This window comes from Hemitrygon akajei, chromosome 32, assembly GCF_048418815.1.
Source record: "Hemitrygon akajei chromosome 32, sHemAka1.3, whole genome shotgun sequence".
Taxonomy (NCBI): domain Eukaryota; kingdom Metazoa; phylum Chordata; class Chondrichthyes; order Myliobatiformes; family Dasyatidae; genus Hemitrygon; species Hemitrygon akajei.
Window position 1 is genome coordinate 3,341,876 of NC_133155.1, and position 72,089 is coordinate 3,413,964.

Below are 72,089 nucleotides of genomic sequence, written 5' to 3' on the forward strand. Positions count from 1 at the left end.
AACAAAAAAATTAACTTATCATATCAGATAATTGATAACTACACACATTTCACGCTCTCTTCTCACTGATACCATCGGGAAGAAGGTATAAGAGCCTCAGGGTCCCCACCACCAGGTTCAGGACTAGTTACTACCCTTCAGCCATCAGGCTCTTGAAACAAAGGGGATAACTTCAATTGCCCTTTCATTGAATTGTTCCCATATCCTATGGACTCTCTTCAAGGTCTCTTCATCTTGTGTTCTCGATGTTTATTGCTTACTTGTTATTAGTATTTCTTTCTCTTTACACTGTGCCTTTTACACACTGGTTGAACACTCAAGCTAGTGTAGTATTCCATTGATTCTATTATGGTTATTATTCTTTTATGATTTTATTGAGTATGCCTGCAAGAAGATGAATCTCGGGGTTGTAAATGGTGACATATACTTTGATAATAAATTTGATTTGAACTTTGACCAGATGCATTTTTTTTAAAAAATGCACATATTTTCCTTTCACAAACTGCATGAATACACCTATATAACTATAAACACAAGAGATTATGCAAATACAAGAAACCCAGTGTCCTCCAGTATTTTGTACATGTTCCTAAGGTCGTCATAGATAGGGGTAGTAGTGAGGATAAGTTCCCACTATCAATTAAATGTTCCCAAGGGAGTATGTCTCAAATAGCCTTTTTATTGTCAAATATTTGTCAAATAGCCTGACAAATGTATCAGTCTCTGAAGTTCCTTTGGATTCATCAGCTGTGAGAAGGGCAGCCAATTACATGTGCAACAGCTTGCCCTCCATATTGTACTGCCTGGCTTGTGTATGATATCTAGGATGTACCATCCATGGTTGACCCAACCAACAGAATGTCTCACTTATTTCAGTTTTGAATGCTTGCACTCAGAGTTAGCTTGTTGAAACCTTCCAATGGATCAGGCAGCATCTATTGATGTTTTCAATATTTTCTGTTTCCTATTTCCAGAACCAGTAGTATTTCACTTTCCATTTGTCAGGGTTCAGACTAGGTTAAACATGATCAATAAATCATGTTTACACATTCAATATTCCAATTAGAATGAAGCCAAATAACTGCATTCTCCTGAGTTGTAGGGATCATGGCGCGACAAACAAATAGGGAAGTTTTGCAGGATTTTTTTTTTGTAATTGGGCTTTATGTTTGGAGCTACTGTATGTACATTTAGGATCAAGATATTCAAACATATTGAATTTTGAGAAACCTTAATCTGCTGATCCCCAAAAACCTTTACAAACTTTTGAAAAATTCCTACCATTCAATATTTCCATCATGAAAAGTTTCAATTTAAATTCGACCCACAGGACAGAATGCTAATGGCGCAAAAAAAACACCCACCACACTTGCCTCAGACACAAACGTGCATTGTCTACGCACAATCTAAAATGAATTAGAAGCAAAAATAAGTTGATGTAGGCAGGAATTATTCACTTTTATTTAGAGATTGCATTTAGGCATGTTACACACCAAGACTAAAAATATAACATTTAGCATGACAGATATCCTGGGCAAAATAGTTGAAAACAACACTATTTCTGTGTAGTATAGGCAATGCAAAAGTAGAAAAGATGCCTTAGGGCAGACAATACTTAGAGTGAATAGTATCCCAGATTTTCCCCCATCTGTTCTTCCCTGTCCCTCCCCGAAACCACCCACCTCCCAATTCAAAAACTAGGTATGTTCTTATTCTTGGCCACCAATTTTAATAGCATTGTAAAAGAGTTGCACTCAACACTTTGGCTGCAAGTGCTCTTTAAAAACTATTTGAATGCATTCAATTACTAGAGCAGACAATGTTAAACAATTGCTTCAGTTTCCTTGCTCTCTTTGTTCTTTCTCACTTCCTCTAGGTGCTTGTCCTAAATTGTACAAAGAGAAGTTTTATTTGGAAAATTGCTCAACAATATTATTTTCTGCTACAAAGTACAAACTTGTGAATAACTAGATTTTGGATGGATCAATTCTAAATTTTATAGATGAGGTCATATCAGACATTTAAATTTATAGGCTGACACAACAGTACAGCAATTAGTAGTGTTGCCTCACGGTTCCAGGAATCTATCAGTGTTGAGGTCTCCTATGATGACCGCACTAGCTTTTCTGCCTGGTGCGCTGATTTCCACCCACATTCCAAACATGCGCGGGGTGGGTTACTGACTCTAGCATGGGTCTGGAGTTAAATAGCCTTACCTGTGTTATGTTGCTTATTAATGGGATGTCCTTCAGATGACTTGTTTTTATTAATATTTTCTCTAACATGCCATTTAACCTACCAACATAACTTTAGGATGTGAAAGGAAACAGGGAAGCTAGCAAAAACCAAAATAATGGGAGGAATATGTTGTTTCAGGGATTAGTTGTGTTCGGATTGGTGAAAGAAGTGCTGTCCAAAGTAACAGAAGGAAAATTAGAGGACTTGAATCTTATCGTCTCTTTCTTTAACCCAGGGATTCCCAACCTGGGTCCCATAAACCCCTCAGTTAATGGCAAGGGTCAATGGCATTAAAAAGGTAGGCAGCCCCTGCTTTAACCACTGTGAACCAATAATCTTTCCTATGTGCTGTACTAGGATTTACGGTGTCTATAAAAAGTATTCACCCCCTTGGAAGTTTTCATGTTTTATTGTTTTACAACATTAAAACAGAGTAGATTTAATTAGGCTTTTTTGACACTGATCAACAGAAAAAGACCCTTTCATGTCAAAATGAAAACAGATCTGTACAAATTAATTACAAATATAAAACCCAAAATAATTCATTGCATAAGTATTGACCCCCTTCAAGCCAGTATTTACTAGATGCACCTTAGGCAGCCTTGAGTCTGTGTGGGTAGGTCTCTATTAGCTTTGCATATCTATCTAGACACTGCAAATTTTCCCCATTCTTCTTTACAAAATTGCTCAAGCTCTGTCAGATTGCATGGTGATCATGAGTGAACAGTCCTTTTCAAGTCCAGCCACAAATTCTTAATTGGATTAAGATTTGGACTCTAATTTGTCCATTCCAGGACCTTAACTTTGTTGTTTTTAAGCCACTCCTGTGTAACTTTGGCTTTATGCTTGTGGTCATTGTTTTGCTGGAAAACAAATCCTTCCCCCAAGTCAAGAGTTCTCTTGCAGACTGCATCAGTTTTTCCTTCAAGATTTCCTGTATTTTGCTTCATTCATTTTACCCCTTACTTTCACAAGCCTTCCAGGGCCTGATGCAGTGAAGCATCCCCATAGCATGATGCAGCTACCATCATGTTTCATGGTAGGGACACTGGTGTTTTTGATGATGTGCGGTGTTTAGCTAATGCTAAAAATAGTGTTTAGTCTGATGGCCAAAAAGCTCAATTTTGGTTTCATCAGACGTAGAAACTTCTTCCAGCTGATTTCAGAGTCTCCACGTGCCTTCTGGCAAACTCTAGCTGAGATTTCATGTGAGATTCCTCTCCACTCCCCTAACAGTGGCTTTCCCTTTGCACTCTCCCATAAAGCTGCAACTAGTAAAACACCCAGGCAACAGTTGTATGTGCAGTCTCTTCCATCTCAGCCGTTAAAACTCCTCTAGAGTTGTCATAGGTCTCTTGGTGGCCTCCATCACTAATCCCCTTCTTGCATGGTCACTCCATTTTTGAGGACAGCCTGCTCTAGGCAGATTTACAGCTGTGCCATATTCTTTCCATTTCTTAATAACTGACTTAACCGTACTCCAAGGGATTAGTCAGTGATTTGAAAATTTGTTTATATCCATCTCCTAACTTGCACTTTTCAATAAACCTTTCTGTGGAGCTGCTTGGAGTGTAATTTTGTCTTGACAGTGCAGTTTTTGGCAGGATACTGGCTCACCAGCAGTTGGACCTTCCAGATATTTTTACTACAATCAATTGAAACATCTTGACTGCACACAACTGATCTCTATTTAACTAATTATGTGACTTCTAAGACCAATTGGCTGCACCAGTTATGATTTGGTGTGTCATATTAAAGGGGGTGGATATTCTGCAATCAATTATTTTGTGTTTAATATTTGTAATTAATTTAAATCACTTTGTAGAGATGGTTTCACTTCGACACGTCTTTTTCTGTTGATCAGTGTAAAAAAAACCCAAATTAAATGTTCTGTGATTTAATGTTGTAAAACAATAAAACATGAAAACTTCCAAGGCAGGTGATAATTTTTATAGGCACTGTATTTATAAACTTCTTAAAAGGTCTTCAAGTAATAATAAAATTGTTATTATTCATTTTATTAAACAGTGTTCAGACCAACATCTTCAACCAAACAACACATGCTTTGAGAAAGGACTCATTACCTCAGGAATGGAACTGGAAAAGGCAAAAAGGCATGGAAATCCATCTTAGGAGTTTATGAGGCTTAAGTGATGTTAATTTATGTATAATCTTTAATTATCGGTGAACTCAAAGTCACTCTATTACTGCAGTGCTGAACAGCGTTATTTTCATTAATATTAACAATTTAGTCAGAAAACTCTTCAAAAAGAAGGGTCGATACGTAAATAGATGCTTGTAAACAGATCATTTAAGTGTTGGAGTAGTTAAAAAGAACTACTCTTCTTCCCCGTTCACCATACACCTTCTATTTGTCTAACTGTCATGTTCCTTCAGCAAATTAGGACAAAGATCAGTTATTAATTTCCCACATGTACTCTAACAATTCAACAAATTACAGAGGGAAAAACTACAGTGGCAGATATTGGGATATTCAGTAAAAGAAATGGAGTTTCGTCAAGAACCTGGACAAAGCTTGAAATTAGAATTGGAAACCTAAATTTTCAGATTGCTTAAATTCACTAACATGAATATGAAGTTTGAATGTAACAACTGTCCCTATTCAGATTCTCAGAACACATTGAAATTCTTTGTTTTTAAATAGCATCCAACCTTCAAAACATACAGTTGCTGAAATATTAAATCTTACTTTATCTACTGAATGCAATACTGAAATTGTACTTAGACTTAAATGTCCTAAATATATTCATGAAAAAGAACAACTTCAGATTCAAGCAACAAAAGTTTCATTAATAACTGAAGACTTTAACACTCACATCAAAGTTTAAATTATTTATATCTATTGCAAATCATTGATTTATTCGCTTTGAGATGTGGCCAAAATCTGCTATATGCTAACAAATTTTCTTTCAATTGATTATAGGTGTCCCTTCTCAGTAAAGTGATTTAATTGATTCCAAAAGAAAAATTTCAAATGATTAACTTTAATGGCCTTGGGGTAAATCATATTCCCATCTCTCTTTTGCCTTTATGAGTAACAGATCTAAATGAATTCTTTAACATGAAACCTGCGGTCCAAGAGATGCAATCAAATGATTTGTCAGCTCTCTGGTCCTTCTTAGCTAAGAGGAAGAAAAATAATATTCCTTTTTAGTTTCTCCAAAGGTACCTCACTTGTTCCAGCAAGATGCTTCCTTACAACTTGGTATTGTTGCTAATTAACCATGTCTTATCATCCCAGATGGAATGCATGAGACATTTATTGGTATTACTTTAATTTGTGGTGGTTCTCAGCAAGGTAGTGTCATATTTAAGCAATAGTTCCAGGCTGACTAAAATTCTTTTTCTCCAAGTAATAATCAACAGTACAATGAGTATAGGCAATTGTGCAATTTGTCTTGTGGCTGCATTATTAATGAACATTTCAACACACTTTCAAGGACCACTTGTAATCTACAGTAAACTAAACAGATGAGTAAGGTCCAAAGTTTTATCCATGCTCCCACTAATTGTTACATACCTAAATCCTTCATTTATAAGTTAGATAATGCAACAATGAAAAGCTGTAAGAACCCATCTCGATTTATATGAAAGCAAACATCATAGGTTTGGGTCTGAGAGCTGCTAGCTCCCACAGAAACATGTCATCTACTCTCAAAGCTTAATTGAAGGAATAAGCTTTAAAAAACTGGAAAACAAAATTCCTGCAGTAACCCTGGAAACTAAGCCATTCTGAATTTTACCTCCACTAGGAAAAAAAAATTAAAGTTAACTTGCCTTCTCACGAAGGCGCTCAAGCCTAGCAGCTAACTGGGCCTCACGGTTTTCCTTAATGAGCTCCATCTTGGAAGTCAGTCTTTCTTCTACCATTTTGCTGAATTTGTTATTGTCTTCAATTGCTCTCTGAAGCACTTCCTTTACATGTTCCTGTTTTTCAGCCAACTGCTTCAGAACCTCTGCTTCATGTGACTAAGGGGGAAGAATAGAGATCAATTGTTCAACTGAACATTGACACTACAAGAGTTGTTTTACTAATTCAGTGATACAAGTCACCAAATGGGACAAAGCAATCAGTGAAGAGAAATAGTTTGAATCAGAAAATAGTTACAATGGGTATGCTTCAATATCTTCAGAACTTTTTTATCTGACAAATCTGTGTCAGATATGGAAGGAAACCACTTAAAATTGAATAAAAGTAGTACGCATTAAGGACAGAAAAAAACCCAGAAAAGACACAAACTCGGGAAACATGAAATAAGTATTTTGCATGGACTCTCAAAATTAAAAACATGCTAGTGTGCTTCCTTTGACTACTTGCTCTTTTACTACTTATTTCCAGATGCAGATCAAACCTTTCTCTTTATCTTCACAATAGTCTTGCATGCAATAATGCTGAGTACATCTGTCCACACCACAAGTTAAAAACAGTATTCATGAAACCATTCATCATACAGTATAGTATATCATGTTATGGATGTTTAAACTCTGAAATGTGTTTAATTCCGAGGTAATCTCAATATGCAAATTTTAAAAACTACTGCCTAGTACTGGTAATAGTAACAACATAATCAATACTTACAATATTACCAATATTTTTGCAATAGTAAGTATATAGTAGCAAGGATGTGGTCTACAAATTACAACAGGAGATAGAAAATGCATGACAAAACGGCAACGGTAGAATGGTCATGGGGATTTCAATATGCAGGTAGATTGGGAAAAATCAGGTAGGTGCTGGATTCCAAGAGAGGGAATTTCTCGATTGCCTATGATATGGCTTTTTTGAGCAGCTTGTGGTTGAGCCCACTGGAGGATCAGCTAATCTGGATTGGGTGTTGCACAACGAACCAGAATTGATGAAAGAGCTTAAGGTAAAATAACTCATGAGGGGCAAGTGATCATAATATGATTGAAATCACCCTGAAATTTGAGAAGGAGAAGCTAAAATCAGATGTGTCAGTATTAGAGTGGAGAAAAAGGAATTAGAGAGGTATGAGAGAGGAGTTGGCCAGAATTGATTGGAAACAAACATTGGCAGGGATGATGGCAGAGTAATAATGGTTGGAATTTCTGGAAGCAGTTCCGAAGGCACAGGATATATACATCCCAAAGACGAAGGAGTACTCTAAAGGCAAGATAACACAACTATGGCTAACAAGAGAAGTCAGAACCAACATAAAAGCCAAATAGAGGGCAGAAAATAGAGCAAAAATTAGTGGGAAGTTAGATAGAACCATAGAACACTACAGCACAGTACAGCCCCTTCAGCTCTCCATGTTGTGCCAACCCATATAATCCTTAAAAAAAAAGTACTAAACCCACACTATCCCATAACTTTCCATTTTTCTTTCATCCATGTGCCTGTCCAAGAGGCTCTTAAATACCCCTAATGTTTTAGCCTCCACCACCATCCCTGGCAAGTCATTCCAGGCATTCACAACCCTCTGTGTAAAAAACTTACCCCGATGTCCCCGCTAAACTTCCCTCCCTTAATTTTGTACATATGCCCTCTGGTGTTTGCTACTGGTGCCCTGGGAAACAGGTACTGACTATCCACCCTATCTATGCCTCTCATAATCTTGTAGACCTCTATCAAGTCCCCTCTCATTCTTCTACGCTCCAAAGAGAAAAGTCCCAGCTCTGCTAACCTTGCTTCATATGACTTGTTCTCCAATCCAGACAACATCCTGGTAAATCTCCTCTGCACTCTCTCCATAGCTTCCACATCCTTCCTATAATGAGGTGACCAGAATTGAACACAATACTTTGGTGCGGTCTCACCAGAGATTTGTAGAGTTGCAACATGACCTCTCTACTCTTGAACTCAATCCCCCTGTTAATGAAGCCTAGCATCCCATAGACCTTCTTAACTACCCTATCAACCTGTGCAGCGACCTTGAGGGATGGATGGATTTGAACCCCAAGGTCCCTTTGTTCATCTACACTCTTATATTGACCATTAATCCTGTACTCAGTCTTCTGGTTTGTCCTTCCAAAATGCATCACCTCACACTTGTCCGGATTGAACTCCATCTGCCATTTTTCTGCCCAACTCTGCAGCCTGTCTATATCCTCTTGCAACCTTCGACAACCTACAGCTCCATCCACAACTCCTCCAATTTTCGTGTCATCCGCAAACTTACTCACCCATCCTTCAGCCTCTACATCCAGGTCATTTATAAAAATCACAAATAGCAGGGGTCCCAGGACAGATCCCTGCGGCACTCCACTAGCAGCTTTGGGGCCCTTATCTTAGAAAGGATGTGCAGAAACTGGAGAGGGTTCAAAGGAGGTTTACAAAAATGATTGGCCTGTTCAAATGATTGAACAGCTTGTCAAATGAAGAGTGCTTGATGGATCTGGACATGTATTCACTAGAATTCAGAAGAATGAGGGGTGACCTAATTGAAACCTATCGAATGGTGAAAGGCTTTAATAGATTGAATGTGGAGAGGGAGTTTCCTATGGTGGGAGAGTTTAAGACCAGAGGGGCACAGCCTCAGAATTAAGCGACGTCATTTTAAAAGGGAGATGAAGAAGAATTTCTTAAGCCAGAGAGTGGTGAGTATGTGAAATTCTTTACCATAGGCAGCTGTGGAGGCCAAGTCTTCATGTATACTTAAGCCAAAGGTTGATAAGATTCTTGATTGGTCAGGGCATAAAGGGATACAGGGAGAAGGCAGGAGAAATTGGATCAGCCATGATGAAGTGGCGGAGCAGACTCGATGGGCCAAATGGCCTAATTCTGCTCCTATATCTTAAGGTCTTGTATTTTTAGTTCCACCCCACTGTGACTTAGACAGACTCTTCAGTGCCTATGTTTAAGTTCTTATTAGTTCAGCTCATATTCTATATTAATACCTTTCGTCTGTTTTCTGCAGCTTCCAATTTTTTTTGAAGATCTTCAAGTGATCGATCTTTCTTGGGAGAAAGAGGAAACTCTGGAATTGTTTCAGCTGTAGGGCTCAAAATGATCTCAAAAGCTTGGCCTGAAGAACGTCTGTCTAGTTCCTTTACTTTAATATCTGAAATAAGAGTTGTTTCTCAACAAATAAAAGACATAAGTCCTTAAAAGGACATAAATCCTTAAGTTGATTAATTGCACATGTTTGGATCTACAGAATACATTTGATAGTTATATGAATAGTAGTAGATTATATATAATATAGAGAGGATTTTACTAAGAATAAGTAGCCTTAAAAGAGAAATCAGAAGTCTTTGAAGTACTCAATAAAACAGGCATCTGTGGAAAGAGGCCAACTGATATTTTCTTAAAACACATTCACTATACAAGAGGAAACTCTCTGGCCTATCAGGCCTTTCACCTTCTGTTAATTAATACCATTCATTGAGTCATAGAAAAGTAGAGCATAGAAACAGGCACTTCAGCCCATCTAGTCTCTTAAATGTTGACATTGAGCTCACATGCACAACTTGCCCCGGCAGCTCCTTCCACACGCTCACAACCCTGAGTGAATAAGTTTCCCCTCATGTTCCCTTTAAACCTTTCACCCTTAACCCATAACCTCTTGCTGTAGTTCCACCCAATCTCAGTGGAAAAAGCCTGCTTGCATTTACCCTATCTATACCCGTCATAATTTTGTATACCTGTCAAACCTCCTCTCAATCTTCCCCATTCCAAGGAATTAAGTCCTAACCTATTCAATTGTTCCATATAACTCAGATCATCCAGACCCAGCAACATTCTTGCAAATTTTCTCTGTACTCTTTCGACCTTATTTACATATTTCCAGTAGGTAGGTGACCAAAACTGCACACACAATACTCCAAATTAGGTCTCAGCAATGTCTTACACAACTTCAACATAACATCCCATCTCCTGCACTCAATACTTTGATTTTTGAAGGCCAATGTGTCAAAAGTTTCTTTACGACCCTATCAACCTGTGATGCCACTTTCAATTAATTAAGGATCTGCATTCCCAGATTCCTTTGTTCTACCGCACTCCTCGGTGCCCTATCATTCACTGTGTAAGATCTATGCTGCTTGGTCCTACCAAGTGTAACACCTTGCACTGCTCTGCAATAAATTCCATCTACCATTTCCAACTGGTCCAGATCCCAATGCAAGCCACGATAATCTTTTTTGCTGTTCACTACAGTGTAGTGACTATACCCCCAATCTTAATAATAAGCACTTTATTGATCCCGTGGGAAATTCTTTCTCTAAGCAACATTTAAAAACACACTTAGCAGTGTGCAGGCTTAACTAATAATGTCCGGAATAATAATATACACAATAATTTTCCAATGTACAATGATAATGTACAAAATAATAAAACAGAGACTATTGCACTATGATGTGTGTTCTCCTATCGCACAGAGATGAACTGTTGTATATGCTTATTGCATATATTGGTGTCATCCGCAAATCTGCTGATCCAGTTAACCATATTATCATCCAGATTGTTGATATAGATGACAAACAACAATGGAACCATGGCACTCCACTACTCACAGCCCTCCAGTCAGAGGCAACCATCTACTATCATTCTGTCTTCTCCCACAAAGCCATTGTCTAATCCAATTTACCATCTCACCTTTAATACCGAGCAACTGAACCTTCTTGACCAACGTCCCATATGGGACCTTGTCGAATCCCTAACTAAAGTCCATGTAGACAACATCCACTGCCTTATCTCCATCAACATTCCTGGTAACTTCCTCAAAAAACTCTAGAAATCTGGTTAGACACGACCTACCATGCACAAAGCTATGCTGACTATCCTTAATCAGTCCATGTCTATCCAAATACTCTTATATCTGGTCCCTGAAAACACCTTCCAAATAACTTTCTCACTACTGTTGTCAGGCTTACTGGCCTATAATTTCCTGGATTATGTTTGGAGCCTTTCTTAAACAGTGGAACATTGACTATCCTCCAATCCTCTGGAACGTCACCTGTCGCTAAGGATGACTTAAATATCTTTGTTAGGAATCTGGTAATTTCTGCACTTGCCTCCCATAGGGTCTGAGGGAATACTTTGTCAGGCTTGGGGGACTTATCCACCCCAATTTGCCTCAAGATAGCAAACACCTCCTCCTCTGTAATCTATATAAGGGTCCATGAAGTTGATGCCGTTCTATAGACTCTGTGTCTGTTTCCTGAGTAAATACAGATGCAAAAAATGCATTTATGACATCCCCATCTCTTTTGGCTCCACACATGGATTGCCATTTTGAACTTTCAGAGGACCAATTTTGTCCCTTGCAATCATTTTGCTCTTATCATATGTATAGAATCCCTTAGGATTCTCCTTCACCTTGTTTACTAACCAACCTCATGCCTTCTTTTAGCCCTCCTGATTTTTTTCTGAAGTGCTCTCTTGCATTTCTTATACTCCATAAGCATCTCATTTGTTCCTACCTGCCTATACTTGCAATGCACCTCTTTTTTTTTCTTAGCCAGGGCCTCAATTTCCTCCTCATTTCTCTCACATGCCCACCATGAATTCCCCTTTAGTTACTTTTCCTACTTACTTTCAGTAAGGGGCAATTGACAGTCACCAATTAACCTACCAGCAAGTGCTTGAAATATGGGAGGAATACCCACATGATCATGAGCAGAATCTGCAAACTCCACAGATAATACCATAGGATCCCTGGCACTACAAGACAGTAGGAGTACTAACAACTAATCTACCTGGCACTACAAGACAGTAGGAGCACTAACAACTAATCTACCTTGGCATCCTTCTTTTTATTTCAAAATTTCCAGGTTTTTTTTGGTTTACCAATTAAAAGACACATTAATTCTAAGAGCCAGTTATGCTACAGGATATGAAATATTATATAATTTGGTTTGTCGAACATTTCATACTGAATGGGGACTAACCAGTTTCTCAGTGCACTTTTCTTGCTTTCATAAACCATTGTCCATTTATGGTGCATGAATGAAAATCTGTTTTACATTCTGGCTCTTTTACAGCAGTCTGCCCTCAAATGGTACTTTTTGCCTCGATTGTTGTTACCTCTAACATCAAATTACAGCTACTGATTTGGGAAAATAATAAATTCATTTTGATATATATTGTTATAGAAGTCTAGTATAAACCTTCCTCGATAACTTCAAAGTTCAAAAGTACATTTGTTACCAAAGTATGTATACTATATACAACCTTGAGATTTCCAAGTTGTTGAAGTATATGATGAAAACAAAACTGTTTTCAACAATTACAATTAAAACTTGTTTTAAATAACAATTGTTAACTTAATTTGAAAGTACTCTGTGGTACATGAATTGTTATAAAGCAGTTCTTATAAAAGGCTCAACAGTTTGTTTTTTCCTGCCTAATGCTGCCCAAGTTGCTTTACTTCCTGTTACTTGTTCTTCATTTTACAAATACTAATTAAAACTTATCAAGTATAAGAGAGACGAAAATGGTGGCACTGCATGCATGGAGAGAATCAAAATTATCAAGCAGTAAATTTATTCCCAAAAGGGTTAACCAGATATATGGGACCTATTTTTGTATTTCAAATCAACACACACAAAATGCTGGAGGAGCTCAGCAGGCCAGGCAGCATCTATGGAAAAGAGTACAGTCGACGTTTTGGGCCAAAACCCTTCACACCCAAAATGATCAACACCTCTGAGCATGCATTGCATATCCTTGCTTAGTCATGTAGGCAGATTCACCTCCTGCAGTTATATCCAAGCCCTCACTGCTGTGGCCATGCTGTGAAGCAGAGCAGTTCTGTGGATGCCAATTAATCCTCAGGTGATGGAACTGGATTCACTGGCAAACCCCAAGACTATTCAGTTGCAATGCACAGATGTGCAAATTAGGAACACTGACATAGTCAACAATTTTCATACAAACTGCAACCCCTCTCCCCTCCACTTACATGTAGGAATGTCTCAATTTGTGATTAATCATGATCTCAAACTCACCAATTCCCACCACTTATCACTTTTCCGTCTCAGGATCCCCTCCCTAATCCTTGGTTGTGTTCCTCCTTACCATTCCACCTTGTACCATTCCTAATGATACAAGGCATTGACACCAATCTTCTTCCAGAGAATTAGGGTGTTCAGCAGCAGTTGTCATGATTGGCCCCTTGCTCTGGTCAGGTAATAAAGGGGCCAATCACTCTAATTCTCTAAACCGGGCTTGATCACATTTAATTATACACAAGGCTGTTGGCAGCTTACTGTAAAGACTGTCTACTGCATCTGCTGATTTCTTGTCCAAGATGACTTTGCAGATGATACCATGAAAAGAGAGTGCTTTGAAATCAGTGGACTGTAATTAATGAAGTTTAATAAAAATAGGGCACCAGACTAACAGGATTTAAACAAATACAGTAAAACTGCATTAATCCATACACTCAGGACATTGACTATGTCAGACTGGTAGATCTGCTAGACTACTGGACGTTATTCCTATTGAATTTACAGAGCTGTGAATGCAGCCCAGTCCATTCCACAAACTGTCCACTAGCTCTGTCCACATCTCCCACTATCTCAGGAAAGTAGTAAACACTGTTCCCTTTAAGCTGCACAGGTGCAGTAACTAAAATGCTCCTACGCACATGGCGGACCAATCGATTCAAAGAGAAAGACCGCTTTGGGGAGAAGAGTTTAAAACAGGAGCGTTTCACGGGATCGGCGCATTAGCAGCAGACCAATCAATTCACGATTCATTAGCAGGAGCAATTAAAAGTAAAGCAGGGTCCAAGTAGGGTGGTCATTATTGAATGGACCAGTATAGGAGTGGGAACTTGCAGCTTTGGATTATTGATTACCTGACTGGCAGACCACAGTACGTGCGCTTGCAACACTGTGTGTCAGACAGAGTGGTCAGCAGCACTGGGGCTCCACAGGGGACTGTCCTGTCTTCCTTTCTCTTCACCATCTACACCTCGGACTTCAACTACTGCACAGAGTCTTGCCATCTTCAGAAGTTTTCTGATGACTCTGCCATAGTTGGATGCATCAGCAAGGGAGATGAGGCGGAGTACGGGGCTACAGTGGGAAACTTTGTCACGTGGTGCGAGCAGAATCATCTGCAGCTTAATGTGAAAAAGACTAAGGAGCTGGTGGTGGAGCTGAGGAGGGCTAAGGCACCGGTGACCCCTGTTTCCATCCATGGGGTCAGTGTGAACATGGTGGAGGATTACAAATACCTGGGGATACGAATTGACAATAAACTGGACTGGTCAAAGAACACTGAGACTGTCTACAAGAAGGGTCAGAGCCATCTGTATTTCCTGAGGAGACTGAAGTCCTTTAACATCTGCGGGACGATGCTGAGGTTCTATGAGTCTGTGGTGGCCAGTGCTATCATGTTTGCTGTTGTGTGCTGGGGCAGCAGGCTGAGGGTAGCAGACACCAACAGAATCAACAAACTCATTCGTAAGGCCAGTGATGCTGTGGGGGTGGAACTGGACTCTTTGACAGTGGTGTCTGAAAAGAGGATGCTGTCCAGGTTGCATACCATCTTGGACAATGTCTCCCATCCACTTCATAATGCACTGGTTAGGCACAGGAGTAAGTTCAGCCAGAGACTCATTCCACCAAGATGCAACACTGAGCGTCATTCCTGCTTGTGGCCATCAAACTTTACAACTCCTCCCTCAGAGTGTCAGACACCCTGAGCCAATAGGCTGGTCCTGGACTTATTTCCACTTGGCGTAATTTTCTTATTATTATTTAATTATTTATGGTTTTATATTGCTATATTTCTACAGTATTCTTGGTTGGTGCGACTGTAACGAAACCCAATTTCCCTCGGGATCAATAAAGTATGTCTGTCTGTCTGTCTGTTTGGCGAAGAGGCACAGGTAAGGCTTGTGTAGTGTTTGAATAAAAAGTCACTAAATTACAGCTAATTAAATAAAGTAGGGTGGTGCAGGATCATGTAATGTGCTGCAGCTGTATGATGTGGGAGCTGGCGGACCATTGTGGGTCCTGGTGACCACATCTGCAGCAAGTATTGGCTTTTCGAGGAATTCAGGCTCAAAGTTGATGACCTGGAATGTGAGCTTCAAACACTGTGACACATCAGGGAGGGGGAGAGTTACCTGGATTCTCTGTTTTAGGAGGTAGTCACACCCGTTAGATTAGCTGCCTCAAATACGGTCTGTGATCAGTGACAACAGGGTGTGGCTGCGATGAGGTGGGTAGTAGGGTCCAAGAGACAGTGCCGGAGGAACCTCAGCCCTTGAGCTTGTCCAACAGTCTGAGATTCTTGTTCCCTGTGTGGATGAGAGTGGGGGCTGTAGGAAGGATGAACAACTGACTGTGGCACTGTAGTTCAGGGAACTATTCAAGAGGGTGGAGAGAAGAGAAATGTGGTAATTGGGGGTAGTGTTATCAGGGGAATAGACAGAGTTCTCTGTCGCAGAGATGGAGTGTCCCGAAGGCTGTGTTGACTGCCTGGTGCCCGGGTTTGCGACATTTGTATGACCTGCAGAGGAATTTGCAGTGGGAGGGGAAAGATCCAGTTGTCGTGGTCCATATGGATACCAATGACAGAGGTAGAATGAGCAAAGACATTTTGTTGAGGGAATTTGAGCTGCTAGGGACCAAGTTAAAAAGCAGAACCATAAAGGTAGTAATCCACACACACAAAATGCTGGTGGAACACAGCAGGCCAGGCAGCATGTATAAGGAGAAGCACTGTCGTCGCTTCGGGCCGAGACCCTTCAGGGCTCTCTGAGCCTCGTGCAAATTGGCATAGGGTCAAGAAGATTAGAGAGTTAAATGCATGGCTCAAGGATTGGTGTGGGAGAAGTGGGTTTGAATTCATGGGAAATTGGCACCAGTATTGGGGACAGAGGGAGATATACCAATGGGAAGGGCTCCACTTGAATTGTGATGGGACCTGGATCCTAGCGAATTGCATAACCAGGGCTGTGGATAGGGCTTTAAACTAAATATTAGGGGGTGGGTTCAACAGATTGGAGAAGTATGGATAAAGTAAAAAAGGAAAGTGTGGATCAAGATAAAGAAAAAGCAAAAAATAAACAAGAGAAAAGTAAGAGTGGAGTCAAGTGTAAAAGATTACAAGATTATAAAAAGCACAATGAGTGTAAGGGCACTTTATTTGAATGCCCATAATATTTCAATCAAGTTCTGTGAACTTGTGGCACTAGTCAGTACAAAGATGTATGTTTTAGTGGCCATTACAGAGATGTGGTTGCAGGGTGGAGAGGATTGGGAATTAAATATCCAAGGATTTCAGATAATATGGAAGGATAGGCAGGAAGGTAAGGGAGGTGAAGTAGCACTCTTAATTAAGGATGAGATCAGGGTGATAGTGAGAGATGATATAAGATCTAAGGAGCAGAATGTTGAATCCATCTGGGTAGAGTTTAGGAATAGTAAAGGAAAAACAAATCACTGGTGGGAGAGTTTATTGGCCACCGAATAATAACATGACAGTGGCACAGGCAATAAACAGAGAAATATCTGAGGCATGTAAGAATGGAACAGCAGTTATCATAGGGAACTTTAACTTGCACATAGATTGGGTGAATCCTTTATAGAATGCATCTGTAATGGCTTTCATGAACAGCACGTTACTGAACCTACAAGGGAACATGCTATCTTAGATGAGACAGGTAAAATTAGTGATCTTGTAGCTAGGGATCCTCTTGGAAAGAGTGATCACAGTATGACTGAATTTCTCATATAAATGGAGGGTGCAATAGTTCGATGGAAAACCAGTGGATTATGCCTAAACAATGCAGACTACAATGGGATGAGGGAGGATTTAGCTAGTGTAGACTGGGAACACAGGCTATATGGTGGGACAGTTGAGGAACAGTGGATGACTTTCAATGAGATTTTTCATGGTGCTCAACAGAAGTATATTCCAGTTAAAAGCAAGGACAGTTAGGGTAGGGAGGGCCTGCCTTGGATAACTAAGGAAATAAAAGACAGCATCAAACTAAAAGCTCATGATACAAAGTCGCCAGGAGTAGTGGGAAACTGGAAGATTGGGAAAACTTTAAAAAGCAACAAAGTACCACTAAGCAAGTGATAAAGAAAGGAAAGCTAGATTATGAAAATAAACTAGCTCAAAATATAAAAAAGGATAGTAAAAGTTTTTATAATTAGATAAAGCAGGAAAAGGTGGCTAAAGTGAATGTAGGTCCCTTGAAGGACGAGAAGGGGGAGTTGATATTGTATAATAAGAAAATGGCTGAGGCTTTGAATTACTGTTTTGTTTCAGTCTTCACAGTGGAGGACACATCTAATATGCCAAAGATAGATGTTAAGGATGTGATGGGAGGTGAGTACCTTGATATAAAAGCTATCACTAATCAAACTTGTGGGTCTAAAGATAGACAAGTCCTCTGGTCCTAATGGAATGCATCCTAGGACACTGAAAGAAATGGCAGAAGTTATAGTAGAGGCTTTGGTGACCATTTACCAAAATTCTCTGGACTCTGGGCAGGTCCTGGCAGATTGGAAGATGGCGAATATCATGCCACTGTTCAGAAAAGGGTCTAGGTAAAAGGCAGGTAACTATCGTTAGTTTAACATCTTAGTTGGGAAATTGCTTGAAGCTATCAAAGATGAAATAGCAAGGCATCTGGAAAGAAATGGAACCATAAGGCAGATGCAGCATGGATTTAGCAAAGACAGGTCCTGTTTGACAAACTTACTGGAGTTCTTTGAGGATATATCAAGTGTAGTGGATAGAGGGGAACGGATGGACGTTATTTACTTGGATTTCCAGAAGGCTTTCAATAAGGTGACACGTAAAAGACTTATCCATACAATAAGGATACATAGAGTTGGGAGTAATATATTAGTATGGACAGAGGATTGGTTAACTAATAGAAAGCAGAGAGTTGGGATACATGGGTGTTACTCTGGTTGGCAATCAATGGTGAGTGGGTGCCGCAGGGGTCGGGTGCTGGGCCCGTAACTGTTCACAATATACAGTGACGATCTGGAAGAGGAGACCAAGTGTACTGCACCCAAGTTTGATGACAATACTAAATTGAGTGGAAAAGCAAATTGTGCAGAAGATACGGAAGTTCTGCAGAGAGATATAGATTGGTTAAGTGAGTGGCAAGGGTCTGGCAAATGGAGTACAATGCTGGTAAATGCGAGGTCATTCACTTTGGAAGGGAAAATGAAAGAGCAGATTATTATTTGAAGGGTAAAAAAATTGCAGCATGCGGCTGTGCACAGGGACTTGGGAATGCTTATGCATGAATCACAAAAGGTTGGTTTGCAGAAGTAGCAGGCTATCAGAAGCCAAATGGAATGTTGGCCCTTGTTGCGAGAGGGATTGAATTTAAGAGCAGGGAGATTATGCTGCAACTGTACAAGGTACTGGTGAGGCCACACCTGGAGTACTGCATGCAGTTTTGGTCTCCTTACTTGAAGAAAGATATACTGGCTTTGAAGGCGGTGCAGAGGAGGTTCACCAGGTTGATTCCAGGAATTAGGGTGAGGCGACACTTCAACTGTGAGTCTGCTGGGGTCATATACTGTGTTTGGTGCTCCCGGTGTGGCCTCTTGCGTATTGGTGAGACCAGACATATATTGGGAGACCACTTCGCTGAGCATCTACGCTCCATCCACCAGAAGAAGCAGGACCACCCATTTTAATTTCACTTTCCACTGCCTCCTCCATTGCTGGGATAAGGCCAACAACACCTTATATTCTGTTTGGGTAGCCTCCAACCTGGTGGCATGAACATTGATTTCTCAAACTTCCAGTAATGCCCCCCCTTCACCACTTCCCATCCCTTGTCCCTCATGTTATCTCCTTGCCCACCCATCGCCTCCCTCTGGTGCTCATGAACATCAATTTCTCAAACTTCCAGTAATGCCCCCCCCTTCACCACTTCCCATCCCTTGTCCCTCATGTTATCTCTTTGCCCACCCATCACCTCCCTCTGGTGCTCCCTCCCCCGTTTTTCTTTCTTCCATGGCATTCTGTCCCTTTCACCAACTTCCTAGCTCTTTGCTTCATCCCTCCCCCCCCCCCAAGTTTCACCTATTACCTGGCGTTTGTCTCTTCCCTCTCCCCAGCTTTCAAATCTACTCCTCAGCTTTTTTTCTCCAGCCCTGCCAAAAGGTTTCAGCCCATAACATTGACTATACTTTTTTTCCATAGATGCTGCCTGGCCTGCTGAGTTCCTCCAGCATTTTGTGTGTGTAACTTTGACCTTCTGTCGTCAGGCAGATGGTACCACAGTATAAGGTGGAGGACTGTTAGGCTGTGAGACTTCTGAACATCCTGCTACCACTCCAGTACACAATATACATGACTGTGTCAGTAGCATTATTCTTTTGTGTACAGTATTTTACTCTACGTCTTATATGCACTTTATGTCAACATCTACAAAAATTTTAATCTGTTAATATTATTTTATGTAGCGGCTTCTACGGGGCTAACCAAAGATGTTATTGCCTTTTTTAAACATATTTTTTACGATTGCAAGACCTTGCTAGATATTAAGGACCGGAAATATTGGAGGTCTACAACATGAGTGAGTTGCTTGTTGGTGGAGAAACTGAAGGAGCTGGACTTGGTGCAGATTGTACTGCTACCTGTATCAGAGAGGCATTGAAGGAGTCAGTGCACCGAGGCAGTGTGCAGTCTAATAGCGAGTGATTGTCTTAGTCGCTCTTCTTGTGGTCACAAGACACTCTTGTACATTATTAATGTGAAATGCTGCGTCCATTTCACTGATCTATTGGCAGACGGTAGAGGAAATGCATGGGCTTGGTTATAGCAAGGACTAGGCATCAAGCTGCCGTGTCATCTGTTTACTGCCGCCCAGGAGAGAGGCATTGGGAGTTGGCGTGCTCTACTGGAGTGCTGGGGTAATAAGGCGCAGCATCCAATCTGCCCCCCAGAGTTTGTTCGGCAAAAGACAAACTGTATTGTATTCAACTGCAGACTGCTGCAATGTTAATGGACTCCGGAACTTGGGCTATTTTTTTTGTGTGACTGTATTTTACTGCTATCTTATATGTGCTATATGTGCCTTGTGCTGTGAATGACTGTAGATACTGTGATTTGCATCGTGGCCCCAGAGCACTGGATCAAAGCACTTGTTTCCGTGCTGTGTGATTCTAAACATAATAAATATTCAGGAATGTCGGTTATCAGAGCAGTGGGCTCCCCCCTTAAGGGCAGGAACTATCCAGTACATGAACTTGCTCATGTCGAAGACCGTATAGTTTTAGGACTGCCTAATCACAAGCATCCCCAGGCCAACATGGTCCTTACAATATTCCAAAAGGAGTGTTACACAGGAAATGACATCAGCCCAAAAGATCCTGATGTGGAAATCCCAAAGAAAATTGCACGATTTTACAGCAGGACATCCCAATATGTAGAATAACACACACCAAACTGAGATCACACTTACCAGTACAAGCCATGTTCTTTAGAGAGAACACAGAACTAAGTTCTACAACTCAGGAAAAAGTTCAGTGCAAGAGAATCTGTAAAATGAGCATAAAAGAAATCAGAACAATACTCAATTCTGAAATTTGTTCAAAGCAGCAAGTCAGATTAAAGCAATTACAATAAAAGCTGCATTGAATACTAATCTGCCTATTGTTAAATCACAACACAGTGATTCAACAATGATGCATGTTAAAGTGACTTCATAACAGTAAAACGTTCCAATGCACTTAGCAAGTTTGGCATCCATAAAAACAAAATTGTTGAGCCATAGAAATTATTAGGGCAGATGAAATGGTTTTGAGAATTCCTAATTTTACAGCCAAAGCAGCAAAAAGCATACACACTGATCATTAAGCATTTAAAATTGGGAACATGCAAGAAGTCAGAATTGTTAAAACACAAAGTTTTTAAATATTTGTGCATTTGTGGAAATTACAGAAATGGAGAAGAGATTACATGAAGTTTTGAACTGAGAGCTAATGCAATGCAGCATACAAAAAGGTATAAATGAATGCAAGAATTGGAGAATTAAAATATGGATACAAAGTTTTGGATGAATGGTCGAGTAGAGAGATAACAGGGAATGGATATAGCTTCCAGCAGATAAATTGAAGTAGTGTTGGAGCCAGGTTATTTTGCAGAGGTAGAATTAGCCTTGGCAATAGTATGGCTTTCAATAATTTAGGGACTATACCACATCATTTGTACAAATTATGAGTTTATGTCCCCCATATTCCATCTTACAAATAACAAAAAGATCCATTTATATCTGCTTTCCATTTCCAGTGGTCTGTAAATCCTCTATCCTCCACAATATATTACTTCCTCATGTTTTCTTGTGCACAATAATCTCTGATGGAGCACCTTCTGAAAATTTTAGTGCATCCATTACTGTTCTTTATTCAAACTGCATGTTATTTCTTTAGAGCACTGTGCAGTTGTCACTACTGTCAACGCAGAATTGGCCACTGCACGCCAGGCAGGTCATTCAGATCAATTTCAAGAGGTTAATTCCTCATGAGGGTTCATCTACTGTCTGGAAACTATATAATTCAGGCTGCCAATTCTATCAGTGGTGATGCTGTTGAGGCACAGATGGGCAGTGAAGATCTTCTTCCAGATTGCAGGGTGGAAAACAAAAGTCCAAAGATCCCTAGGGTTCCAGTGCTGGAGTAGAAAGAGAATCGATGCTAATGATTCTCAGACTGGAATCTGTTAGATAAAACTTGCAAGAAATATATTTTCTATCTCCAAAAAAACACAACTATGCATGCCATATCTTCATTTTAAAGACTTTACTTTCATCTGCAATAAAGAGAAAATTATACATAAAATTTGTCTTATAGTCTGGGCAGTTTGCTGCACAATTCTTTGTGATTATAAAATTAAATGTTCTCCTGAATTCTGAAGAGAATAATTTCAAGTTCAATAATCCTGTGAGCTCAGAATCCTCTTGTGCTTCTCTTCCAGGCAATGGATCCAACATGGTTCTCTATACAGTACTGTGCAAAAATCTTAGGCATATATATCAGGAGCCCAAGACTTTTGCACGGTAAAGTAGTAATTTTATGCATTGCATATACTGCTGAAAAAAAAATTCATGACATAGGTGAGTGATGATAAATCAGATTCTGATATGGGTCTCTATTATGTACTGAGAGTGGGAAGGGGGCAGGGAGAGAAGAACCATTGTTAGGAAAAGGGGAAAGGAAAGGGAGGCACCAGAGAGAGGTTCTGTAGTGATCAATAAACCATTTGTTTAGAATCAAATGACTTTGCCTGGTCTCTCAGAGCTGAGTATGTCTGCACCAGTGCTACCTCCTCCACCAGCACTCCTTCACTGCCACCTGTACCACACCCCTCCCACGGCACTCCACGCTCGCCATTCCCAACATCTTTTGTTCCCATGAGGAAATCTGCAGATGCTGGAAATTCAAACAACAGGACGAAGGGTCTCGGCCCGAAACGTCGACAGTGCTTCTCCCTATAGATGCTGCCTGGCCTGCTGCGTTCCACCAGCATTTTGTGTGTGATCTTTTGTTCCCACCAGATTTACAAACTTACTCTCTAAAGTCTTAGGCCCCCTAGCTATATATACACTGTGCATGCTTAAGACTACTGCACAGTTCTATAAATCTCCAATTTTGAATAAATCTAGCATGAATCAATTTAAAATATTAAGTACTGTACACACTTAATTATAAAATGATATTACTGGTGTTAATCAAATGGTCAAATGAAATAATAACAAATTTGCCTTCAATCTACTTTCCAAAATTACTTCTTTCACTAATGCACTGCCAGTAATAACATAGAAACTAGAAGTGTGAACTGTAAAACAATCAGAATTTGAGGGGAGGGAAAGTGAAATAAATAATTTCCACAGAAACTTCTTGTGAGGTCTGTATTTCAGACTTTTAATCACAATCACAAAGAACTGTACCAGAGAATATTGACCCAAATCTCAATTTTACTTGATTTTGTCCAATATTTAGAATTAGCAGAACAAATAATTCTCAGCACTGATGCTTTTACTTTAGCAGTTACACTATTGATAGTTCAGTCATAGCTGCTAAAAAAAATTTCAACTGAGAAAACAACATGAAACTGCGTTGTGACATCATTTCTCACTTGATTTTTTAAAATATACTTTTGGAATTGTGGGTGTTATTGACAAAATGTCATCTGATAATAAATGGATAATGCAGACTTTTGGAATGAAACAGCAAGTCTTGATGCAACAAAATCATGTAAACACAAACAACAATCTTTCTTTAACTCGGCAGGTGCTCAATACTGGAATATCATTCTATATCTGAGGATGTTGTCTGATCTACTCCACCAATCTGATTCGTACTCTCTGCAGTTCTTTCTCCATTTCCCAGTACTCTTCTCTCCTTTGGGATATTTATCCAATTCTTGTTTTGTAGGCATTAGATCATATTAAATGACTGTCTAATTATAACCACTCAACAGTACTTCATGTTAGCATTGGCTCCTTTAATAAATGTTAAATCTGTGTAATGTTAACTCTACAGTTAACAGAATCTAGTCTAACGTTACTTCTCCCCCATTTCTACCACCATTCTAACAACTCTATCCTGCCACTTCAAAGACTTCCTAGAAAGCTGAAAATTAGGAGGGAAAACAATACTTCAGCAACAGCAGAAATAAGAATTTGATACCTTTTGTAGATTCCGTGCTTCTGTTTATTAAAACCCAGTATTTCATAAACCATCATTAAAGATTTTTGTACAAGCCACAATCAAGAAATTCTAATTAAAATTGACTTAATAAACTGGTAACAGATACACGAGTGATGTTTAAGAGACATTTAGATCGACACGCAGGGAATCAAGGGATATGGAACTTATGCAGGCAGAAGCCATTTAGTCTAATTTGGCATTGAGTTTGGCACAGACATTGTGGTTCTGTTCCTGCACGGAACTGTTGTATGTTCTAAAACACACTTTATTTCCTCATCTGTAGATGTAGATCTGTAGATACCTACTTGAGTATTTGCAGCAGTCAAACATTGTTTTGTCTCCATTTACTTTCTACGAAAATCCATTCACTCACATTTACTGCCGTAATTTCAACACCTCAACTTCTGTAATATCTAGCACACGCTCAATCATACTAACCAAGCTTTCCTCCCCACATTATTTCCCTTTACTTCAAGATTCAACCATTTATAGATTTCAAAATTGTACCCTATAACCTGTAAGTCAATTGTCAAAAAGGCAACATTACTATATATAGGCCATACTATACTAATCCTAATTGTATACTTCTCTCTAATCTGTAGAACAACTATTCAACAGGACTCAATTCTAACCATTTGCCATCCTCATATCAATAATTACCTCTTTTCCCCAATATGCTGTTTTATTAAAATGTTTAAAAAAAAATTCCATCATGTTAGAAAATAAGCAGGAAACCAATATTACATACATTTTCAATCACCTGAAAAAATGCAATTAGTAAAGAAAAAATAATGATAATGAGTGATTATCCTAAGACCTAGGAAATATATTCTAAATTATCTTTGACCATTAAGTCTAGGAATTTTATTCCAAATTATCTCCATGCCCCTAAAGTTCTTCATTCTAAAAGTTAGACAAAAGGGGGAATTATAGGTAAAAGAAACAATAATCCCTATTTTAGACCGTGTACTCACAGTGGCACACATTGTATTAATTCATAATATATTGTTCGTCATTTCACATTTTTACTGTATATTTTCCAATTGACAAGGTCCAGGATCAATCAAAATAATCAGTGTAATCCACCCACTAAAAATGGGATTAAGAATGAAAAACAGTTCTAATTACATCCAACAGCCAAAGCAGAGATTTACATATTGATATATAAATAAATTATCTAATTATGAACACTTTAGGAAAGGTGCAGCCATTTACCAATCTTGGCAAAATTACCAACAGATTTTACATCAAGTAACCGTAACCCAGAGCTACTTGATAACCCTGGAGGAGTACAACTGTCCCAGTCCCATGTTCAAGATGGGATTTGACTGGAGTACCAGCAAAACTGTCCCAATCCCAGCTGACTCATCCTCAGGGTGGGATTTGACTGAAACCAGCCCGGATGAATGAAGAAGATCCAGCTGGGATCAAATTGGGAAAGAAGTTTGAAATCAAATTTCGTGATGACTATCGAAAACACCAGATGGCTCACAGCCAAGCCAGTGTGGACAAGACGCTGTTTATATAGAAATGCTTATTTCAAGATATAAATCTGTTAAGGGCCAGGAGCGACCCACCATACCAACTTCCTTCTCGTCCGGCCAGGAATTTCTGCCTCGCTCCCCACCAAACGAGCGAGCACGTGGCGCACGGCCCCGCCCCTTTTATTCAAATCAAATCACCTCGCGCCCAACGGCCAACCGCTGCCCACGCCTAAACCGTTAGCTTTCTCTCAAAAGTAAATTGGCCCAGTTGCATTTATAAAGTTTTTGAGATGGGTTGTTCCATTAAACTGTAATATTCCGGTTTTAAATTCAGCTCCACGCTTAACATTTGGGTGGGCGCTGTTAAGGGTTACGTGTCTTTAGAGGGAGGTTGACCATTTTATGTCTCAAGCACGTGATGTGGCTTAAAAATGGCACAAAAAACACAAACACAAGTTACTTTTACATTGAATCACACAAGCTGTTGGCGATGTTAGAACTTCCCCGTGCATGCCCTGCAATATTGGTCTAAAGATTCTTTTAAAATTGTGAGGGTACCATGATGGTTATCTCACACACATTTGACAGGACTACTGCGCCTCTCTTCCAGACCACAACAAAACACACACAAGATACTGAAATCTCAAGCAACAATCTGCGGGAGGAACTCAGATTGATCAACATCTGTGGAAGGAAAGGAGTTTATCACATTTCAGGTGAAAACCCTGCATCAGGTAAGACTTAGTCAACTAGAGGACCATTCAGAAACACCATGCCAGAACTGATCATTTGCTGTGTATGCAATGCCATTACTGCAACATAAGATTTTTAGGCTCCTTCAGGGTGTGAACTGGAGAATGGGTCATGGTACCCAGAGATGCAAAGAACATTAAATATTTCAAGTGATAATTAAAATTCCTTAAGGGACATAATATTGATGGTTATGAAAAGCCATTTGACTCATTTTTTCATTCCCTTTGTTCAGATTTGTGCTTTAAATTTCCCATTACCATGAGTAGCATTGACTCATTATTCATGTAGCCAAGTTAAAAAATCTCACCCTTCATTAGAACCACAGAATTCTAAAGGCCCTTACAAACCACTCTGCCTGTGCTAACCTTGATGGTTCATTTATGTATACACCCTCTGAGTTGTGTGTGGGGGTAGAAAGTAAAATATGTATCTTATCTCTGCACCTCAATTTTAGAAACCTCTACAAGGTCACAATTCCTTGAGGTCATCATAGCCAGGAGGTTTGGGGGGGGGGGGGGTTATGTTTTTATTACCTATTGGGAGCACTTAATATGAAGTCCCCAAGGCAGTCCTACACTGACCAGCAACTTCTATGACACCACTGTCAGTTTTTGCCATTCCTTTGGATTCATCAGCTGTGTGGAGCATAGGAGTCTGCTGCATGGACAACAGCTTGCTTTCCATATTATACTGCTCTGACTTGCATAACATCCATGATCAACTATCTCATACCCCTATATCCCAGTAAGAATATTAATCAGCTGCCTCCAAAATTGGGTGAAACAGTTGGGGCCAGTTCATTGGCTATATTTAAGAGGGAGTTAGATATGACCCTCGTGGCTAAAGGGATCGGGGGTATGGAGAGAAAGCAGGTACAGGGTTCTGAGTTGGATGATCAGCCATGATCATACTGAATGGCAGTGCAGGCTCAAAGGGCCCAATGGCCTACTCCTGCACCTATTTTCTATGAAAAGGCACATAGAAGTTCTTAAGTTTAGTGATTTTGAAATAATTTATATCATACAGTACTATCACAAAGGTCCCAGCACAATCCCTGCAGAACCTCAAGCCAGACTCAAGGATAAAAGTTTTATTTCACCTCTACCCCTCACCACCTGGCTTTATGTGGATTGAATACATATCAAATGTGCCTCAACATTCTGCACCAGCCCATCATGCAAGGTTTTGCCTATATGGATTCGAGGCCATCTAGTCTTACCTTCAATTTTTAGTTGCCACTGCAGTAAAAACTTCAACCAAATTTAGTAATTCTCAGAACTACTGCTCTGAAAGTGGCAACCAGTACAATTATACAACACTGAGCAATATTAAACTAGCCAGGAAACAGCTTCTGGACACTGACAAGTTGTTTAGCATCCAAAACATCCAAATTTGTATCATCATCTAATAACCTAGCTTGTGCTGGACCAGTTTGCCCAAGCTTAAAGATTTTAAAACTGATGCCCATATCAGCCTCCAACTCACGAACTACACAAATTCTTTAATGACTTACCTTAAATCCTACATCAAAACAAACTGGTCTTTTATCTTCAATCTGCCCCACTACCAATGCAAAGAGCTATTGAAGCTCCACATGTAATCTGGGATTTTCTTCCCAATTTTTTGGATTGAAAGTTGTGTTGGGCCACACTCAGTTCAGTGCAAAACCTGCAAGCTGCCTTCAATTTCAATGTGCATAATTAAAGTGAGCCAGTGAACACATTAGCAATAGGGACAGCAAATAGTTGCTGTATAATTAGAATGAAATCACTAAATAAGGCTTTAACTGAAGGGAAAGAAAACAAACAGTAAATGTCCAGTTTTATTGAAGTTAAAGACAGGTGCAACTGGTTAGGCAAGTTTATATAGTTACACACTTACAAACTGAACGTGTAACACATCAGTAAAGCATGCTGGAAATTACACTTTCACAAATACACTAACCTGAACCAGCAATTCTATTCAATTCACTACTAGTAGAAAACAAAATGCAGGAGTTCAAAGTATCTACATCAGGAAAAAACCCACAAGAATGTTTACAAAAAAAGTGGAAAGCATACAAATACAATCCTTCCTTCTCCAAAGAGCTTGTGGCTCTCAGTTGCACACAACTGCATTTACAAATGAATTTCCATAAACACACTGGCCATTTAAAAACATCTTTGGATGTTTGAAAAAAAAAACACACTCAAATTCCAAATGAAAGAGGGGGAAGGAATTAGTCTTCTGTTTCTTTGATCTCTTTACTCTTCCTCACTTCTTCCACCCGCTTTTCCTAAAAGAGAATAAAAGAATAATTTGTAAGTAAATCAATAATTGTTACAGCTTTTAAGAATATATGGCTGTACTATGTCTGGGTAGCCTCCAACCTGATGGCATGAACATTGGTTTCTCTAACTTCTGTTCTGCCCCTCCTCCCCTTCTTACCCCATCCCTTATTTATTCCCCCTTTTTTCCTGCCCCTTTCACAATCACTCCTTGCCTGTTCTCCATCTCCCTCTGGTGCTCCCTCCCCCTTTCTTTCTCCGGAGGCCTCCCGTCCCATGATCCTCTCCCTTCTCCAGCTGTGTATCCCTTTTGCCAATCAACTTTCCAGCTCTTAGCTTTATCCCTCTCCCTCCTGTCTTCTATCATTTCGATTTCCCACCCCCCCCACTTTCAAATCTCTTACTATCTTTTCTTTGTTAGTCTTGATGAAGGTTCTCAGCCCGAAACGTCGACTATACTTCTTCCTATAGATGCTGCCTGGCCTGCTGCGTTCCACCAGCATTTGTATGGTGTTACAGGTTTTAACCTTGTTTTGTCAGTAGCAGTTCAGTCTGCCTTACTGCATTCCTAATTTAGGAAAAGACTGCTTTCCAATCACTATAATCTACTCTTCAGTCTCTAAGGTCAATGGATATGCAGGGTCGGAATCTCCCCCCCCCCCCCCCCACCAAAAAAAAGTGGAAAGAAAGCCTGCCCATTATGGTTCTAGGTTCAGTCCTTTTGATAATATCAAATGCAGACAAGTTCAGGACTTGATATACAGCCTCTAAAAGTTCCAAAAGTTCTGCTTTACAAATACACAGAACTACACAAGGATAGACAAAGTGCAATTAGCTGTAACACTGCTTGAGTACTCATTTAAGTTTTTGTCATGAACACCTAATGGTCTGTAAGGAAGCATTCTGAAAATACTAAAGCACCAGTTCTACAAGGAGTCATTACAATTAAGAGACAAGCATTAGTTCTACCTTCTCTCTTAAACGCTCCAGTTTGGCCGCTAGTTGAGCTTCACGGTTCTCCTTGTTGGCTTCCATCTTTGTGGTCAGTTTCTCTTCTGCCATTTTCTTGAAGTTGTTCTGTTCATCAATAGCTTTCTGAAGCACCTCCTTCTCATGTTCTCGTTTTTCAGCCAATTGTTTCAGCACCTCTGCTTCATGTGACTAAATAGTAAATGATAAATTCAATTAAAGATTTGTAAATACTGCTAATTAAGCCAGTGTTTGGTGTTTAAATAGCCTGACACTAGTATAGACTACTCTACCCCATCAATTACTCTACACATTCCAGATTGCTAAATTCCTTTCAAGGTTAAACTTCATTTTAGGATTGCTTTAGCCACATGAATAGTTTATTTTGAGATAAAGCACGGTAATAGACTGCACTGGCCCAACACGCCCATCCTGTCTAATAACTATGCTGTCAATTAACCCACACATTTTTGTAAAGTGGGAGGAAACTCACTTGGCCACCTGCAGAACATAAATTTATTACAGGCAATGGTAGGAATTGAACCCAGGTCACTTGTGTAGTAAAGCAGCCTGTAAGAATACAGATAATTGGGGCCTGGAAAACAAATTGAGACAGATGCATTTGGGACAGTTGGTTGGAATGCAAAGATAGTGCACAGCTCCTAACTTGTCAAAAGCAACCTGCAGTCATGAAATGAGCTAACAGATCAGTGAAGTCTTCAGGACTTGTCAGCCAAGGGTTTGCAATCAGGGAAACCATGTGTACAATTTACTAGTCAGTAATACAGCACTGACAGGCACTTAAGCCCAACTCATTCCAGTTGACCAAGGTGCCCACATGTCCGTGTTTGGCTCATAACCCCCTAAACCTTTCCATGTACTTATCCAAAATACTTGTGACTTACAATAGACTACAGCCAGACTGCATCCCACAGCAACAAATCCAGGTGTACTATTGAACGGATACGTTCCAAACAAAATGCAACTTCATGGACACTTCAAATGGGTTTTGCAGCCTTTTTATTTTGCCCTGTATCCCTATACAGATAAAACAATTGGAAGACCAACCTACTAGTAAACATTCCACGAAAGTCCAATGTTTGCTATCAGGTTAGCTAGTGCAAAGCCAAATCCATTTGGTTGGGGGTGGGGGGGGGGGGGGGAAGAGGGTTACATATTGCAATACGATTACTAGCTACTTCCACAATGCAAAGGATATGCACCAATGCACTGAACAGGACCTCCAAGATCAAGAATTAAGTTAGCCACACCCACTCAAAAAACAAATGCGACATAAAGTAGCAGCAGGTAACTATGGTAAGGAATTAACAGGACATCACATGGCCAATGTGCAGGAGAATCGGGTAACGCCTGGTAACTACAGTTCCAACTGGGATGCAAATGGAGAAAAGCCCAGTTCAAGGGAGATGTACCTCACAAGATTAGAGATCAGCTTTATTTGTCACGCATGCATTGATGCAGCCAGTGAAATGTGTTGTTTCTATAGGGATCGGGGGTATGGAGAGAAGGCAGGTACAGGGTTCTGAGTTGGATGATCAGCCATGATCATACTGAATGGCAGTAAAGGGCCAAACGGCCTACTCCTGCACCTATTTTCTATGTTTGCACCAAATGGAATCAAGGATTGTGCTGGGCAGCCTAGCCTGCACTTGTCACCACCACAGCATGCCCACAACCCATGTCTTTGAATTACAGGAGGAAACTGGAGCACCTAGAAGGAATGCATGCAACTGCAAGGAGAAAGCACCATCTTGAACACTGCTCTTACAGCTGGTGATGTAAAGTTTGCACTGTTACATTACCCTGCCACCCAAGATTAGTTGAGTTTATTGTAGAAGGCAAAACAATAAGCTAAAATGTTTTAATTTTCTTTGTTGAAATTAAAGCTGATCATAAACTATGATGCTTTTTAAGCATGTTATCATTAATACGTGTTCATCTATACCCAAAGATGTCCCAACATATTTCGGTTATCTGCCTTTAATAGATTCCTGATTAGTTACATAGGGATAGTGCCAGTGCAGAACAGACCCTTCCAACCCAGAGCCACACCACCCAACAACCCACTGATTTAACCCTAGCCTAACCAGACAATTTACAATGACCAATTACCCTAACAAAGCATGTTTGGATCTTGAGATAAAAACCAAAGCACATGGCAGAAAACCACAGGCAGGGGAAGAACATACAAACTTGCTTACAGTGGATGCTGGAATTGAACTCCAACACCCTGAACTGTATCAGCGTCAGCTAACAGCTATGCTATCATTGCGCTCCAAAGTAATGCTCTTTAATTTCTTTGGGAATGCGTGAGGAATCAGAGCACCCTGAAGCACAAGCACTCATGGGGAGAACTTGTATTCTTACAGATGATAAAGTTGAACTCTAAACTAGGAAGGCACCAAGCTGTAAGTGTCACGCTACCCACTACACCATTCCGGTGCCCCATAGCTGACCAAATGTCAATCAATGATAGATGTTAAAAAGCTGAAGCTCACGGTGAGACATTCAAACAGGTGAAACTAGTTGGCAGTGTAATAAAACCACCATACTGCAAGTGCAAAAAGACTTGCCTTTATCTCAACATGAAAAGGTACGAACAAATTCACTGATGCCTTGTTAATCTATTTATTTTCCTATTATAATATATTGAGTATCTGTGGAGGATTTTGGCCAACTGGGTCAGGTAAATACCTTTGAGAGATGAAAGAATTACTTATCTGTATTGCTCAATGCCTAGAGCAGCAGAGAATTGTGGTGCTGCCCGTTAGCCGGCTGATGCAGATCATGAGGTTACGTGTTTCTCCCCCTATATGGCTCGCTTAGAACAATACCAAATATTGAAAATCTGAACAAACCACAGAGGATACGTGTACTGATTGTAAGCGGAGTCGTCGCTCTCTGGATGGACGGCTCTTCCATGTCACATATATAAAGTCTCTAAAATACCTGGGTCTGTGGAAAAAGGAAACTCCCTAACAGTAGCGTACCTTTCGCCTGATCTCTGCAGCTTCATGTTTGCGTTGAATTTCTTCAAGTGAAAGGTCTTTCTTCTTGGGGGGAGAAAGAGGAAATTCTGGAATAGCTTCAGCTGCAGATGGGCTCAGGATCAACTCAAAAGCCTGGCCTGAAGAACGCTTGTCCAATTCTTTAACTTTGATATCTGAAAAACATTTCCAACTTAACATTTAGAATTCTGGATTTTACAGGACTGTGGTTACCACTGTTCCCTCTAAGCTGGCATTTTCTTTTATGTAATGTTTTACTGCACAGTTTGCAGACTGTAAAAAATTTCCTGCACAGGGCAATAGTTGTAAAAACTATAAAAATTGAGAAGGAACTTTGGTGGTGGCAGTCAGTGACAAATTAACTACTGTCCTGCTGTTTTAAAACTGTCTGTAAATGTGTTGAGTTAATCAAAAAAATCAGTATCTGTTTCCATTACCAGCAAGTCTCTACATTATAACTGAGACTAGGGAAGGTTTCACGAAATACAAAAATCAGTTTATTCATGATTGCAACAGGTACAAGCTTACAGACTTGTAAGCTCCCACGGACTTAAGGCCAGTCTTCCCTCTCACTTTGGGCCCCTCCCACCAGATGAAAGGTCATAGCTTTATATACTTCTTACCAGATGATGCCGATGCCATTGCAGAACAAGTCACGACTAGCCGCTAACGTCAAAGATTTTAAAGTTTTCTGATGATTGCAGCAAACCCTGTGGTAATTACAAGAAATCAAGTTCAGTTGTTAGTGTTTCAGAATAGCACATAGTCCAAGTGACTACCACATTGCAGGGTGTTTGCAAAGGCAAAGAAATGCCTGATGTAATATATTTGTCAGCATTTCAAAAGTGGAATTGTCAGTGATACATCAGAATAGATAACCAGCTTTCAATCAGAAATACTTTAAACAGTATTGGGAGTGTGCAGCAGTGCACAATAAATCCTACAGCCTATACACTGAGCACTTCTGATAAGACCAAATGCAAAGAAAACAACTGGTTTGGTTATCTGATGTCCAGTAATTGTTGCAATTTAATCTAACTGCCTATCAGAGTTCTTTGCTCGATGTAGTTAATTAGAACAGATAATTTGCCACTGGTTTTGAAAGACAAAAGAACCCAAGCACTAATCAAACACCAGTCGAGGGTGAAACTCCAACCAGACACTTCAGTATGGCTGCACCAAGTACTTTGTGGGAGGGAGAAGAGAATATAATTGAACAATCTGAGGTAGATGAATACATTAATATATTTCTAGTCATCTAGGAAATAGTTTTATCCAAAATTCGATCCAGAGGACAAACAACTCCTCACTACATTATTACAAACTGCAACCACTGGCTGAAAAAGAATTAAAGATGCTGAAAGTTCAAATAAATTGCAAAGCTATGAATAAAATATTTAAACCAAATGTAATAAAACAGCTTGACCTTGGGTCACAAAAAGGCTGAGAGAGAGAGGAGAGCCATGGTAGTGTAGCAGTTCGCTTGACGCTACAACAGCTTGGAGTGGAGCTCGGAGTTCAACCCCACACCCTCCAAGAAACCCCTGTACAAACTTGCTGTGACCACATGGGTTTCTCCCCCCGCCCCCCCCCCCCCAAAGATGCTCCCATTTCTTCCCACAGTCCAAAGATGTACTGGCCAGGTTAATCAGGGCAAATTGTCCAGTGACTAAATTAGGGTTAAATTGGAGGTTGCTAGGAAGCATGACTCAAAGGGCCAGAAGGGCCCAGTTCCCTACTCCATCTCTAATAAATGTCTGGCAGGTTCAGGACAAAACTGGAATGTCAGCTGTTGCAGAGAAAACACGGAAGTGATGACTCCTCCAATCATCAAAATGGCTTTGTATCACCATGGCAGTGCTAGCCTCACCCCATCACAGGGATCCATCCCATCCAAGTCATTTCTCACACCCTTGGCAACTTAAACTTTTACTCTGCTCTTCAGCTTGAAATAGCAAGTGTTTCTTTCCACAGGATGCTTTTAGCTTTTGAGTTTTTAATTACACCAATTAGGTACGGCTCAAAAAACAATGTTGCTAGGCAAGAGAATTTAAGACCAGAGGTGACTTCAAGTGTTCAGAGAATAGATTTCACTTACTTTGAGTGATAAGCTCATGGTCTATCCAGCTTGGGGGTTGTGCAGGAGCTAGTGAATGCATAAAGTAGTAAGACACCAAAGGAAAGTCATATCAAGGAATGCCAATGCAGGAGACTGAGTCAGCAATTTCTACACTGACGCATCATTAATCTACAGGAGGAATACAATAATAGTTCCAGAAAAGCCTAGGACCAAGTCCTACTGGCTACCAAATGGCAGCAAAAAAAGGGACCTTTAATAAAAAGGGTTTCAACGCTGTTTCTTGAAAATAACCATTTTCTGTTAAAATTCAACAAGATGAAAACTAGTTACTTTGCATCTGTGCACCTCACAGAAGATTCAGCCATGAAAAACTGGCCACACAAGGCCTGGACCACAGGAAAAGTAATTACAGGGGCATGCTCTGATCAAGAGGACTGATGGTGTTGTCAAGTTATTTCATCAAAATAAGGCAGGACAAAAAATGCAAGAGATAAATTGGGTTAAAAGTTTATTGAGAAACTAAAAGTAGCTGAAAACTAGCCATCGAGAACATCGGCAGCAAATAAAAATTTCACCAATCATGAAGGCCAGTGCAAATTATTCAGAACTGTTATAATTGGAATTAAAAGGACACTCAAAATGAAAACGTGATGGAGAGAAATCATGAAGAAAATTGAACAAATTAGCTAATTTAAAGAGATGGCACAAGTACAAATTACCCAATCAGAATCAGATTGAATATCACTGGGGTTAAGTGGTGAAATTTTGTTTTGTGGCAGCAGTATGTAAAGACAATATACATACACAAGATGTGCTAAATTAGTGTAAAAAAAAGAAAAAATACTGTAGTGTTCAAGGCCATCCTCTGCAGTTTGAATTCCCACTTGGTATATTCAAAAGTTGCCCCAGCCTATAGCCAACTAGCACTCACCCACACAGTTTATTTTTAAAACGAATCACAGCGGACTGACAAGATGCAATTTTCTCTCCCAGTTTAGGGAGGACACTATTTATTATCCATGCTGGATGCTTTAACTGCAAGTTTAAAAAAAAGCAATAGTATTTGGTCTGTAGAGATGCAGAAATGCCTGAAAATTTGCACCCCATAATTTCAGTAAAGAAATGTATCTTCAGCCTCCCCATGGAATGGCACCTCTGCATTTTATTACTCGGGGACCATTCATTCAGCTTGACACCAAACCTTCAGGGACAAAACTCAGCCCGAAAGGACAATAGATTACACGGGTAGAGGATACCAATGGAAGCGCAAGTAGCAACAGAGCGCCACCTGAAGCCAAGAGCAAGTGGTGGAAATGGGTCGAGTCTGCCAGCGGAGAAAACATGTTTATTATTCTAATCTTTCAAATAAAGTAGATATTATTCAGTTTCCAGGGTATCCAACAGGAATTGGTCAGATGGTTACGCCCAGTCAAAACATTTTCTAGAAATTTTAAAATCTCACCAGCTTTCTGATTACACTCGGTATCTGTGAATAGAGCAGTAGGAAACACCCATCTGAAATCTTGAATCTGTTTCAAAGGGAAGGATTTGAAAACGCTTCAAACCCTTGATAGAAACAATAGTCCCAAATAATTTGCAAGTAAATTGAATTAAATTCACACGACATCCAGAGCAACTCAAGGGTTTGCGGTTGTGGGGGTCGGAAAGAAAAGAAAAATTGGGCGTCGGTGAGCTTGTGTCGTTTTCCTCGGACGAATAAGCTTCTTGATCTTGCAAAAAAATTGTGCAAAAGAATCCCATTTGCACAAATTCTGTGATGCTGTGCTTGGCTTGCAGTTTTGTATTTGAACGTTTCATAAAAGCATCCTTTGTACAGAGGCTGAAAAAACCTATCTGGAAACGGTATTGCAGAACAAAGAGTTACTGTAGTTTTGATGGACAAAAGCACATTGGCACCAGAAATACATGAAGACTCGATATCGACAAATTTACAAATCAAAGCTATTTACAATTATTCAATCAGGCGCAGACGATGGAACCAAATAGGTTTAAAAGTACACGTTTAATGCAGTATTGCAAATGACACAATAATTCGACCCCCTCCCCTTCGCTATTGAAATGTCTAGCAAAAAAGCGCCACTCCCTTACTCCACAAATACTGCACCTAAACAAGCAATCTTTCACAAGCATTGCTTCTCCGTGTATTCAAATAAATAACTATTTCAATTGTTAGTTTGAACTAATGAGTCGCCCTTAGACCTCGACTTAAAATACATCTGACAAACGACTCACAATAGTAAATAATTTTTTTCCTTTAGACATTCCAACAAAAGGTCACACACAGATATAAAATTAAATTCTAGGTTACTTCTATATATTAATCGTTGAACTGATCATAACTGCATTATTGCCTTAACATGCATTAATACTGATTGATCTGTTGCACCGGCGCAAAAGGTCATAAATAAACATTTTAAAATAAGGAAACTCAAGCATACTAAACCTGATTTTTTTCTACAGATTTATAATATTTTTTTTTCTTGACGGTGCATTTATTACATTCCCGCTTCCCTTACCCTTAGCTCGTTAGCTTTTGTTTTGCTCCCGCTCCCTTTGTCTCCCGCGCTCTGCACAAAACTACTCTCAACCCCCACCCTTCCCGTCAAATAAAAACCGCCAAAAACCCACCACGTGACGGCTCATACGATCTCCCATTGGCCGCAGCTTACCATTCGTCCGCATGCTGACAGGCGTCCCGTCGATCCGATTGGCCCTCTCCAACAAGCCCCGGCCAATCCAAATGCAAGAAGGGCGTCTCGTATGTTAATTGTCTGGAGATTGAAGGTTGTGTTATGGTTCTGGGAGATTGACAGTCCTCGCCGCGCTCCTATTGGCTACAGGCTCTCTGACGACACAATGGCTTGGTCGTCATATATTTGAATTATGGTTACTTAATGCAGACATGCTTATTCCTGTTGCATTGTCGGTCAATGCAGAATTAGAAAAGGCAGGGAGGGCTATAGGTCTGATCAAAAGGCCGCTGTTGCCAAGTAATGCTATTGTATGCATTCCACCACCTCCTCCTCTGGGTAGTCAGTAGGCCACCGACGTTCATTGTGTAGACGTATTCATAAAATGATCACGTTGGCAACATCAGAATCAGATGTAATATCACCGGCATATGTCATGCAATGTGTTGTCTTTGCAGCAGCAGTACAATACAATAGAAAAAAACGGAATTACAGTAAATATATATGTACACTTATTTTTGTATATATATTTATATAAGTGCAAAAATAGAAATGAAAGAAGTGTTTTAGAAATAAGGTCAAGTCAAGTCAATTTTTATTGTCATTTCGACCATAACTGCTGGTACAGTGCATAGTAAAAATGAGACAACGTTTTTCAGGACCATGGTTCACATGACACAGTACAAAAACTAGACTGAACTACGTAATAAAAAAACAAAGAGAGCTATACTAGACTACAGACCTACACTGGACTGCATAAAGTGCACAAAAACAGTACCGGCATTACGATAAATAATAAACAGGACAGTAGGGCAAGGTATCAGCCCAGGCTTCAGGTATTGAGGAGTCTGATAGCTTGGGGGAAGAAACTGTTACATAGTCTGGTCGTAAGAGCCCGAATGCTTCGGAGCCTTTTCCCAGGTGGCAGGAGGGAGAAGAGATTGTATGACGGGAGCATGGGGTCCTTCATATTGCTGTTTCCTTTGCGGATGCAAATAAATAAAGGTTTTCATGGGTTCAATGTCCATTCAGAAATTGGGTGACGGGAGTGAAGCTGTTCTTGAAATGTTGAGTATGTGCCTTCAAGATTCTGTACCTCCTCTCTGATGGTAGCCATGAGAACAAGGTGTGACCTGAGTGATGGGGTCCTTGAAGATGTCCTGGGTGCTGGGATGGCTAGAACCCATGACAGATCAGACTGAGTTTACAACTTCCTGCAGCTTATTTTGATCCTGTGCAGTAGCACCCCCACCCCGCCCTCAAAACAGACAGCGATGCAGCCAGTTAGAATGCTCTCCACAGAACATCCATAGCAATCTGTGAGTGTTTTAGGTGACATACCAAATCTCCTCAAAATCCTAATGTCGTGTCATCTTTATAGCTGCATTGATATGTTGGGACCAGCTTAGATCCTCAGATGTATTGAAGAACATGTACTTCCAAATGTGATAGGATAACCTCACCTGGGGCAATTCCAAATCAGGTCCAGGGTGGGACACATTAAAATAGACAAGATGGACACTGCAGGATGTGTCCTGTAATGCAATTGTTTTTTGCAGTTTTTATTTTAACAGATGTCCTTGTACATTAAAATGCAAGCAAATGCTTGAATTGTGGCATCACACTGTTGATGTACCTGATCTGACAAAATATAAACGAATAAAAAATACTCGAAATGCCAATGTCACGGGTACATGACACTATTTGCATGTCATTTCAGCTTTGTTTGCCCTTCCTGTCTACCCGGCCTGTCCACAGCCACAGTAAGGCCAAATGTAAATTAGAAGAAGAGCATATCATTTCTTGCCCGGGTACCTACTCCCCGTCACTACGTGAGTTTCCTCTGGGTGCTCCTTTTCCCTCCCATATTCCAAAAATATATGGGTAATCAGGCAGTGCGGGCTCGTTAGGGCAGAAGGGCCTGTTACTGGGCTGTATCTCTAAATAAAATAAACTCTTATCAGAATCAGCTTTAATATCACTGGTATATGTTGTGAAATTTGTTCCTTTGTAGCAGCAATACTTTGTAATAAAAACTATAAATTACAACTTTCTGCAGCTTTTTCCAATCCTGTGCAGTGACCCCTCCATACCAGGCAATGATGCGACCAGTTAGAATGCTCTCCCTGGTACATCTGTAGAAATTTGCGAATGTCTTTGATGGCATATCCAGTGTACTCAAATTCCTAATGGAATATAGCCGCTGTCAGGCCTTCTTTGTAAATGCTTCAGTATGTTGGGCCCGGGATAGATCTTCAGAGAAATTGACACCCAGGAACTTGAAACTACTCACCCTTTTGTATGAACTCTGAATTTTCCAGATGTAAAACAAACTGCTGAAGGAACTCAGTGGATCAAACAGCATCTGTGGAGGCAGAGGTATTGAAATAAAATCCTATATCAGGGTAGAGAGGGAAGACAGTATAAAGAACAAATGGGAGGGGTGAAATAGGTAATGAGTGCCTGGAGGAGGGGTGAAGGAATACAGGAAGGTAGAGCCAGGTAGGGGTAGCGGAGGATGAAGGTGGAGATAGCTTCGAGAGCAGAGGTTCCTAACCATTTTTATGCCATGGACCAGTACCATTAAGCAAGGGGTCCACGGACCCTGGGTTGGGACCCCCATTCTAGAGGGTAATAAGTGTAATATGTACCAGTGTTGGAATCTGATAATTGAGGAAGTTAATAGTGGGAAATGTCATGGGAGAGATGGGAAAGGGGATCTGGTGGTGAAATGTGTGGGTAGACTGGTGGCTGTTGGTTACCTGAAATTGGGTGTGTTGGCTGCCAGTTGAGGAAGGATTGTGACTACTTTTCAACAAGAGCCAGAAGACCGCAGGGCCACTGACGGGTAGAAATTATCGATAAAAATAAAGATTAGCTTGGTTGGTCATGTGTACGTGGAAACATACAGTGAAATGCATCGTTTGCAGCCCACGTGCTGAGGGCAGCTGGCAAGTGTGCCATTCTTACGGTGCCAACATAGCATGCCCACAACTTACTAACCCTTACTCCTGTGTCTTTGGAATACCAGAGGAAACCGGAGAACATAGACATGGTCATGGGGAGAACGTACAAATGCTATACAGACAACTAAAAATTGTGGTTATTTCTGGAAGTTGCATTGCCCCAGAAACAAATATACCCTCTGACAATAACCTATCACTGCAGGTAATAGGAGATCTAAGAGATGTTTAGTCAAGCAACCCAACCCAATCGATTGACGTCCTGAATGCTCACTCTCTTTACCTCAGTGTGTACCACCTACAAAGTGCACAGCTCTTACTTGTCTAGGCTAGCCCAGTAGCACTTCACAAACTTAGAACCGCTACCATCAAGGAGGACAAAGGCAGCAGGCATATAGCAACACCATCAGCTAACAGTCAGGGCGTCAAAGGTTACGGGGAGAAGGCAGGAGGATGGGGTTGAGAGGGAAAATAAATCATCCATGATGGAATGGTTCCTTTAGGTTTTTATAACTTGGGGGGGAGTGTAGTGGGGATAAGCTCCCACTATCAATTAAATTATCCCAGTGATACCTCTGGTAGCCTCTGACAAGTCTAGCCGCTGGCCTTTATGTCTGGCTTAGCTTCTAAGCCTGATGGAACCGCTTCTATCGACAGAAGAAGGGACAAAGGCGGGTTACTAACACCTTAAAACCAGCCGCTTTGGGCACATGGCCCTCGTCAGCCATGGTTGGCAACCCATCTTGGAGAAGGAAAACTCTGATCTCAAACCTTCACTACCTTGCGGCTGTAGCCACTCACAGGGAAGTAAACCCAGAGGAAAAATCCAGAGCTGGAATCCCTAGGGCAGTCCAACGTTGAGTTCAACACTGACTGGCAACTCCTGTGAGGCTGATGGTGCCAAATGGTATCGATCTCTTTGGTTCCTTTGGGTTCATCAGCTGCATGGAGAGGGGGAGCTTGCTGCATGGGCAACAGCTTGCTCTCCATACCACACCACCCTGGCCTACGCATCAAGTAGGCATCCAGGGCACAACATCCATGGTTGACCCCAATCAATGATGGAATAACAGAGCAGACTTGAAGAGCCAAATGGCCAAATTCTGCTCCTTTGTCTTATGATCTTATAAGTTCTCCTTTAAGTCATGAATGATCATAACACAGAAATACAATATCTCTGGGTCTAAACCCTAGATTCCCGAAGTAACAGCTCTGTGGGAGTACTTTCACCAGAAGGACTAGTAGTAGTTCATGAAGTGCCTTGGCACCACCTTCTCTTTAATGGGCAATAAAAATGGTGGATTTGGCAACAATATCCTGATCTCCACAAAGAATATTAAAGGAAACCTGAAAAATTCCGACAGGACTAGACCGATTTGAGAGGATATTTCCAGTGATAAGGATGTTTAGAACGAAGAAAGGTCATGAGTTCAGGTCATAGGGTAGGATATTTAAGTCTGCGGAGAGGACTATGGAATGTGGTACTACAGAGGTCAACACCAATGTTTCCTCTAAGGTGTGTGCATGTGCATGCAGACACATCTTTTGCTACTAATGCATAAAAAGGTTGTCACCATCTACCTCATTGGCATGTCAACTATACTTCACGATCGTACACAATCACATTTCCTTTTCTGGTTTCTGATGCTGATGGTGTTGACAACATGTAGTTTGTGATGATTTGTCTGCAGATTTCAGAACAGTTTTTATTGAAGAAATTATTGATTCACGATGTCAAATTCTAAAGAATCATAGAGCATGACGTGCAAAAGAGCTGCTAATTCATTTAAAGCGAAATGGCTTAATGAAACAGTAGAAATTGCTCTACTGAGAGCTCACGAGGTCAGGAATGTACACCTATGAGAAATGTTTATGTACAATATAGCAAAAGGTGTTACCTGTATCTATTGTTGCAATGTAAAAGTTGCTGGAGGATTTGCAAGTGGGAAGAAGTGGAGTAATATTTGGAAACTTGACTTTTTAATGCACCTTTTAGCAAGCAAATCACATATGGACTGTGTGTAAAAACTCTGGCAAGAAAATCCTTCATTACCCACTACAGGCCTGTTACATATGTGTTGTAAGAGTGCAGGTGAACAAGAGCGAAAACAATCAAACCCAGAGAGATCAGGGTTCTTATTGACAGTATTTTGCTAGCTGTTAAAATAAATACCTCTGTATTTAAAATTCAGTGCCCACAGGTTGCTGTCATTGGGCAAAAAATTGCATATCACAAGAGTTTTGCACACACTGGTCATTACAAGTTAAAGAGAGCATTGGCCAACATTGAATAAATTTATGAAGTAGATAGATAAGTTCACAAAAATCAACAAAGACTATGTGAAAAAAGCTAGAGTCTCATCTGTGATTATGTTGAGCAGTTCAGGCTTGGTGCATGGGATGGCGGGGTGGACTTACGTCTCTCCCAAAGGAGTTGTAAGGCGCTCCTTGCCTCTGCTAGCCTGCAGGTCACCCTTTGGCAAGGTGGTGGATGGTCGTATGAGCAGCCGGTGCATATCACAAGTCCTGGTTATTTGACCACTGACATCAGATAGACAGTCTCTGAAGAGTATTGATAATGGCTGGGGCCACCCGTCTTGTGAAGACACTGCCCAGAAGAAGGCAATGGCAAACCACTTCTGTGGAAAAGTTTGCCACTAGCAACCAAAGTCATTGAAAAACCATGATCGCCCACACCGTACGACACGACACATAATGGACAAACGAGCAGGCTCCAAGAACCAAATGCTAGTTTTGTTCTCAAACTTCTTTAAGACAATTTCACTATTTAATCTGGCTTGACTGCAACTCAATCAGAATCCTGCAACTTGGATAGAACTTTAACCAGTATTTATTTATTTACCCTCATGGTCTTGAATGTATTTTAAAATTAATGAAATACTTCTGAATGGTTGGAAGCATGGCATTTGGCATAACAGCTGCCACACACAGTAATGTTTGAGATCAGATCATTGGCTCTCATGAAGATGACAAAGGGACTGATAAATATCAGACTGAGTACTCTGGATAATTGTGCCGCTCTTTTTCAAATGCTTTAGAGAGCAGCCGGGATCTTGGTTTAACATGGACAGACAAGCAGCTGCGGCTACTGGAATCTGGTGCAACAAACCATAAGACCATAAGATATAGGAGCAGAATTAGGCCATTTGGCCCATCAAGTCTACCACCATTCCATCATGACTGATCCATTTTCCCCTCTCAGCCCAATTTCCTGCCTTCTCCCCGTATCCATTCATGCCCTGATTAATCAAGAATCTATCAACCTCTGCCTTAAATGTACCCAATGACTTGGCCTCCACAGCCACCCATGGCAACAAATTCTACAGATTCACCACTCTCTAGCTAAAGAAATTCCACCTCGTCTCCTATTCTAAAAGGCCGTCACTCTATTCTGCTGGAGAAAATTGGTGGGTTGACCAGCATCGGGGGGAGGGGGGGGGGGAAGGATTTATCATGCTGATGTCGGGTTTCAACTAAAAATGTCAACAATTCCTTACCCTCCAGAGAAGTTGCCTTTCCCTTTTCTGAGTTCCTCCTCCAGCTTGTCTGGGGCTCTTAGCTTCATATTTCATTCACGTTCACATTAGATTTAGATTAGACGAGACTAGATTTATACTCAGCGGGACTCAGATACAAATCTTTTGATTTAAAGGCAAATACACTGCTGACTGAGCTACAACTAAGTTTAAGGGGAAGCTGAAGAGATCATAGAGTCATAGTCATAGAAAAGTACAGCACAGAACAGGCCCTTCAGTCCATCTAGTCCATGCCGAACAATTTAAACTGTCTATTTCAATCAACCTGCACTGGGACCATAGCCCTCCATACCCCTACCATCCATGTACCTATCCAAACTTCTCTTAAACTTTGAAATCAAGCTCGCATGCGTCACTTGCACTGGCAGCTCGTTCCACACACTCACCACCCTTGGAGTGAAGAAGTTTCCCCTCATGTTTTCTTTAAACTTTTCACCTGTAAGAGAAAGAAATACGTGCAACAACAATTTTCTCCGATATGGCACCTTTAACACAGTGGAATGTGAATGATTCTCAGCAGTACAACCAAACAAAATTTGACTTTGAACTACTTAAGGAGATATAAGAACTGATTACCAGAACTGTAATCAGAAGGTCGGTTTTTAGAATCATTTTAGAAGGCAAAGAGATGTTGAGGTTTACTGATGGAATTCATGATGTAGGACTTTGACAGCTGAAGATACAGCCACGAATAATGGAACAATTCAAATCAAAAATGCTCAGGAGACCAGTAGTTGAATAGTTGAGAATTGTAGGAAAGATGCTTCAGTGGTAGGGAAGAGGAAGGTTAGTGTTGTTATGTTAATGTTAGACTATGTGTATAATTACATCTCCTTTTTAAGACATAGCGTATATTTCAACTTGAAGATTGTGAAGCAACCCTTGGGTGCAGCAGTAATGAAATCAATCAATGTTTCATATCATGATCCCTAATTGGTCTACATGATTAATCACTGAAATCATAGTTGAAATAATAGAATTAATAGTTGCAGTTTGTAATTGAGATGACAAAAAAGGACTTCAGAGTGTAATTGCTATCAGACAACATGATTTTTTGTGTATGTCTACCAGCTAAAAATAAAATTAGCTGTGATTTTTAAAACATGGTATTTCTTGCAGCTGCATCTGTAGCTGAGTAACTCCGCTGTGTAACCATGCAACTGCCGAGGAGACAACCGATTCTGCACTTCAGCTAATTCATCTGAATCGATGCAAGTGAACTGAAGCTGAACATGCATATTTAAATAAGTAGGAAATCTCTGTTTGTGCGATGCACCTTCACTGCACTTGCCGGTTGTTGCAATGATGATGGGCATGTACGTTATGTGTAATTTATGTTAATTTATGTTAATTTATTTAAGTTAATTTATGTTTGTCTTGTACTGTGCTGCCGCTGCATAAAGCTAATTTTCATGGCACTTATATCCTGTGTATGTATGCCGGCGATAGCAATAAACTTGAACTTGAACTAACCTCATGGCAATTGGTGAGCATTCCAAGGCATCTCAGGTCGTGTCCTGCTGGGAAAAGCGTTTTTATTGTGAAAGGAATAATGACAGGATCCAGAAAGAAAGCGAGAGCATTACAGCAGAGGTAGGCTGAGAACCGCAGGATATTAACGTGACTCTCTCACCAATCACTACTGATTACATAGGAGCAAAATCTCCAGCAATTACACATTTTACACTAAATCTCGTGGTGAGCAGAGCGCTGCCATTCATCTGCAGATTCTGTGTTTATTTCCTGGTACTGTCTGTGTGCGGCTTGCATATTCTCCTTATGATTACATCAGTTTCCCCTGACATCCTAGACACCTGCAGATTGATCAGTTAATTGGCCACTATGAATTGAATAGGTCGATTGTAGAACCCAGTCTGAACTGAGGGGAGATTTGAAAATAGCATTCATTTATATCAATGTTCAGACTCAAAGGCTGAAGGACCTGTTTTCATGCCATAGGAATCTCTCACTGAGGCAGGGTAAAGTGTTTTGTCATAGAAGACAAGATAAAGGAAAGGAAATAATTGATCAATAGTGCATGTCTGAGATTAGTTTATGCAAAATGTGAATTTTCTGGTGTTCCTTAAGATTGTTATAGCCTGGGTGGGGGGGGGGGGTGTAGGGGTAGAGGGATAAGCTTCCATTATCTTTTAAATGGTGTGTCTCAGGTTGCCTCTGACAACCAAATCCAGCTCCTGGCCTTAATGTGTGGCTTAGCTCCTAAGCCCAACGGAATCATTTCTTCTGATAGGAGAAGGGGCAAAGGTGGATTACAGGCACCTTAAAAGCAGTTGCCTCTGGCAGATGGGGCTCGTCAGCCATGGTTGGCAGCTCATCTAGGAGAAGGAAAACCTCTGCTGCCTTGCTGCTATACCCAATCATGGGGAAGGCTTTGGGAATGAACCACGAAGAAATCCGGAGCTGGAGTCCCTAAGGCAGTCTTACGCTGAGTTCAATGCTGATTGGCAACTCTTGCGACGGCTTGCTCTCCATATTGTAGATCCCTGGCTTGCATATCAAGTAGACAACTAGGATGCAGTATCCTTGGTCGTTCCTGACAAATGGAGAACCTCATGAATTTTCTGGTCATGAACAAGAGCAAGCTGAAGTGGCATGGTAGTGTAACGGTTAGCACAATGCTTTACAGTACCAGTGACCCGGGTTCAATCCCTGCTGCTGCCTGTAAGGAGTTTGTACATTCTCCCTGTGACTGCTGGGGTTTCCTCCAGGTGCTCCAGCTTCCTCCCACAGCCCAAAGACGTACCGGTTGGTAGGTTAATTGATTATTGTAGATTGTCCTGTGATTAGGCTGGGGTTAAGATCAGGGGATTGCTGCGTGCTACAGCTCAAAGGGCTGGAAGGACCTATTTTATGCTGTATCTCAATAAATAAATAAAACAAAGTAGGAAGATCATTGTCACTTGAAGAGAATAAACAAGACAATGTAGAATGACCACAAGAGTCTGCTGGGACTAGAACCAGAGAAGAATAAAAAGAGGGTAGAACTCTCACAGCAAGCTGTCAGCAGGGAACATTCAAATGAGAACAAATGCCAGTTTTAATGAGGTAAACAGAATTTACACAGTCATATCATTGTGCTGGCATCTTCCTCCACATAGTGGAATGCCCTGCTAAGGGAAACAATGCAAGTCATTTGGAAAATGCAACCATTTTGCAAAAACTTATGATTCAGCAAACTGATGGTGTCAGATGTTATTGGACATTCATCAGAGAATTCGGCTAAAAGTGAAGGGAATATGTGCATCTCACAAATGAATGCCTTGGTTAATATTTGTGAACCTGTTAATATGAGTGGCAAACCTTCATCCATCTTGGTCTAACTCAAAGAAATGCTAGGATGTTTCCTATTAATAGTACAATTCTCTTGACGGCTCCAGTAAAGTTTTAATTGTAAGTACCTCTAAAATATAAGTCAAGATGACTTTGAATGCAAGTTAAGTGACATGGTGAGGAAGGCAAATGCAATGTTAGGAAATCACCATCAAGTTCACTACAGGAAGGATGTGGAAGCCATAGAAAGGGTGCAGAGGAGATTTACAAGGATGTTGCCTGGATTGGGGAGCATGCTTTATGAGAATAGGTTGAGTGAACTCGGCTTTTTCTCCTTGGAGCAACAAAGGATGAGAGGTGACCTGATAGAGGTGTATAAGATGATGAGAGGCATTGATTGTGTGGATAGTCAGAGGCTTTTTCCCAGGGCTGAAATGGTTGCCACAAGAGGACACAGGTTTAAGTTGCTGGGCAGTAGGTACAGAGGAAATGTCGGGGTTGTTTTTTACTCAGAGAGTGGTGAGTGCGTGGAATGGGCTACCGGCAATGGTGGTGGAGGCGGATACGATAGGATCTTTTAAGAGACTTTTGGATAGGTACTTGGAGCTTAGAAAAATTACAGGCTATAAGTAAGCCTAGTAATTTCTAAGGTAGGGACATGTTTGGCACAACTTTGTGGGCCGAAGGGCCTGTATTGTGCTGTAGGTTTTCTATGTTTCATCTCAAGAGGACTAGATTATAAAAGTGAGGATGTAATGTTGAGGCTTCACAAAACACTGGTGAGGCCTCACTTGGAGTTGTTTTGGGCCCCTTATCTTGGAAAGGATGTGCGGAAACTGGAGAGGACTCAAAGGAGGTTCACAAAAATGATTCCAGGATTGAATGGCTTGTCATATGAAGAGCATTTGATGGCTTTGGGTCTGTGTTCACTAGAATTCAAAAGAATGAGGGGTGACCTAATTGTGAAAGGCCTTGATAGAGTGGATGTGGAGAGGATGTTTCGTATGTCGGGAGAGTCTAGGATCAGAAGGCACAGTCTTAGAATAGAGGGGCGTCCTTTTAGAATGGACATGAGGAGGAATTTCTTTTGCCAGAGAGTGGTGAATCTACAGAATTCATTGCCACAGGTGGCTCTGGAGGCCAAGTCATTGGGTATACTTAACACAGAGGTTGATGGATTCTTGATTAGTCAGGACATGAAAGGATATGGGGAGAAGGCAGGAGATTGGGGCTGAGAGGAAGATGGATCAGCCATGATGAAATGAAATGATGGGCCAAATGGCCTAATTCTGCTCCTATATTTTATGATCTTATCTATGAGGATCAACACAGCAACATCTCCTCAGATACCATATGGGTACTACCAACTAACAGCCTCATTCATAGATTCTGCAGATGCTTGATATCCAAACACCACACACAAAATGTTGGAGGAACTCAGCAGGTCTGGCAGTATCTATGGAAATGAATAAACAGTTGATGTTTCAGGCTGAGACCTTTCTTCACGTCTGGAAAAGAAGGGGAAGATGCCTGAATAAAAAGGTGGGGGGAGGGGAAGGAGACGAGCTAGAAGGTGCTGGGTGATGCCAGGTGGGTGGAGAAAGGTGGAGTTGGAGATGAAGGAATCTGATGGGAGAGGAGAGTGGACCACAGGAGAAAGAGAAGGAGGAGGGAACCCAGGGATAAGTGATAAGAAGTATAAGGTCAGAGTGGGGAACAGAGAAGGGGGAGGGGAATTTGTTTACTGGAAGGAGAAATGAATATTCATGTCAGCAGGTTGGAGGGTACCCAGATGGAATATAAAGTGTTGCTCTTCCACTCTAAGTGTGGCCTCATCTTGGCACAAAGGGGGCCATGGAGTGACACATCAGAATGGGAATGGAAATCAGAATTAAAGTGTTTGGCCACCGGGATGTCCTGCTTGTGGCAGATGGTGTGGAGGTGCCTTGTTATTTGCAAAGCAGTCACAGAGCAGTTTATCAGTTGTGTGAACATAGATGCAGTGTTAAAACAGTGCCTCCAAGCAAAGTCAACGATTTACCACCATGTTGCTACAGCATAGCAACTCAAACATGAAAATGGTGATGGAGAAAAACATGGTCTTGGAATTTTACATGGACACTGCGAAAAGATTGCAAAGGAGTCACGATTATATATACCTCAAATATTACACTACAGGATAACCTAATTGTCATTGCAAACCCAAGAACAGCACACAATAGATATTGATGTCAAGGATTATCAAAACATCTTGAATATTTAATAATTTTAAAGGAAGAAATATGGTCCAGAAATAATAGTTGAACACGGCATGAACAAATGCCAGGTATGTCAAGCAGACTTGATGTTAAACCTGCAAGAATCAACATAATTGTTGGAAATTCCCCAAGGCTCGATGGTTAACATAGTTTTTGATTTTGTTAATCTAAGCACTGTTGATAATTTGCTTGTACAGTACTGTGCAAAAGTCTTAGGCATGTATACTCTATATAGCTAGGGTGCCTAAGTCTTTTGGACAGCACTGTAGTAATTTTATGTATTGCACTGAACTGCTGCCATTAAAAAAAAAACAAATTTCATGACTTATGTGGGTGACGATAAACCTGATTCTGATACGGGTCTCTAATGTGGAATGGGGCAGGGAGACGGGAATCATGGTTAGGAAAGGGGGAAGGGAGAGGGGAGGGAGCGCGAAGCACCAGAGAGACATTCTATAATGAACCAATTATAAACCAGTTGTTTGGAATCAAATGGCCTTGCCTGGTGTCTCAGGGCTGGGTGTGTCTGCACCCCTGCCCCTGGCACACTTTCTCTGCCACCTGTTCTACACCCCTCCCATGGCACTCCACCCTTGCCACTCCAACATCTTTCGTTCCCGCCAGATTTACAAACTCACTCTCTGCTCCATCTTGACAAATACATTGTGCAAAAGTCTTAGGCATCCTAACCATATATATCTACCAAAGACTTCTGCACAGTACTGTATGCCTTTATATCTATAGTCTTTTTCCCATTGAAGAAATTCCCTGTTTTATTATCACAACCCAAGTCTGCCATCTCCAAGGTCAAATTTGCCCTCTGGGTTTTTTGGAGCTCCTCAAAGTGCGAGGACAGACAGGTAATTTGACAGGGATGGAACTTGTTTTTTGACTTTGCTTAAATCTTACCTTGCTGACAACACACTAGAGATAAAGTGGTGTATGCTCAACAAGACATATCGCAAACACCAAAAACAAGTCATCCCATATCAAAAAAGAAATTGAAAATAAGATTGCTTTGTTTTTATAATTGCTAAAGTACAGAACAATGCTACATTGTATGACAGAAAGATCACAGGGTTCAATTCCCGCTGCTGTCTGTTAGGAGTTTGTGCGTTCTCCCATGACTGTATCAGCTTCCTCTGTGAAATCCAGTTTCCTCCTACATTCCAAAGACGTATGTGCAGTAAGTTGTCGGCTTGCTATGTTGGTGTTGGAAGCATGTTGATATTTGGGAACTGTGCTCAGCACGTCTTCAGATAGTGTTGGTTGTTGACACAAATGACACAATTCACCATAGGTTTTGATGTTTTAATGCACACCTGACAAATAAAGCTAATCTTGTCATATTTTCATCAGTGGAAAATCATTTTTCAAAGATATTCTGTAGAGTAGATAACATCTACTTGGGCCTGACAAGATAACAAAAAAAAGCAGAGGAACACTTGATGTTCTGATCTGTGCCATTGGAATCCCGGATGGGTTTCTTGTGAAATATAAAACCATGTGGGCAAGCAAGGAACGCCATATAACTTACAGATATTTGGCCGATCCAGGATCACTGCATCACATTGTTTGCAAAGCACAAAATACATCATTTATCAAAGCGTTCAAAAAGCCATCCGCTCTCTGTGAATCCAAAATAACTTTAGAACAAAAAGGTTACTGAGTAATGCCAGTTGTCGCTACAGGAAACAACCATCCTCGTGTTTAGAAACCACTGATACCATCCTTTATGTGAGCATAAGCCTTCCTCTCATCTGCTTGTTAACAATGTGAGATAAAGGCCAACAAAGTCAGAATATTTATTTTAAATGGCACAAGAAGGAATCAGTATGTTTCATTTTTGTTATGCTGTTTACATGCATTTCTTTTTTAAGAACCCATTTATAGTTCATCATTAAAAGTGTGTGTAGCTCTGAGAAAACCCTTATCTTGGATATGTTATTTAACAGGTATGGTCTCATGAGGCATTGGCTTATTGCAATTACATTTCTAACATTATAATAATGACCACAGATTACTTCATTGGCTGATAAGGCTTGGAATATCTTAAGTTCATTAAAGGTGTTAAATAAATGCACAATGTTGTCTTTCATTAATCTGAGCACAAGATAATCATAAAATATAAAGTGTGCCTACAACTTTGTTACTGGAACTGAAGTAACAAAGCATAGACAAATATACATTTAATTCATTCATAGTGAGTTCTTGGTATAAATGAATGAAATCTGCATCCAGGCTTTTCAAGCTGATGTTGGCACAGGGAATAATTAAGGCTGTTACGTTGCAACATTGCCTATACTGTCCAGAACACTGGGTCCTGGAATCTGTTGTCCTTCGTGAGCAGGAGGCATGAGGGTTGGTCAGTCCCTGAGCCCAGAATTCGAGGCTGGGAGTTTGGGGTCCCTTCACTGGCTAGTTTGGGGCTTGATGCAAAATCAGATTTCATATCACCGGCATATGTCATGAAATTAGTTGTCTTTGAGACAACTAATGCAATAATGGAGCAGTACAATGCAATAATGGAGAAGGAAGGTGAATTACTTTAAGTATATATATATATTAAATAGTTAAATAAATAAGTAGAGCAAAAATAAAAATTAAAACAAGTAGTGAGATAGTGTTCATGGGTTCAATGTCCATTCAGAAATTAGATGGCAGAGGGAAAGAAGCTGTTCCTGGAATGTTGAATGAAGAATGAAGTCCAAAAATTGGTCAGAAGTCCAGATGTCAAAGCCCATTGGTTGAAGCCTGGAGGCTGGAGGCCCAGGGACCTGTCCCTGAGTTTGAGTAGGTGGGGGGGGGGGGGGGGGGGAGGGGAGGGAGGAATGAGACTTGCTTTGCTGTTGTAAGTTTGTTGTTAGTTGTGTTCTGTGAAGCCATGTTAACCATTGTGGGCATGCTGTGCTGCGCTGGAACGTGGGGCAACATCTGCAGACTGCCCCCATCCTTAAATATTTTTGGTTGTTAACGCAATTGATGCCTTTCACTGTATGTTTTGATGTACATATAATAAACAGATGAATTTGAATCTGAATATGTATAGTTGAAAATGACTTAATTATTTGTTAAGTTTCTGAAAACTGGGTTAGATTGGGGGAGTTGAGGTATTACACATTTGTGAAGTCTTGAGAAGAGGATTCCGGAAGACGATGGTGCCAGATGATCAAGGGCAACATCCTTCAGATGGTTCAAAAAATGACTTGCTTCACTTCTTTTACATCTTCTTTTTCTTTCAAATGTGGTTCTGTTACGGTCAGAGCCAGTGATCTACATGTTGGTGTTGTGTTTTTGGGCTGATTGGGCGATCTGGTACTTTGCTGTCTCGAAGAGGGTTCCATAAGGCTTCAAGTGACCTAGAGGCCAAGAAGCCTGGAGACAGGGTGCGAGACGGTGAATGACTCCATTTCTGCTCTCATCTCACCTGCTGCTCCGGAAGGAAGGTCCCTCTCTTCCTCCTGCTCAATGCTGTTGGAAGATGGTGCCAGAGTCCTGGATCTTGTGCAAGGTTTGATCGATGTGGTTGGTGGATTGAGCTCTGTAGTTCACATTACGATGTGTTTCTGGTTACTCTTTTTTTGTTGCTATTTTTGGGCGAATTGATTTGGGTGGCCTGTGAATAACAAACTGAATATGCTAGACTCTTCCAACTTCTGTGATTTATATTCTGTGTTTTTCGTTCGTTTAGCTTGGGTGTTGTTTTTTAAACACATGGGGGTGAGGTTTGAATTTTTTCTTTGAATGAGTCCCATGATTTTTCTTTGTTTCATGGGGAAGATGAATCTCAGGGTTGTATACTGCAGACACACTTTGATAATAAATTTACTTAGAATCCCTGAATAAATAAAATATATGCAACATGCAGGGGGAAGAATACAGAAAGTGATCAGTTTGCAGTTCAGAACACATGCACGTTATGTGCAGAAATGCACCCTCCTGATATCAGCCTCAGCAGGGTAAGCCATGTAACGTGCACACAGTTTGGCTGGCATACTGTGATGATCTCAAACTCAAACTGAGTTTCCAGACAAAGACGAAAGGAGATTAAAAATGAGGACACCAGCTAGTTGTAACACTTAAACAGAGCCACAGTAACAGAGGGTAGTAGAGGGAACATATGTTTCATTAACATGAGGACCTGCAGTACTGAATCAGGTGAAGCAAATCTGCTGATCATTTGTCCATCCAACTCAGACAGTCTGTGCAATCCAACACTTGTATCAGTCAATTTTAGCCTCCAGAGGGAGGTTTGACTAGACTGGAGGCCGAGTTCATCAGGATTCATCAGAAAGAGTGAAAGTAATTACCAATTTTTATAAAACAACATTTTATAAGCCAAAGCCTGAACTCAACACCTCGGTTTTAATCAAAATCCAAATTTCATTAGCCCATTTTGTTGCATTCTTTGCTCTCTCCCCAAAAAGGTGAAAAAAATCCCTCCAATGATGCATTAGTTTCCATTAGCAGGTTATTACTCGGCCAATCTTTCAATCACTCTGCATCTTAATCACGGCTTTAAACAATTATGGCTGAATATACCATTTTACATTTTATAAACTTAAAAACTATTAAAATTATTAAAAACTAATTTGGAAGGATTTTTTCTTGTTTAACCTATTTTATATTATAATATGAGATGTTTGTTCTCTTGGATATTTGGTTCCAGTACTTTAATTTTTTTAATTTATTGAAATAGTGTGGAATAAGCCTTTCGAGGCACGTTGCCCGGTAACTCCTGATTAACCCTAGGCTAATGTTGGGACAATTTACAATGACCAACACTAACTAGTACAATGTTGAACTATGGGAGGAAAGTGGGGCACCTGGAGAAAACCTATACATTCCACGGAGAGGACATACAGCTGACATTGGAACTGAACTCTGAACCGCGACGCCCTGCGCTGTAATTGCATTGAACTAACTACTACACTATCTCAGAGCCTATAGTACATATGAACTCTTTCACATGAGGTCAGCCCTAACCCCAGTGCGAAGTGCTTATCATTGGGACCCTCATTATATTCAGGTGGGCACATTGCAGAAAGGAATAAAATCATATGCACTGCTTCAATGTAAACTCTGCACGGCTGGCTTTGTACCTGTGAAGATGGCAAATACTTATGACTGCTCTAGTCCTTCATTCAGAATCACTCGAAGTACCAGCTGTGGCTTGATCGGTAGCATCCTTTCAAGACTGCGCCACGGTAGCGTGATGCTATTACAGCTCGGGGTATCGGAGGTCAGAGTTCAATTCCAATGGCTTCTGTAAGGCGCCTGTACTCCTCATGGAAAGTGTGGGTTTTCCCTGGGTGCTCCGGTTTCCTCACACAGTCCAAAGATGTACAGTACCGGTCCGGAGGTTAATTAGTTCTGTGATTAGGCTAGGGTTAAATTGGTCGGAGCTAGTAGTGTGGCTCGAAGGCCCAGAAGGGCCCATTCCCTATGTATCTCTAAACCAGGGATTCCCAACCTGATGTCCAAGGTCCCCTCAGTTAAAGGTAGGGTCCATGGCATAAAAAACGTTGGGAACCCCTGCTCTGCACAATAAATGCTGACACATAGATAATTAACTAAATACATAAATTTAAAAAAATCAAGATTTTTTAATAATTTCCTTTACAGAAGTGTAAGGAGTACAAAATAGTTATTATTCTGGATCTAATGCTCTGTTGGGTGAGAAGCTGACAGTGATGCAGGTGGATGCTTCCCTGGTGTCATGGATTATTGATTACCTGACTGGCAGACCACAGTACGTGCGCTTGCAACACTGTGTGTCAGACAGAGTGGTCAGCAGCACTGGGGCTCCACAGGGGACTGTCCTGTTTCCCTTTCTCTTCACCATCTACACCTCGGACTTCAACTACTGCACAGAGTCTCGCCATCTTCAGAAGTTTTCTGATGACTCTGCCATAGTTGGATGCATCAGCAAGGGAGATGAGGCAGAGTACAGGGCTACGGTGGGAAACTTTGTCACATGGTGTGAGCAGAATCATCTGCAGCTTAATGTGAAAAAGACTAAGGAGCTGGTGGTGGACCTGAGGAGGGCTAAGGCACCGGTGACCCCTGTTTCCATCCACGGGGTCAATGTGGATATGGTGGAGGATTACAAATACCTGGGGATATGAATTGACAATAAACTGGACTGGTCAAAGAACACTGATGCTGTCTACAAGAAGGGTCAGAGCCATCTCTATTTCCTGAAAGAACTGAGGTCCTTTAACATCTGCCAGACGATGCTGAGGATGTTCTACGAGTCTGTGGTGGCCAGTGCTATCATGTTTGCTGATGTGTGCTGGGGCAGCAGGCTGAGGGTAGCAGACACCAACAGAATCAACAAACTCATTCGTAAGGCCAGTGATGTTGTGGGGTTGGAACTGGACTCTCTGACGGAGGTGTCTGAAAAGAGGATGCTGTCCAAGTTGCATGCCATCTTGGACAATGACTCCCATCCACTCCATAATGTACTGGTTAGACACAGGAGTACATTCAGCCAGAGACTCATTCCACCGAGATATAACACTGAGCGTCATAGGAAGTCATTCCTGCCTGTGGCCATCAAACTTAACAACTCCTCCCTCGGAGGGTCAGACACCCTGAGCCAATAGGCTGGTCCTGGACTTATTTCCACTTGGCATGATTAACTTATTATTACTTAATTATTTATGGTTTTATATTGCTATATTTCTTCACTATTCTTGGTTGGTGCAGCTGTAACGAAACCCAATTTCCCTCGGGATCAATAAAGTATGTCTGTCTGTCTGTCTGTCTAATGCAGTACAGAAATTTCCCACAGAAGATAAAGAACATAATAACAGTAATAAACAAAACACACAATAAATATAAATACATAAGATAGCTTATGTGCATAGATTCATTGTATGTACATAAAGTGATGCTACTCATCAGGTGCATAAGGTGACTGACAGGAAATAATAGAGCTGAGGTGGAGTTAGTGGGTGGAGGTGTTGATCGGCCTTACTGCTTAGGGAAAATAGTTTTTGAAAATAGTTCCTGGCATGGATGCTATGTAGCCTCCTCTGCATCGTTTGATCATGTTGCAGTCTGACAGTGTGTTGCACTTTGGTTGCTGCTGGTGTTTGGCTGTAGTGGCCTTTGTACACAGGATGCATTTTAGTGATTCAGCAAGTGACCTTTCTGTGTTTTCCCAGTCAGATATACTTCTGTTTTATCATTGTTTGCAGGCTAACAAAATGTAATGTTCTCTTTTAACTCAAGATGGTTACTTTAATTGTGTTTGGGTGAGAACACGAGACAAAGCAAAGGAATAAAGTCTAGAAAAGAAAACAGAGAAAAAGAAGATAAAGATTGTATTTGTGACACAGTGGTCCCTCAAAGCCTTTGTCTCAACTTTGTATTGAGACTGGATTTTTATTCTAGTAGACCATAATGGACCGAATACAAATGTGCAATAAAATTTAGGTATTTCTTGTATGCTTCCGCTGGGTACATGATCAAAGAAGACTTCCTCTGCATGTCGTTGGATGCAGGGTACTCACTTGTAGGATAGAAACATGTAGAATCGGAGATTACAATTTGGTCTTTCTGCCTGAAACTGCTCTTTGAAAAAGCCATCCATTTTATTCTATCAAATACGTGAGTTATAACCAAAGGAAAAAGTGGGTGGAGTCCAGTAGCACTTTCATGCAATGATGTTTATTCGGTGTGTCAAAAATCAAACTTACAAAAATTTAGCGAAAATAGTGAAAAGAAAACTCTCAATATTTAGAAAATGATCCCTACCAGAAAACGCAATAATAGCTCTGTATTTATTCTTGTCCCGTGTGAACTCCAGGCAGTCCTGATCGCTCCCTCACTGAAGGTGAACAGCTCCTTTCGTCAGGCACCAGGATGTACCATCTTTAATTACCAACAAAGTTAACCTAGGACTACACATGAATTAGAAAATGATGCACCCCACAGTGTAGTTACAATCATGTTACAAAATAAACAGAAGTATCTACCGTAAATACAGTGTACAAACAACATATACACATTTAAACATCCCCATTATCAAAGAAATATAATGTTACGTTGTATATGGTGGGAAAGGCACCATACAGCCAACAGAGCACATCAGCTTGGCTTAGGTCCCATTATGAGAATATAGCAGGGAAGCCATTGAATTCTGTTCAGCACAACAACTGCAGAATGACAAGGCAATGTTTGGTGACAGATTCTTGATATGTCAGGGTATGAAGGGATACAAGGAGAAGGCAGGAGGTTGGGGCTGAGAGGGAAATGGATCAGCTAAGATGAAATGGTGGAGTAGTCTCCATGGGCCAAATGGTGAAATTCGGCTCCTATATAGTGTGTGTGTGTGTGTGTGTGTGTGTGTGTGTGTGTGTGTGTGTGTGTGTGTGTGTGTGTGTGTGTGTGTGTGTGTGTGTGTGTGTGTGTGTGTGTGTGTGTGTGTGTGTGTGTGTGTGTGTGTAAGGAGTGCATTTACTTTACTTTTATTGTCACCAAACAACTGATACAAGAGCATACAATCATCACAGCGATATTTGATTCTGCGCTTCGCGCTCCCTGAAGTACAAATCAAAGTAAATATAATAAAAATTTAAATTATAAATCATAATTAGAAAATAGAAAAGGGAAAGTAAGGTAGTGCAAGTCAGGTCCGGATATTTGGAGGTTACGGCCCAGATCCGGGTCAGGATCCGTTCAGCAGTCTTATCACAGTTGGAAAGAAGCTGAGTGCTCTCCATCACGTAACCCATTCCTTATCTATCCCCCCATACTTGTATAAAAGTTTTCCATTGAAGTATGTACTAAGTACCCTTTTGAAGCTCCTATTGAACCTATTTTCATAATTCTTTAAAATAGTGCATTCTAGATCATAAATTACACACTGCTTAAAATTAATTCTCTTCTCCCTTCTGGCCAATTACCTTCAACTTAAGGTCTAATCATCAGCTGTTCAAACAATTCAAACTAGCACTTAAAATGAAGAGGATTTCTAATCAGGGAAAATGGCATCAATAATGTCAACCTCTTTGAAACATTTTGTCAAACACAGAGCTATAACTGGGTATTGATAGTTGGAAAGCCCTGATGCATATGGTTTATTTAAAATAATGTGGCAATCAGTTGGGTGATAACAAGGAATGACATCCAAAGTTCAAAGTACATTTATTATCAAAGTATATATACTATATACAACCTTGTGATTCATCTTCTTGCAGACAAACACAAAACAAAGAAACACAATAGAACCCATTAAAAAACCCCAATGTATGAAAAAAAGAACAAATTGTGCAAACAATAACAAAAATAAATAAGTAACACACTGAATATGAACTGAAGAGTCCCTGAGACTGAGTCCACAGCCATGGAGCTAGTTTAGCACTGCAGCCGGTCGATGGCTGCAGGCCACAGCCAACGAGCCATTTCAACACTGAGGTGAGTAAAGCTTTTCAGAGTATTGAGCTGAACACCGGTTCGTCCATTTTAGTTCATTTAGTGCAACATTTTTTGCAGGTGTTTACAAGATTTACAACATCTCACCTCATCAACAGCACCTTCTATTCCCTTAGATCTTATGTACTATGCTTACCATGTTTCCTTTGAAATATAGATGTGTCATTTTTTTGGAAGATTTATCTAGTGCAGGGATTCCTAATTCAGGGTCTGTGGACCCCTTGCTTAATGGTTTTGTTGCATGGCATAAAAAAGGTTGGGAACCCCTGATCTGGTATCTTGTATTTAACCAAACCTGTAACAGGGTGAAAAGGGGGAAAATGCATCATTTACTGTCCAGAAAGGTAATCAGCATAATGATAAGAAAAAAATCCCAGAGTGGGGCACCCAAAATTTGCAACAAATGCAAATACAAAACTTGAATTGTTTCTAGAGTTTTCCAGTTAATGTTATTTCATTCTCCCCACCTTCTATTATAGAAGCTGATTAGGGAGAGGTTCTATCTGAACAATTTGACTGAAGTTTTCAAAGGGATAACAAAATGTATTGTTACTTTCCCCCTCATCTGGTCTCACCTATCACCTACCAAGCTGCACACCTTCCCTTCTCCCACCTGCCTTCTAATCCTGATTCTTACCTCTTCCTTTCCAGTCCCAAAGAAACAACTCAGTCCAAAATGTTTATTGTCCTCCATAGATACTGCCTGACCTGCAGAGTTTCTCCAGCATTTTGTGTGCATTGAGCAAAGTGTATTGATTAGGACAGCGTGGTTGACAAAATCCACTAAGACCTTTGAGAAAGTTCTTCATGGGACACTGGTCAAAAATCATTTGGGAATATTGGCAAATTGGATCCAAAACTGGCTGAGTAAAAGGAAGCAAAGGGTGATGGTGAAGATTTAGCTTTAATGAATGGAGACCTGTGACCAGTGGTGTACAACAAGGATCAGGACTGTTTCTTATAAATATTAGTGCTTTACAGTTTGTTACAAATGTTAATTGGTGTAGTTAGTAAATCTGTATGTGATTCAAGATGGTTAAATTTCATTTCCAGTACACAAGTGTAAAGGAGAATGAAATAATTGTTACTTCAGATTGGATACACTCAATATGAATTGGTAATATAGTTGAGAGGGTAGCCATGGGCTACAGGGTGATATTGATCAGTTGGTAAAATGAGCAGAATGATGGCAGATGGAATTTAATCCTGATAAATGTGTAGTGATTCCTTTAGAGGATTGGTAAAGTTAGGAAATAAACTATCATAGGTAGATAGATAGGGTTGTAAAAAAAGCTCTTGGCACATTGGCCTTCATAGATCAATGTATTGACTACAGGAGATGGGATGTTACATTGAAGTTGTATAAGACATTGGTGAGGCCTAATTTGGAGCATTGTGTGCAGTTTTGTTCACCGACCTACAGGAAAGATATAAATAAGGTTGAAAAAATACAGAGAAAATTTACAAGGATGTTGCAGGGTCTAGAAGACCTGAGTTATAAGAAAAGATTGAGTAGTTTAGGACTTTATTCCTTGGAACATAGAAGTTTGAGGGAAGATTTAACAGAGGTATACAAAATTATGAAGGGGATATATAGGGTAAATGCAAGCGGGCTTTTTCCATTGAGGTTGTGTGGGACTACAACCAGAGGTCATGAGTTAAGGGTGAAAGGTGAAAAGTTTAAGGGGAACTTATTCACTCAGAGGATCATGAGAGTGTGGAATGAGCTGCCAGTCCAAATGGTATATGTGAGCTGAATATCAATGTTTCAGGGAAGTTTGGATAGGTACATGGATGGTAGGGGTATAGAGGACTATGATCCCGGAAGTAGGCAGTTTAAGTGTGTCAGCACGGACTAGATGGGGCGAAGGACCTGCTTATGTACTGTACTTCTCTATGACTCTGTGACTTTAATTAATAGTTGGGCCCTATGTTGTATTAATGAAGAAAAGGGATGTCAGTGTGTTATGTCCAAGGATCCCTGAAGGTATCAGTGCAGGCAGATATGATGGTGAAGAAGGTATATGTGACACTTGATTTCATTAATCGGGCCATAGAATATAATCTCAATCAGATTCAGAATCACTTTATTGCCAGTATGTGAAACGTACCAGAATTGATTGTAGTTTGGTGCCAAGCATAAAACACAGGACAATGCCATAACAGACCATACAATAGCAACCAACAACCTACAAGACAATAGTGCAAACAGCCATGAGTAATCTACCGTTAGCAGAACGGTTACATGCACAAACGTTAATAATCAAACTTAAATAAATTTGAACATGCAAACAGACTCAATAATTATCAACAGAACAAGGAGAGCAGCAAAGACCATTTAACAGATGTTGTGCAAGGACAGTTTGGACATTACACCTGAGTTAGATTTGTTTTGTTGAGAAGCTGGATAGCTACAGGAAAGAAACTTCGGAGATGATGTGTAGTCCCAGTGGTGATAAGAGCAAGGAGCTTGTGGTAAAATTTGTAAAAGATTGAACTAGGTTAAGCTAGAGTATCGTGCACCTGGTTAGGGAGATGTGATTGCACTGGAGAGGTTGGAGAAAAGTCATAGAGTCATACAGCATGGAAAAAGGCCCTTTGGCCCAACCTGTCTATGCTGACCCATATTCCCGTCTAACCAGTACCATATGCCCACACCCAGCCCACACTCCTCTAACATCCCACTCACCCATGTACCTGTCCAAGTGTCCCCCAAACCCCACTAATACACCCGTCCAAACCATTCCCCCTGCAGCCCATCCAAACCATCCTCTTCCTGCAGCCTTCGGGTTCAAGGGCTGCCCGAACCTCTTCCCACAGCTCCAACACCATGTTCAAGTTTGCTGATGACACCACTGTTGTGCGCAATATCAAAGGGGGTGATGAATCAGCATACAGGAGGGAGACTGAAAATTTGGCTGAGTGGTGTAATAACAACAACCTCTCACTCAATGTCAATAAGACCAAGGAACTGATTGTAGATTTCAGGAGAGGGAAACCAGAGGTCCATGACCCAGTACTCATTAGAGGATCAGAGGTGAAGAGGGTCAGTAGCTTTAAATTCCTGTGTGTCACTATCTCAGAGGACATGTCCTGGATCCATTATATAAATATTATTGTAAAGAAAGCACAACAGTGCCTCTACTTCCTCAGGAGTCTGCAGAGATTCAGCACGTCATCAAAAACCTTGGCAAACTTCTATAGATGTGTGGTGGAAAGCATATTGACTGGCTGCATCACAGCCTGGTGTGGAAACACCAATTCCTTTAAATGGAAAATCCTACAAAATGTAATGGATTTGGCCCACTACTTCATGGGTAAAATCCTCCCAGCCATTGAGCACATCTACATGAAACATTGCCGTCGAAAAGCAGCATCCATCATCAAAGATCCTCACCACCCAGGCCATGCTCTTTTCTCACTGCTGTGATCAGGTAGAAGGTATAAGAGCCTCAGGACTCACACCACTTGTTACTACCCCTCAACCATCAGGCTCTTGAACAATGGGGTAACTACACTCATTCTACTTCTGGTGTTCCTACAACTGATGGTCTCACTCTATGGACTCTTTATCTTGTTATTTCATGCTTGTTATTTATTGCTATTTATATATACTTCCATCTGCACAATGTATTGTCCATTGATCCTGTCTCCAGTTACCGTTCTGTAGATCTGCTAAGTAAGCCTGCAGAAGAAGAAACTCAGGGTTGTACGTGGTGACATGTATGTATTCTGATAATAAATTTTATTTTAAACTTTGAACTGACCCCAAACCCAGGCTCTCCTGCTCCAGACATCCCCTGTCTTAAGAGGATCCAGAACAGTACAGCACAGGAAAAGGTCCTTCAGCCCATGATGTTGTGCTGAACTAGTTAAACTGGTAAGTAAGCTGCTAACTAAACAACCTGATCCATACCCCTCCATCCTATGCACATTCTGCCCACAGAAGGACCATACCTCTCCATCCTATGCACATTCTGCCAACAGAAGGACCATACCCCTCCATCCTATGCACATTCTGCCAACAGAAGGACCATACCCCTCCATCCTATGCATATTCTGCCCACAGAAGGACCATACCCCTCCATCCTATGCACATTCTGCCCACAGAAGGGCCATACCCCTCCATCCTATGCACATTCTGCCCACAGAAGGACCATACCCCTCCATCCTATGCACATTCTGCCAACAGAAGGACCATACCCCTCCATCCTATGCACATTCTGCCCACAGAAGGACCATACCCCTCCATCCTATGCACATTCTGCCAACAGAAGGACCATACCCCTCCATCCTATGCACATTCTGCCAACAGAAGGACCATACCCCTCCATCCTATGCACATTCTGCCCACAGAAGGACCATACCCCTCCATCCTATGCACATTCTGCCAACAGAAGGACCATACCCCTCCATCCTATGCACATTCTGCCAACAGAAGGACCATACCCCTCCATCCTATGCACATTCTGCCCACAGAAGGACCATACCCCTCCATCCTATGCACATTCTGCCAACAGAAGGACCATACCCCTCCATCCTATGCACATTCTGCCAACAGAAGGACCATACCCCTCCATCCTATGCACATTCTGCCCACAGAAGGACCATACCCCTCCATCCTATGCACATTCTGCCCACAGAAGGACCATACCCTTCCATCCTATGCACATTCTGCCAACAGAAGGACCATACCCCTCCATCCTATGCACATTCATGTGCCTGCCTGAGAGGTTTAGCGATAAGCAACACACACACTAATTGCTGGAGGAACTCAGCAAGCCAGGCAGTGTCAATGGAAAAGAGGACAGTCGACGTTTCAGGCCGAGACCCTTCAGCAAAACTGGAGAAAAAAAGATGAGGTCGGAGTTAGAAAGTGGGCAGAGGGAAGGGAGAAACACAAGGTGATAGGTAAAGCCAGGAGGGGGAGAGGTGAAGTAAAGAGCTGGGAAGTTGATTGGAGAAAGAGATACAGGGCTGGAGAGGGGGGAAGCTAACGGGAGAGGATAGAAGGCCATGGAAGAAAGAAAAGGTGGTGGGGTGTGGTGGAGGAGCACCAGAGGGAGGCAATGGGCAGGCAAGGAGATAAGGTGAGAGGGAAAAGGGGATGGGGAATGATGAAGGAGGTGGGGGGCATTACTGGAAGCTCAAGAAATCGGTTCATGCCATCAGGTTGGAGGGTACCCAGAAGGTGTTATTCCTCCAACCTGAGTGCGGCCTCCTCGCGACAGTAGAGGAGGCCTTTGATAGACATATCGGAATGGAAATGGGAAGTGGAATTAAAATGGGTGGCCACTGGGAGATCCTGCATTTTCTGGTGGATGGAGCGTAGGTGCTCGGCGACCAGTCTCCCAGTCTGCGTCAGGGAGCCTCCAACCTGATGGCATGAACATCGATTTCTCGAACGTCCAATAATGGCTACCCCCTCTCCTTCACCATTCCCCTTCCCTCTTTTCCTCTCTCAACTTATCTCCTTGCCTGAACATCGCCTCCCTCTGTGCTCCTCCCCCTTCACATTCTTCCATGGCCTTCTACCCTTTCATATTAGGTTCCCCCTCTCTAGCCCTGTATCTCTTTCACCAATCAACTTCCCAGCTCTTTACTTCGCCCTTCCCCACCCCCCCAGTTTCACCTATCACATTCTGTTTCTCCCTCCTGCTTTCTTACTCTGACTTCTCATCTTTTTGCTCCAATCCTACTGAAGGGTCTCAGCCTGAAATGTCGACTGCACTCTTTTCAATAGATGCTGCCTGCCCTGCTGCGTTCCTCCAGCATTGTGTGTGTTGCTTGGATTTCCAGCATCTGCAGATTTTCTCTTGTTTATTATAGGACTAGTTATGAGGAGAGGTTAGATAGGCCCCCCCCCCAATCTTTTCTCCCCATCTTTGGGGATTCAAAAACGAGAGACCACAAGTCCAAGGTGGGCACCTTAAGATATAGGAGCAGAATGAGAACATCTGGCCCTTTGGGTCTGCTCCCCGCTGAATTGTGTCCAAACCCCCTGCAGACCATCAACAAAATGCACCACGGAATTCACAACTGCAGCAAAATCAGACAGCAAAATCTGGTCTTTTATTTTGTCTTTTTGTCATAGAATTTCCAAGCATGTATTTTTCATTTGGAATTAATTGTTGCCAGTCATGTTGATGACCTAAGGTGAAGTCAGTCTCACTGTCAGTTAGGGTCCCTTGAGCTTTCTAGTACTGTCTGGATTAAACCAGCTAGCGTGGAGCAAAATGAATTCTATTTGTTTTTAAATAAAAGATGTGTACGACAGCCCAACCTTCCCCGGTTCTCTTCAGTAATAAACAACAGGAAAAAGGAATTTGAACAAGTCAATCTGTCTGTATGCTAATCTCAATTCCCCTGGGTTATGCAAAAGAATAATAGAGGAAGCATTTTGAAAAAGTGAACAAATATTTTCCATTCTGAGTATAGTGTGTGCAGATTACAAGCAGCAGTTTGAAATTTTCAATTTCCGTCTTAAATAAATAGACCAAAAAACACTAAATGCAACTAATGGTTGCTCTTTTCATTGAGTTTCCGGGCTTCCTCATGAATTTTTTTTTCCATTTTAGTTCAACACAGACTAGATGTGCTGAAGGGCCAGTTTTTTTTTAGTGCTACAGTGTTCTATGAATCGAAGAATGACTAGCCCTGTCCAATTTGCAAAAACAGCAAACTGATTAGATTTCTGTCTGTATCTCAAGATTAGGAATCCATCATTTCATGAATAAACCACACAAGCTTCTTCACTGATGCCTTTTAAACAGAAACATTGCAAGAAAATAAAATACGAGAATAGTGCAAACATCAGTTAAGAGCTAATTTTCTTCCCAACAGTCTGTGGGATAAATATTCTAAATTTGGAGCAAATCTCCAGAATTGGCTTGAATCCTTGCATCAATTGAATTTTTATCAATGCTTTGTTAACTCAAGTTTTGACTAATTCAATGCATTTCTTGAATTCTCACTGCAATAACGCAAATTTATTAAAAATAATGAATCGTAACTCACACTACACTATTTAGCATCACCTCAGTGTCTGGTGTCCTAACCTGCTTCTTGGAGCACTGATAATTCAGAATTAAAATTCTCATCTTTATATCTAAATCTTCGAGGCTCTGGGAGGCTCACACAGCGGTGTCCTCCAAGTTAGGAAGCGGTGGTTTCGTGTTCCTCTTCAGGGACATGAGCACAAAAAAATATTAGGTTGACACTTCCTTGCAGCACTGAGAGAGTACTGTGGAGGTGTCATCTTTCTGATCTGAAGTTTAAATTGAGGCTCCATCTGCTCCACCAGATGGATTAAAGATCCAGTCAAAGTATTTTGAAAAATAACAGAAGCAGGATAAAATGGTGGCACATTGGTTAAGTCGCCAGAATAGTAACACAGAGAATAGAGTTGTAATCTAGAGATGGAGGTTCAAATCCCATCATAGCAGCTGCAGATTTAAACGTAGTTAATACTACAAATCAAAAAAATCTAGTGTTATCAATGATAGTAACAGAAATATATCTGGTTCAGTGATGTGTTTCAGGCGAGGCTTGCTACCTTCCTTACTCATTCTGACTCCGTCTGATATGATTGTCTGAAAGCTTCTGGGTTGTACAAGAACTTAAATCGGAAGAAAGAGTTACACTGTACCGATCTTTTGCTGTCAACCTAGGTGCGGTTCTTGGACATGACAAGTTCACTTCTGAAGCTGTTGACATTGTAAATTCCTCCTCATAGATGTCTGGGCTCTGATGTTTTAATTGGAGAAGTTGTTTTGATGACAAGCTAAGCATTAGCCTTGCGTATTTAGACTTAGAGACTTAGTTCTCACTCAGTTCTTCATCGCATCCTATCCCACCACAAGAGGGGGCAGCATGGTGGTATACACAGTGGGAGAGACTGCCCATCAAAAATCCCATGGCATCAAGTTGTATTTGGGGAAGTAAGCCTTCTCCCTCAGCTGATGAAACAACACTCTTCAGTGTTGAATACCACTTGGAAGAAACAGTGAAGACAACCTCTTATTTTCATGATGTACAAGGAGCGTTTGATGGCTCTGGTCCTGTACTCACTGGAGTTTAGAAGAATGAGTGGGGATCTCATTGAAAGATACCAGATATTGAATGGCTTAGCTAGAGTGGATGTTGAGAGGGTGTTTCCTATACTGGGGGAGTCTAGGACCAGAGGCATAGCCTCAGAATACAATGTTCCTTTAGAACAGAGATGAGAAGTCATTTCTTTAGCCAGAGGATGGTGAATCTGTTGAATTAATTGTCACAGACATCTGTGGAGGCCAAGACGTTTAAGGCAGATGTTGATAGGTGCTTGATTAGTAAGGGTGCCAAAGGTTACTGGAAGAATGGGGTTGAGGGGGGATAATACATCAGCCATGATAGAATGATGAACCAGATTCAATGTGCCAAATAGTCAAATTCTGCTCCTATGTCTTATGGTGTTTTGGTCTCACATCAAGGACAACTTTCAGTGTGTTACACCTTCGTACACTCATTAAAAAATTGGAATGGTCTTGGGAAAGAAAATGGCAGCTCAGGAAGAGTTACCCATGAAGTGCAGAATTATATTCCACGACAATCTGTTTACTCTTGTCCCATCATATCACTCACTCTGCATTATAATCAGGTCAGGGGATCAATTCTGGGAGCAGTGCCCAGCATAATTTAAAAGCGAGGTATCAGTAGGGTGAAGATTTAACACAAGAATTCATGCCAAACAGCAAAAACAGTTTGCAACAGAGTTAAGTGATCCCATTACTAGCAGATGAGATCAAAGCTCTGGAAGCTTATCAGATTGAGCCATGAATAGTGATGGACAACTGAACGGTTATCGGGAGCAATGAGTTATAAGACCATCCCCATCCTCAGTGATGCCAGGGCCCACCATGTTAGTACTAACTACTGGCTTGAAGAATTGACAAACATTCAGCCAGAAGAGTTTTGAGGAGATGATGATCATTCTCAGCTTTTTCCTGTGATGTCCCATTATATGTCCTGTTCAATGTTGTGAAACACAGGACCAGGCCAGACTTCTACAAGCTTTCAAATACTGTACTAAAAGAAGGCAACTATAAAAGTCAATTAGAGTGTAAATATGGAATACAAAAGTAAGCTAGCCAATAATATTAAAGAGGATACCAAAAATTTCTTCAGATACATAAAGGGCTCAGAAAACCTGTACCAAGCAACTGGTAGCTGTGTTCAAAAATATTTTCAGTCTCTTATTGCTACAGTCAGAAGTCCCCACCTGCTTCAAAAGGGCAACAATCATACAAGTGTCCAGGAGGAGAAGGGTGAGCTGGCTTAACGACTATCGTCCAGTAGTGCTCACATCCACGGTGATGAAGTGCTTTGAGAGGTTAGTTATAGCTAGAATCATCTCCTGCCTAAGCAAGGACCTGGACCCACACTGCAAGTTGCTATCACCACAATAGGGCTATAGCGGATGCAATCTCTTTGGCTTTTCATGTAGCATTGGATCACCTGGGCAACACTAATACTCATGTCAAGCTGACTACTGCTCAACGTTTAACACAATCGTTTTGAGAGTTCTGTTCAAAAAGCTCCAAAACCTAGGCGTCTGGACCTCCTTCTGCAACTGGATACTCACCAGAAGACCACAGTCTGTGCGGATCCAAAATAACACCTCCACCTCACTGAGAACCAACAATGGCACACCTCAAGGAAATGTGATCAGCCCACTGCTCCAATCTCTATAAACCCATTACTGTGTGGTTAGGCACAGCTCAAGTGCCATCTATAAATTTGCTGACAACACTGCTATTGATGGCAGAATTTTAGATGGTGATGAGAAGGTGTGCAGGAGTGAAATATACCAATTAGTTGAGTGGTGTCGCAGCAATAACCTTGCACTCAACCTCAGTAAGACCACAGAAATGATTGAGGACTTCAAAAAGGGTAAGACGAGAGGCACGTTAGTCCTCATCGAGGGATCAGCAATAGAAAGGGCGAGCAATTTCAAGTTCCTGGGTGTCAACATTTCTAAGGATCTATCCTGGACCCAACATATCGATGCAGTTACAAAATAAGGCACAACAGTGGCAATATTTCATTAGGAGCTTGAGAAGATTAGAGATGTCACCAATAACACTTGCAATTTTCTACAGATGTACCATGGGGAGCACTCTAACTGGTTGCATCACCGTCTGGTATGGAGGGGCACACTGCACACGATCAAAATTAGGGGCAGAAAGTTGTAAGCTCAGTCAGCTCCATCATAGGCACTAGCCTCCTGTGGTGAACTACATATACCTGTCTGGACACGCCCCTCTGCTGACTGCTCCTGTGGCTCCTCCCACAGACCCCGGTATAAAGGCGATTGGAGGCACTGCTCCTTCCTCAGTCTCCAGGATGTTGTGTGGTGGACGCTTGCTGCTTGTGCTTTCTTCCAGCCAATAAAAGCCTACCTTAACTCATGTCTCCAAGAGTTATTGATGGTGCATCACCTCCCCAACATCCAGGACATCTTCAAGGAGCGATGGCTCAAAAAGGTGGCATCCATCATTAAGGATCCCCATCACCCAGGACACACCCTCTTCTCACTGTGACCATCAGGAAGGAGGTATAGAAGCCTGAAGGTACACACTCAATGATTCAGAAACAGCTTCTTTCTCTCTTCCATCAGATTTCAGAATGACATTGAACCCACGAATACTACCTCACTTACTTTATTTCTCTTTTTGCACTACTTATTTAAGTTTTTAATATATAATCTTAGGGTAATTCACAGTTTTTGTTAGTATGTGTTGCAATGGACTGCTGCTGCATAACAACAAATTTCACCACACATGCTGGTAATATTAAACCTGATTCTGATTCTGACTTTTCCTAAGAATCAAAAGTGAAGGTCATAGGTTTCAAATTTTTGATTCAATTCCTGTTGGGAAATAATTAATGTGTGTCATTAATTGGACAGGACAGTGGTGGTGCAGACACTCGTCCAGTAGCCTGTCTTCTGTTCTGGCCTCCAGTACTGTCTGTGTGGAGCTTGCAGGACTTTTCCCCGACTCTGTTTTCCCTGGAAGCTCTGATTTCCTTCACCATCCCAAAGATGGCAGGTAGGCAAGTAAACTGGCCATTGTAGGTGACCATTTATGTGGATGGTTGTTGGGAGAATGATGGGAGTGTTAATGGGGATGTGGGACAGAACAGGATATAGGGAAATATGTGGGCCAATGGGACTGATGATCAAGAGGACAGCAACCTTGTCATGGTTTGGAGGCTTGAGTGCCTCAATGACACAGGGAGCTAATGTTGCCTGCAGTCAGGGCTTTATGCTTTGGCTCTTGGTAGGGTCACCCATACCAAACAGGTCAAAGTGTAGAGGCCAGACTGAGAGTGGTCCAATGGTCCTCCAGGTTTGGTGTTGGGGGTGGGGGGGGTGATGGTTGTGGTGTTTAGCTCAATGCTAACAACCTTGACTGGTCAACCTAGCAATGAAGAGTTGTTCTACATCTGAATGTGGCTCTATTTCTGAGTCTCCACCCAGGACACGCATGACTGGCAGTCGTGAAAACCGAGAGGCGGACATTGGCACTATGAAGAAAGCTCTGAACACCACCAGAGATGAAGGACCTACATTGCTGCGCTAAACACCAGTGGTAAAATGGGCAGTAGTTAAGTAATGGGATTGACAGAATTACTCTAAAAGCTGGCATAGATTTAATGGATGGAATAACCTCCTTTAATGTTATTATGTAATATTAACTTCCTGATGCCAATCAGGCAAGGAAATGGCATTTATGTTAGGATGAACTGTGAAAAGAACTCTTCCGTCTAATTTCCTGATGGCAGGCAATCAATAGAAAATAGTGCAAATACTTTAAAAACATGCGCAGATCACTTTTTATGCATATTTTACACTTACAAATACTGCCACTCAGATTCTTTATTCATCCTGTTTTTAGGGTCAACAACTACTTCTTTCTTCCCAATAATCTTTCGAAATCTCTGCATCTTCCAGTTTGCAGTTTTCTAGAACCATTCTCTCAACTGCCAAATTTCAGAATTTCCTCACAAACATGAGTAAATCTGGAAATTCAAAGCCACACTCAGGTTTGAGGAGCAACACCTTATATTCCATCCGGTTAGCCTCCAGCTTGATTGCATGAACATCGATTTCTCAAACTTCTGGTAAATGCACCCCTTTCCTTCACCATTCCTTATTCCTGTTTCACTCTCTCCTTAGCTACCCATCATCTCCCTCTTCCACTTCCCTTTCTACCATGATCTTCTGTCCTCTCCTATCAGCTTTCCACTTCTCCAGCCCTTTATTTCTTTCACCGATCAACTTCCCAGCTCTTTACTTCACCTCTCCCCCTCCCCTGGTTTCTCCAGTCACCTACCACCTTGTACTTCTTCCTCCCCTCCCTCCACCTCCTCACTCTGACTTGTCCTCTTCCTTCCCAGTCTTGGTCTTGGTCCAAAACGATGACTGTTTACTAGATGCTGTCTGGCCTGCTGAGTTCCTCCAGCATTGTGTGCGTGCTACTCTGGAATTTCTTAATTGTCTCCTTTTTTTTTAACCTAACAAAAATAATCCCAATCTGTTATATGCCTTAATGCTCAGAGCTAATTTTTTTCCTGTCAAGCATTTTGCAACATCTTACTATGTTAGAGTTCCTATATAAGTACAAGCAAATTGTTCTGTACCTTCCAAAGTGGCTGCCAATGGCTGAGTTGACATTGACTGAATGTCAAAGATACAATGGAAAATGTACACAGAATGACGACTGAATAGATTGTTGCTTACTGCCTGCTAACGTTTCAAGGAACCTTTCGTCAGAATCTGAATCTGATTCAGAATCAGAGTCAGGTTTATTCTCACTGATGCATGCAGTGAAAGGGCAAACGCCAGTTACTGGCGCATTAAAACCAATGGCTTCGGGCAGATGGGGCTTGTCAGCCCCGGTTGGCAGCTCATCTAGAAGGAAAACTCCGATCTCAAACCTCCGCTGCTTGCGGTTATAACCACTGAATGGGAAGGCTTTGGGAGAAAACCCTGAGGGAAAAATCTGGAGCTGGAGACCCTAAGGCAGTCCTACGTTGAGTTCAATGCTGACTGGCAACTCCTGTGCGTTGCTGCTGGTACCAAACTGCATGGGTCTCTGTGTTCATCAGAAGCGTGGAGAGGGGGAGCTTGCTCAATATCGTACTGCCCACGCTAGAATGCGACATCTATGGTCAACGCTGACCGATAGAGGCTTCAGTCACTCATGCTGTGACATATAGAGAGCAAGCTCCCCCTCTCTGTTTTGTGGCAGCAGTACATTCAGGTAGATGGAGCTCGTCAGCCCGGGAAGGCAGTCCATCTAAGAGAGGGAAAACTCTGATTTCAAACCTCCGTTGCCTTGCAGCCATACCCACTCATGGGA

The 72,089-nt window shown here is 41.1% G+C and overlaps 2 protein-coding genes and 1 long non-coding RNA gene across 5 annotated transcripts; all 3 read right to left on the minus strand.

Annotated features, from left to right (window-relative positions):
• Positions 1-1,522: 1,522 nt before the first annotated feature.
• LOC140719636 (stathmin-like) lies at positions 1,523-25,483 on the minus strand. The gene is made up of 5 exons (XM_073034388.1): positions 25,460-25,483; positions 20,631-20,706; positions 9,121-9,284; positions 6,037-6,228; positions 1,523-1,885 (listed from the first exon to the last, which is right to left on the minus strand). Exons 2-5 carry the CDS (start codon positions 20,641-20,643, stop codon positions 1,823-1,825), a joined length of 432 nt encoding a protein of 143 aa, XP_072890489.1. The 5' UTR covers positions 20,644-20,706; positions 25,460-25,483; the 3' UTR covers positions 1,523-1,822.
• A 2,435-nt stretch (positions 25,484-27,918) lies between these two features.
• Positions 27,919-37,074, minus strand: LOC140719635 (stathmin-like). Of its 3 annotated transcripts, none has more exons than XM_073034385.1 (5): positions 36,997-37,074; positions 33,003-33,089; positions 32,362-32,534; positions 29,351-29,542; positions 27,919-28,389 (listed from the first exon to the last, which is right to left on the minus strand). In XM_073034385.1, exons 2-5 carry the CDS (start codon positions 33,019-33,021, stop codon positions 28,333-28,335), a joined length of 441 nt encoding a protein of 146 aa, XP_072890486.1. In that variant the 5' UTR covers positions 33,022-33,089; positions 36,997-37,074; the 3' UTR covers positions 27,919-28,332. The 3 variants fall into 3 exon arrangements, with proteins under 3 accessions (XP_072890486.1, XP_072890488.1, XP_072890487.1); XM_073034387.1 differs by lacking the exon at positions 36,997-37,074 and adding an exon at positions 36,924-36,945; XM_073034386.1 differs by lacking the exon at positions 36,997-37,074 and adding an exon at positions 34,478-34,500.
• Positions 37,075-39,465: 2,391 nt separating this feature from the next.
• Positions 39,466-45,339, minus strand: LOC140719615 (uncharacterized). The gene is made up of 3 exons (XR_012096960.1): positions 45,164-45,339; positions 44,077-44,126; positions 39,466-39,535 (listed from the first exon to the last, which is right to left on the minus strand). It is a non-coding gene; the product is annotated as an uncharacterized lncRNA (long non-coding RNA).
• Positions 45,340-72,089: the final 26,750 nt, after the last annotated feature.

Coding starts and splice junctions, on each gene's coding strand:
- LOC140719636 (XM_073034388.1), bottom strand. Junction 6,229..9,120: donor CTGCAGAAAACAGACGAAAG/GTATTAATATAG, acceptor CTTCCCCCTTAG/TCACATGAAGCAGAGGTTCT. Junction 1,886..6,036: donor TTGAGCGCCTTCGTGAGAAG/GCAAGTTAACTT, acceptor TGTACAATTTAG/GACAAGCACCTAGAGGAAGT.
- LOC140719635 (XM_073034385.1), bottom strand. Junction 29,543..32,361: donor CTGCAGAGATCAGGCGAAAG/GTACGCTACTGT, acceptor TTTACTATTTAG/TCACATGAAGCAGAGGTGCT. Junction 28,390..29,350: donor TGGAGCGTTTAAGAGAGAAG/GTAGAACTAATG, acceptor ATTCTCTTTTAG/GAAAAGCGGGTGGAAGAAGT.